The 72,089-nt window shown below is 45.5% G+C and overlaps 1 protein-coding gene and 3 long non-coding RNA genes across 5 annotated transcripts; 1 reads left to right on the forward strand and 3 right to left on the reverse strand.

Annotated features, from left to right (window-relative positions):
* Positions 1-6,519: 6,519 nt before the first annotated feature.
* LOC116606651 (trichohyalin-like) lies at positions 6,520-9,795 on the reverse strand. 2 transcript variants are annotated; one of them, XM_048733011.1, is made up of 3 exons: positions 9,670-9,795; positions 8,940-9,341; positions 6,520-7,522 (listed from the first exon to the last, which is right to left on the reverse strand). In XM_048733011.1, exons 1-3 carry the CDS (start codon positions 9,698-9,700, stop codon positions 7,371-7,373), a joined length of 585 nt encoding a protein of 194 aa, XP_048588968.1. In that variant the 5' UTR covers positions 9,701-9,795; the 3' UTR covers positions 6,520-7,370. The 2 variants fall into 2 exon arrangements, with proteins under 2 accessions (XP_048588968.1, XP_048588969.1); XM_048733012.1 differs by lacking the exon at positions 6,520-7,522 and adding an exon at positions 8,136-8,188.
* A 3,736-nt stretch (positions 9,796-13,531) lies between these two features.
* On the reverse strand, positions 13,532-14,498 carry LOC125572246. The gene is made up of 2 exons (XR_007313695.1): positions 14,225-14,498; positions 13,532-14,039 (listed from the first exon to the last, which is right to left on the reverse strand). It is a non-coding gene; the product is annotated as an uncharacterized LOC125572246 (long non-coding RNA).
* A 16,085-nt stretch (positions 14,499-30,583) lies between these two features.
* Positions 30,584-32,225, reverse strand: LOC125572504. The gene is made up of 2 exons (XR_007313845.1): positions 32,039-32,225; positions 30,584-30,728 (listed from the first exon to the last, which is right to left on the reverse strand). It is a non-coding gene; the product is annotated as an uncharacterized LOC125572504 (long non-coding RNA).
* Positions 32,226-36,780: 4,555 nt separating this feature from the next.
* On the forward strand, positions 36,781-37,335 carry LOC125572500. The gene is made up of 2 exons (XR_007313842.1): positions 36,781-37,169; positions 37,276-37,335. It is a non-coding gene; the product is annotated as an uncharacterized LOC125572500 (long non-coding RNA).
* The last annotated feature ends 34,754 nt before the right edge of the window (positions 37,336-72,089 follow it).

Raw genomic sequence — 72,089 nt, forward strand, 5'->3', positions numbered from 1 at the left:
CCACTTGTTTTTTCTCGACCACAACGTCCTGTCATTCATGCAAATTCGCACTAACCTGTCAAAACCTAAGAAAAGCCAGAACACTACAAAACGTCACCCCTCTAACGAAAGAGCTCATTCAGAAAGAACACGTCACCACGACACACCATGAAATTCTTTCCGGGAAACTTGCCTTGCCTGTTGGGATGTCGGTAACCAGCTAGAACGCGTGGCCCAACTTCTGAAAGAACACGCCGCCAGCATGACCCCGAAAACCGAGGAGACCCTACCACCCCCACGAAAACAACGTAGACCAAGACAATCCATAAAAAAGAAGACCTTGTCAAAAGCCTGGCAAACCCTCACGCCAAAACAACCAAGGAAACCCCGCGCTAAAAAGACCCCACCGCCAGCACAAAAGAACGGTCCACCAAGCACCAATGAAAACGTAACCCGTGAGCAACACGCCACCCTTTAAAAAACACGCCATGCAATCAAAACTCTTTTAATTTCACGACGCCACAAAACAAGCACTAAAGGATCCTAAAGAAGAAAAAAAACCATGAACCACCCAGCTTGACCACGGTTCCCAAGACCTCAAGAGGACTCTAGCACCGTGACCTGCCGCTGTTGCCCACTCAACGGGTTCTGCAGTCACCGATGCAGTCACCGATGCTTGGCACGCGCCGCCGTAGCGATGAAAACGGGCGCCCGTGAGCTGGCAAGGAAGGCCAAAAGACTGCGATTCCTTGAAGAAAAACAGCGTTTGGCTAAAAAGAGAGGGAAAGAGGAAAAAGCCAAAAGAGAGAGAGCCACCCTCGAAAAGGACGGAGAACCCTCAGGAACAACCGCCGCCATGATTTCTCCCAAAAAACACTGCACCCCCTGTATCGACCTGACGGAGAGTGATAGCAGCGATAGCGACACGGACCAACTAAGCTTCTTTCTAAGCTTCTTTGGCGGGCCCTAAACGAATCACCCTCGCGTTCCACATCTCCGCGGCCGCCTTCCTCACCCACCCCCCTACCCTCTCTCACCGACGCACATCCACGGCTGGCGGCACACACCGTTCATGACCTCAACGGTACACGTCCGTGACCGTTAAGTGATGCACGCAATCCCTCATCAAATCGTACCACACACGACGGCCCCGAGAGGGCATCCCCAAGTCCTCCATCATACCACGCAAACTCCCCCATAAGAGACCCATCCCACCCATCACGATTCCCCTCACCGACAAAGCTAACACACGTGTATCAAAACCAATCTCAGCAACCTGACGTTTAAATAAGAGGGCCACCACCGCATACACAAAATAGTTTATTACACTGTGCATGGGAAACGTATCGACGACATCAACACTAACGCTAGACTCGTCCGCTAACTCTACCGAAGGTGTGTCCTTCATCTCAGTCTAACCTTCTACAGTTCCATCCTCTCGGCGCCGTTTCCTCGCCCGAGAAGCAACCGCTCCAGCTCCTTCTTTCTCTTCGCCAACATCATCATCATTTTTGCTTCCTTCTCCCTCTTCTTTTTCTTCTTCTTCTCCGCCTCCTCCTTGATCACAGGCTTGTAAAGCACAGCCCTCTTCTTCTTCTTCTTCTTCTTCTTCTTCTTCTTCTTCTTCTTCTTCTTCTTCTTCTTCTTCTTCTTCTTCTTCTTTTTCTTCTTCTTCTTCTTCTTCTTCTTCTTCTTCTTCTTCTTCTTCTTCTTCTTCTTCTTCTTCTTCTTCTTCTTCTTCTTCTTCTTCTTCTTCTTCTTCTTCTTCTTCTTCTTCTTCTTCTTCTTCTTCTTCTTCTTCTTTTTCTTCTTCTTCTTCTTCTTCTTCTTAGTGGGTGGTTGAGGGAATGCCTGGTACAGCGCCTCCGCCGCTTTCGTCGCCGCCACCATCTCCTCCTTCGCCTCCTCCTCGGAAGATGTTGGGATCCCCTGAGACGGGCGCCATATGTTAGACAGTTCCTAAGGCCGCTCGCCTGCCCACACAAAACTGTCACACGGAAGGTTGGGGGCTGGAACGCAACACTTGAAGTACACACGGCCCTTGTTCTTTTCGCTTCCGGACACCAAGGGTTTAGTGATCAAGTCGTGCTCACAATTCGGAAACTCGTTCACTCTGGTCCCCTCGGGAATGGCCTTCCGAATATCAAGCACTTGCTCCTCCGTGTAATAGAATCCACAGCCCACCACGCGGTTGGCGTAGTCCACTTCCGTGCCACACCGTACCGAAGCGCCTGAACGTTTCACGGTCTCGCCACAAAAACACTTCATACCTCAAACCCTGTGAAGACTTAACTGAACCCTGCAAGCTACCTTCTTAACAAAATAACACCTCCCTCCCCACATTACTGAGCCGGTTATTTTTGCTTTTGCATCAATTAAACGATTCAATTTTAACCCTTTGTTCTTTTTTGACAGGTCCTTTGACGGGTTGTCACATTCCATACATTCCTGAGCAGCTTTGGGTCCTCATTTGTATCCCCTCACTATGCTAATTTGCGGATATACCTCTGCTTTTTTTATTGGTTCCCTTTTGACAGGTCCTATGACGTCATCCTCATTTAAATATGCTCAATATGCTAATTCCAGGATATCGGCACTATCATATACTACTGACGTGTGAGGAGTAAATAATTACATATGTCTGTTACAAAACTAATGGGACACTTTCCCTCCCCCTTCCTCAATGTTGGAGGGCAAATGATCATCTTGCTACTGCTTGTTTTTTGAGCTGAAAAATCGCCTCTAACCAATATTAATCTGGGGGAGGGGGTTGGCGGTTGTTCGTATGGGAAGTGTCCCACTTACTTTTGTTGTGGATATGTAGCTATGTTACTTTAAAAGCTGAGACAACCTGATGAAATAAAAAACAGGACGATGCTTGTGAAAAAGAGATGTGTTCATTCAAAGTTATTTACATTCGGCTATATTAGCATATAATTGCTAGTAATGCATTTAATATTTTGTGGATGAAAGAAATCCAAAATCGAGCCAGACAATGCCGCAAAAGATAATAGCATCGACGTTCCTCAAGAAACAGAAGTCAATGCGAATGTGAGCATAAGAAGAAATACAGTAGGAACTCAGACTAAATACCCGAAATATTCTCTGCGCTACCGTTGCTTAGTTCTATTATTATATCAGAGACCTTACGCAAGAACGACGGCATCAAGAACGGCGCGCGCGCTCAGGAACTGCTCACACAACACGGCGTGTCGTCCGCGACGGCAAATCTAGAACGGCATTTTCCAATTTTCGCGTTCTACATGCGCCGTCAGGACGTCCTTGCGTAAGGTCTCTATTTTATAAATAAAACGATAAAATAAAGGAAGCCTAACTTCGAAGTTTTGCAACACTTCTGCCTCGTAAAGTCTTGGTATGTGATCTGCTGCAATGCAATGAATACCACCGATACCAAACCACCCTGGCGCAAAACTTCATTTTCCCTGAGAACTGTTAACTCGCGACGATCCTCTGCGTTGTTCAGCCACTCCACAACAACAAATTTCTTGGAGGTCATTTTGACTTGATCACTAAAACTCGATAAAATTCACTAAAATCACGGAGATTCGCTAAGAAAATGTAACCGGTACAATCCAACGAAAACCAGTACAAGTCGGCGACATCCCAGGCAGCCAGCAAGGGGTGAATGACGTATGCAAAAAAGCGGATTCTAATTGGGTGATGTTGATTACAGAACGTAAGATCGTGCCGCACGCTCTTAACAACGGAATTTTTTACCCCGGCCCCTGTGGAGATCGTTGCTTTTTGAGCATCGATCTCCACGGGGAGCTGCTTAGGCTCGGCATTCCAGGTAACACTTCGATCCACTAATCCCAATACCTGTCAGAAGAACGACAACAATAAAAGCAAAATGCAAAAGTTGTATCATTTAAGGACTTGATTCATAATGTTGATACAAGTCTACAGCGGGCTGGAATAATATGGTTCTATATGATTATTTATGAGTTTCTTAATAACTGACCTTTACCCACGTGAACCTCGAGGAATATAGCGCAACATCAATCAGAGGGAGGAAATAACCGAGTAAACAATTAAGGCAAAATTATAACGGGACAGAAACACTCATCGGGTGATAAAAATAAGTAAAAATATAACTGGGCAAAAAACACTCGGGTGTTAAGCAAAAAAATACGACAGAACAATTCTATGGCTATTCTATTCTATCAGGGGATCGCGTTTAAAACAAACAAAAAAACATATTATGATCATTTTGAGATTCAATGTCCAAACAAAAACTTGACTTTACTAATTTGTGTTTTTTATAAGTGATCATACGATTCGTAATTGCGCTCGTGTGCTTTAAATAGAGTCTCAAATTCGCCCTACGGGCTCGTGCAATTTATGATACTTTTTGAAAAATTACACTTGAACTAAGAAGTCACGTGACTTCTTATTTCAAGTCGCCTCTTCCAGAAGACAAAGTCGTTTAACTAACAAAACAAAGCCCGCTTAATACGGACACCCCGATAATACGGACACTTATGAAAGTCCCGAGGGTGTCCGGGGTTCCACTGTATATATATTTTTAGAAGGGTTTTATTCATTTAATTTGTCAAATGTTGTTCATTGCTTTTTCTGTTTTTGTTTTATTTCTTTTGTTTTATAAGCCGCTTTAAAACTAAGCGTTTTAGAAATGTCATGCATAACATGCATAACAGTGCTTCAAATTCGGATAATTTTAATACAGTTAATTTTAAATGTTGAAAAAAAATCGCAGAATATCCAAAGGTCGACCCATGCGTATCAAATTCTTTTGCACTAGTTTCTTTTCTCAAGCCGGAATGAACTCGCCTAATACGATATCATGGAAAATCGTAGAACATCGCAAACGAGCTATTCATGTCTTTTGCGTCGTTGCGATATTCAAAGATATCTTTGAATTTCACAAAGTGTGATCTCGCACCTTTTTTCTTCATTTGGATTTATTGCGATTTTTTGAGATATTCCAGGATATCACAGAAACTCGACTATTATCGCAAAAAGTGAATTTTTATTTCGCACGATGAGATATCATTCCTGTGTACCACCTACTGGTCTAAGTAGACCTTAAAACAAAGGATAGTTAATAAATCTCCCTCTTAACTATGAACAAGTATCAATGCATTCATCTGTTATGCTTTATGAGCATCCAATTAAGTTCTCTGCTGTATCGATAGTATAAAAAGCTGTCAGAAATATGTCAGATAGGAGTTGTATGGCGGCTGCCTTCAACTCGACCACTAGCTGCGAGGAGAGTGATTAGCTACTCCATTTTTTTTTTATCTCTTTATTTAAAAGGCATCTATATTAATCTACCGATATTAAAGAAATAATCTTGCTGAATTTAAGCTAGCTGCCGGGACAACCTGTCCTATTTACGTTCTGCACTATGAGATATGATTCGTGCGTACTATGTGTTATGCTGTATGAGCATTCAATTAAGTTCTCTGCTACAGATTCTTCTCGATAGTAAAGAAAACATATATCTGAATCTGCCGATGATAAAGAAAGAATTTAGCTAAATTTAAGCTAGCTTTGCTAAATAAAAACGCATCGACAATCTGGGTATGAATTTTGTTTGGCGGGGAAAATAAGGAAAGACCTGAGGTACATCAGAAACTTGACAAATAATTCCGATAAATGACATGATTTAAAGTTCAATTTATGTTCTGCATTATAAACATATCTTTGATTGAATACAGAACAATACAATAAACTTTATTTTACGAGACACCAAAACCTAGTATTCGATTAATTTTTGTCTTTAATAACTCTTCTTCAGGACAAACTTTATTTTACGAGAGAATACATAGTAACCATAAGTATGGTTTTAGTTTTCTAACCTATTGCCCTCCCTGCTCTACTATGATAAGAAAATATGCCAAGATAGATTAAAAAGGAGAATGGCGGACTACTTATGTTACATGTAAACTGAAAAAACCACACTACCTACAGTGGAATGAAGAGACCAATACAAAAAGACATCCAACACTAACATTTGACATTTGCAAAAAAAAAAAAAAAACAATGATTGTAGAAAAGACAGGAAAACGTTTAAAAATCAACAAGAGCAAAACAGCGACAATTTCGATAAAAACGACACTTTTGACATTTTCGTCATTTTTCATGTTTCCACTATTGGTCTAATATATAGATTTAGGCACTGCCTAAAAGCGGAGCCTGCGTGGGTGCACTTTTTTTTAGCAATACTTGTAGCAAATTTAAGGATATAGGGGATGCATTTCCAAGTAAATCCTGGTGTCTTGGGTACATTACTAATTTCTGCCATGACCCCCACCCCCTGGGGTTTGACTCTCCCAAAAAGTAGATGGGGTGTAGATAATCATCTTTTAGGGTATAAACTTCACCCAACTACTATCCCTCAGGGGGTGTTTAATGGTTATTCTGATACTGCTATCCTTTAGGGGTATCAAGTTAATGAATTTTTGTATTCAATAACAACTGATATATTTCCCTCCACTCCCCAAGGAAGACTACCCAAGATTATGATGGATGAATGAATTGAATTGAGCACGAGAATGACAATAAATACTTTTATTAACAAATGGGTGCCTTTTTGAGAATGCTTGTTTTTATTATGATTGTACAAATGCACCATTATTTGACATGAAAAAGCCAAAGCTGTATGGGATTGCTTTTAGTAGGAAAGTGGTGTATACACGTAAGTAGGAAAAATGCATGATGTTAAAAAGGTGTTATTCTGAATTATTAAGAAATCATGGCTTTTAATTTGAAAGCATTTATTTAGGCTGGTGTCTTATCACATATAATTTGGTTGTGAAAAATTGTGCAAGCCATAATAGAAATAATATTGTATTGACACAGGAAATGAAAATGGTTCATTCAAAATTATTCATTTCTAAAGTTAGGCTTGTGTCCTATCCTTTATAATTTGGCTATGAAAAATTGTGCATGGCTATAAAAAATTGTGCACACCACAATATGAATATTGCAATGACATAAAAAAATAAAATGGTTCATTCAAAAAGTATTCATGTATAAAATTATGCTTGTGTCTTATCATTGATAATTTGGCAATGAAAAATCATGCACAACCTAATAAAATATTGTATTGTCATGAGAACCTATTGGTTATTTAGATGAAGAATAATAAAATATAACGGGTTAGGATATTTTTGAAATATATATTATACACCTATTTCAAACAAGCTATTGCATTGGAGGATCAATGTGTGGTAACACTGATTGTTCATTCAAAAGACACACAAAAAGAAACATGGGTAAGCTTTGATCTATGCTTATTTGTTGGCTCATTTTATATCTTTGAAGCACTGCAGTTTGTGACATTGGTATTGCAACCTCATTTGAAATAGGTGTATTATATAAAATAATAAATGTTAAAACATGTATTAATAAAGAGACAACAGTTTGTCTACCACGTAACAATTAATTTCCATATTTAGAGGAGGCACCAAAAGCACTCCCCTAAATATGGAAGACAAACCACCACTGCTGCCGCCTATAGCTGCATCACCTCTTTTTATCTTGTTGTTGTTCTTCTCTATAAAAAAAAAGGATTAAGGAAGTATCAAATTATATATTTTCCAAACGTTAGGGCTCACCTAAAATACACCAATAAACACCATCTAGGATCTATGTATCATACCGGCATAGGTTCATGGGTAACATATCAATTAATTAATGGGTCATGTAAATATGCGATTTTTTTTTTATGCTGTAATTGACACACAACAACCTTGCAAAACATCTTTGAGAACTGAGGGGAAAAAAGCATAAAATGTGTCAGATAAATAAGACTTGACTGGAATCATTTAGCCATATTTCTTTCATACAATCAAAGTGAATCGGGTTCATTTACACCAAAATCTTGATATACAGCTTACTTATTAAATAATTTATCAGTGTTTTTTTTACACTTACCTCATTAAGTGGGAAAAAGGAATTAAAACCTACCTGGTCCCCCTAAGAAAAAAGCTCTTATGTTGTATGCAAAGTAAAGAAGGATTTTAAAAATACAAACTTACTTTGTGTTAGAATATCTTTCTCCATGTTTATATCAGCAATGAGTCAAATGTAAAACAGTTTAGAATCTAACCTTCAGTGTGTCTACAATTAGTGTATGTAGCATCTACACATTCATCTGGTATCTTTTAATTATATAGTCTGCTATGGCAGAGTCTGCTAACAGGACTTTATGCTTGTACTCCTGGATTTCAAAATAGTACACCTGTCATTTAAAGTATCTTTCATTGAAAATTGTTGTGCAAAATTGATATTTTAACTATAAAAGGGGTAACATCAAAACTTTGAAACTTTTAGAAATACGACAGATCACCACCTACAATATGTATGTATGTATACGAGATTTAACAAAAACACAACTATAATATTTATGAAACATCTGAGGTAACAAAAACACAACTATCATAATTATGCATTATTTTATGCAACAAAAACTATAATAATTATGCATTATATTTTGGGTGCCAAAACTAAACCCAACTATGATATTTATGCAATATTTGAGGTGACAAGAAATAAGACAACTATTATATTTTGAAATATTTGAGTTGGCAAAAACAAACACGTCTATAATATTTCTCTTTCGGATAGGCCTTTTGATTACTGTACACGAAGTTTACAAACAATTATAATGCAGAACGAGAATTTCACTCAACAGGATTGGGCTTAACAGTTTCAGCTTATTATGCATTTTACACAACCAAGCTAAGTATGCCACATCTGGCACATTTAGCTTGATAAATAAACTAAATGACAAATAAACTATTTCTGCATTACTGATTCTAGTTTGCTTTATTTGAGGTATTTGCTCTTACTCTCAATAGAAAATGAAAGCCTTAGTCTAAGAAGAAGAAACAAAACAAATGAGAATATCGATACAATTACAAAAGAATATCGATACAATATAGACATTATTTTACTCAAAGAAAATTCACCAACAAAAGCGGTAGCAGTGGAGGGCTGCCTCTGTTGTTTTCTCCTGAGTCTAGACGCCCTCTGTCGCTCACGAGCCCTTTCTCTTTGCCTTTGAGCAAACAAGCTGTCTTCCGCCATCATTGCACGCAGGGCGTTGAGTGTTTCTAAGTTTCTCTGCCTCTTACGAGCTCTCTGCTCTTCATCTTGTTCGTACTCCGAGTCCTTTTGCCCTTTCCGGACTCTTTGCTTACCACTTAACCTGTATTCGGAGCTCCTCTGTCTTTTTCGCACTCTTTCCTCCTCGGTGAGTACAAGGTCACGCGCTCTCTTCCGAGCTCTTTGTTCTTCTGTCAACACTCGTGGCCTGCGTGACCTTTCCCCCTCATTATTTCGCTCCTCCCCTCTTCTTGGTTCTTCTTCAACTATTATAGATCGAAACGAGATTACATGATATGAAAATTAGCCCAATGGTATAAAATATACCTAAAAAGTAAACACAAGCGCGCGCAAGACTACCGCCATCTTGTTTTTGGGCGCGAGTTTTAACAAAACCATTGTACACACACGTTCTTCTCTGTACAATAGAAGTATTTTATTCTTAAAAATAACATGCTAGTATCGTCTGATAATAAATCCGTGAAAAACCTTTCTAACATATACTTAAAAAGGCACTCAGTTCAAAACCGTTTGTTTTTTTTAACATAATACCTACTGGATGTAAACATAAAACTATAATAGTTGTGCACTTACCTCTTTTATCACCACGTGAAAGGTCGTCCATGGTCACAGTGGAAATAAAAAAACTTCTCAATATTCAATTTCTTGTTTCGCTTTGCGGGTTTGCGTTGTTCATAAAAGAACTTTAAAGCATAAGTACGGAAGTTTGGGGGTGGTGGTAAAAAATGTTATTTCCAGTTAGACTGGTTATAAACCGGTTATGTCCAGTTTTGGTGAGTTAACATTCTCATGACGTCATCGTGATTGACGTGTCACTTGACGATGACTCCTTTCTAGTTGGGTGAGTGGGGCCTGGGAGTTGCACGATTTACTGGATTGTGACACACAGGGTACCCGAGCGATGACCACAAAAACCAAGTCGCATAGTTATACCATATTTCTATACCTATGGGGCTCCGCTATAATACACTACCTAAAGGTGTAATTAAGAATTTTCTCGATACTACAGAAAGCATCTTCAATCATTACTTTCTCATGTGTGGTTTCCAGCCAACTACCTTACCTAAAGGGTACTAAATAATATCCAGATTTGTTTGGCTTTACCTAGCTAGACCAATACTTTTCATTCCAGATAAACTTAGTTTAAATGTGGTTTTGCTAGAGATCACTGTGAAAGATGGTAATGAGCCATTTTTGGCAGGTCAGCATTTTAAACAGTGCTAGCTTGCAATCCAGGAGGGGGGTTCTACAGGGTAAAAGTGTCAGGGGTGCTCGTCGGGAAATAGAAAAATACCCCTAAAAAGTACCTGCATGCAGAAAATTGCTATCCTCACGATACCCGATAAGCCCTAAAAATACAATTTCTAGTTATTAAAAAAGCCTCTTATGAAATACTTGAGGCCCGATTTTACTCGAAACGTCAGAGCAACCACTCTGTTTCACAAAGGCGTTCAACATACCTTTTGAACCTTGTGTTCACTTATACCTGGTCTACACCACGCTTAGGCAGACCATCTAGTTTTTCTACAGCTTGCCTGTAGTCTTTCTAGTTATACCATTTAACCTGGATATAGAGTGGTTTACAAAAACCCGTGAAATAATATTTAGTTTATTTTGTACTAATACATTGTAATGTCTTTGTTCTCTTTTGTTCTGGCTTAACTATTACACTATAACAATTTACACTTTGCTTCACAGGATTTTGAAAACCACTCTAAAAACTACTTGGCGGAACACCAGAAACTTGACAAACGATTCCAATACATAGCATAATATATCACGTCCTATTAATGTTCTGCGTTATGAGCATATCTTTTATTGAATACAGAACAATACAAAAAACTTTATTTTACGAGGGTATACATAGTAATTATAAATATAGTTTTCTAACCTATTGGCCCCTCTACTCTACCATTTTATTCAAAGATATACTTACAGTCGACGGAAGAGACTATTACAAAAAAAATATCAAACACTAAGAAAACTAACACGGGACAACCTGGGTATAAATACTAGTTTGATATATACATGGCATAATTTAATATCTTTCGTGTGCAGCTCCTACTGGTCTAAGTAGACCCTAAAGCAAAGTAACAATGCATTCATCTTTTATGCTGTATGAGCATTCAATTGAGGTCTATGCTGCCGATTTTTCACGATAGTACAGAAGGCATCTATCACAATCTACTAATAGTAATGAAAGAAACTAGCTGAATTTACACTAGCTCGCCTCATTTTCCTATTGCTCTCCATAATATAACAGGAAAACAACAGCTATTCCGTAAAAACGCTATCGCTAACGATTATATAAAGAAGATGTTTTAGGGATATAATGAGAAAGAATTATTTTTATAGTCCACCCTTCTGTTACCTTTTACAATCACGATTCAAAGGCAAATAATATGATGAATATTTGAAATAACAATCTGAAAATGTTTAAACTTTATTCACAACATTTAATCCCAAAAAAATATTGCAATAGGTTTTCTAAATCAGCCGATGAAAATAGCTGTTTTCTCATGCTTTTTGTTTAATTGTGTTAGGACATATAAATGTAGACATTAAATATGAAGTCATTTAGCGTTCACGTCTCTCAGTTTGATACTGGTTTGTCAGTTTATGGATGGTGCACACGGTAAGTGTGGTCTTACGGCATTATTGCGTCGTCTGTACCATCTCTTTAAAGCAAGGATTCCAAGAAGTCTAAAAAGTTCTCGTCTGAAGTGCCCATTACGCGCCGTGTAGACAATAGGATGCAGACACGAAGACATGTGCACTACATTCAAAGCAAAGATGTAGGCCGGACGTGGAATGATTGTTGAACTATTGCCAAGCTTCATGGCCCCACAAACTCCTATAGGAAGAAAACATAGAGTGGAAACACCAATGATAAGTAGAATGGTAAAAGTCACCTTACGATCCTGTAAAGTATCCGGATTCGATCCACTCCTAAGAGCTTTCCAAATGCGCAAGTACAAGAAACGGGGGGGGAGAATGGGGGGTTTCATAGAAACTTGTGGGAGGCGCGGATCGCCCCTCCGGGCCTCCCAACCCCATCTTAGGTTTGGGAGGCGCGAATCTCCCCTCCGAGCCCCCCAGCCCCGTCTCCCTCCTTCTACATATCAAGCGTATAATTTTTCACGTACATGAATAATTGGGGCAATTGTGCATGTAGGCAGGGGCCGTTTCACGTACATGAATAATTGGGGCAATTGTGCATGTAGGCATTCAGGAACGCAACGCCTTTGGACACGAGCGCGATCTTCCCGGTGAGGGGATCCAGCTTCGCGGTCAGAATCTTGCTTTCAGCGCGGTTGATCGTTTACACGATGGACTCGGCCGTGTGGTGCCCGGCTGGCAGAGTAGCGATGGGCGGGAGGGAGGCTATAGTCGTTATCTGATGCTCCCGCTCGAGATTATACCAGCTGTTAAACAGCGAGCACTGCTGGAGAGCAACGAAGCGTGGGCGCCTTATCGGCTGCTCGAAGAAGAGCGTCAGTTCGCCTCCGGTGAACACAGCATGTAGGACCACTATTGTGTTGAACATAGCCGCCTTCGTGTTTAATAGGGCTGAGCATGGATTGGGAAGGCTGGCGGATGCTGAACGAGGAGGCGATTCCCCGAAGGGAGGAGGAGGAGACGAAGAAGGCGGCAGTTGCGGCGGGAGACTCTATAGCCGAACATATCGAACACGCTATAGCCGAACAAGTCAAACGCGCAAAAACCGGTTTCCCTAGGTCTCTGCACTGTTAGTTTCAGATAGTAGTTTTAACTCCAAAAAGGGAGTAAAAAACCGAGGTACAAAATGACTCCCTTTTTGGAGTAATTTTTTACTCCCTTTTTTCTACTCTCTCAAGGGAGTAGATTTTACCCCTGTAGGGGAGTAACTAAAGGGAGTGATTTACTAAGTTGCTTTCTATTACTCCATTAAAGGAGTACAATTTACCCTCAAAATGGAGTTATTTTTTACTCCTTTTTTTCCTAATCTCTCAGGGGAGTAAATTTTACCCACTTTAGGGGGTAGCTAAGTGGAGTAATTTACTAGATTGCTTGTAGTTACTCCATTAAAAGAGTACAATTCACCCTCAAAATGGGAGTCAATTTTTACTCCCTATTTTATTTCCCCCTACTAATTGGGTAACTAAAGGGATGATTTCAACCCCCCCCTGTTTTTACCAAATGGCCGTTTAAACTCCACCTACTTCAGGGGTTAATACTGGAGAAATTAGAGTAATTTAGAAACACCAAGGAAAAGACGTTATTATGAATTTGACAAATCATTTAATTAAACAATTCAGTTTAAAAAATAACAAAAATATAAGTTGAAAAAATGTTTGAAAAATAATAGTCATTTGACATAAGGTACCAGGACAAAATTACTAACAAGTGTTCCAACATAACAAAGCTGAAACAAACATACACAATATTATTTTTCTATAACAACTTTAACAGCTTTTGAACATTACCCTTTTTGGCGTCATTACGGTTTTCCAAAAGAACTGCCACCTCCTCCATCTTTGTATATTCAGATAAGTAGCTAGAAGCCTAATGCCTCTATATGCACCATTTAAATTTGAACCTGGTAGGCTAGCTTGAAAAGATAACTAGATTCTTCATATGCAGGGTTTACTGTGATCAGAATATACGGACAAAAAATAACTACAGTAACATTAGATATTCAAAAAAAATATCTGGACAAATTTTAGGTTCAAGACTGATTACTAGGTTTTTACTAAGCTAAGTTATTCAATTTTGTGCTTCAAGTAACAGTTTATAAAGCATAGGCGCTTAGATGTAAGTACAGTGATTAGTGAATAACTTAAGTTTACGAAGATTTTATTCGTTTCTTGCGATTTACGCATTGATACATTCCTTATACCCCAAACTTCTTTCTTTTCTGGCTTTGCAACTCGAGCACATTTTACTATCTCTATCATAATGTCCTGCGAAGATAATAAGAGAAACAAATAAGAAGGTAGTATTGCTTTGGAAGATAACAAAGAATCACAAAACATATCAGTCTAGTTCGAGAAATCCGCTCACGAACGATGATTTGATGCTGAAGTTGGTCGCACAAATCACATTTACTATTGTACCTATCACATTATAAAGCCCATTACACACTAACCTTTTACTTCAATCCATTTTCTGCCATCAAATCCTTAAAAAAGGTGAATTACGCGTAGAAAAGACGGGAATAAACGGCTATCCGTTTGGAGGCTGTGATAATGGCTTTCGTTCGACCGTTATGATTTTGCGCCTTGGGCCCAAGCCCCTATCGGCCACTAAAGCGAGGGACGCCCGGTACATTTTGCTTTTACGGGCCCTGGTGAGCCGTCTTTTATCTGCAAAGCGGGACTTCTTTTTTTTATAATCTCAAGTAGCAATTCTATTAGAAACAATATATATGATTTTATAATGCTCAAATCGGATCTAAGAATTTTATACAATTATCACCCTACCTATCGTTCTTTTCAATGCAGTACTAATTATTCTAAGCGAATTCTGGAAGTACACCACATAAAGCTCATGTTCGAGTCCAATGCCTGTCTTTGATTACATTTCCTATTGTTGTAGTATAGCTGACAATATATGCAAGTATGGTGAGGCCTGTTCTTGTATTGAAAATGTTCTTTTAGGATTTCCTAAGAGTTCCTAAATTGTAGAATGCTTCAAATCTTCTTCCTAAGATTTTCTTATCCAAATTATTCCGATTTTCTGGTCTACTGCTTATACTAGGAAATCCTAGGAATTTTTAGGAAGTTTAATCATATTTTGTTGTTTTGATCGAACTTAGGAAATCTTAGGAAACTCCTAGGCACAGGGTAGAGTTTTTTGTCTCAACAATAAATACGATAAATTATTATTTTTATCTGTTGTCTTATATAATAAAGACTATCGTTTTCCTTCTTAAATTCAGCTAATTCAGAGTAAAAAAACAACTCGCTTTATTTTATATATTTGGTGTGGTTTGTTACTGCTCTAAAAAGATACAGCTGGAGTAAAAACTACTCTTTCAACACGAGATGGCTGGAGTAGTTTTTACTCTTCAAAACCTACCCCCTCAAAGGAGTACTTTTTTACTCCATTTCTTGACCATCTGGAGTAAAAATAACTCTTTTCACTTCAGATAGTTGGAGTAGCTTTTACTCTGCTAAAATTACCCCCCAGAAAAGAGTACTTTTTACTCCATTATTTGACCAACAAGAGTGAAAATCACTCTTTTTCTAAGAAACATTCGATACTAATTCTTAGCAGAGTAAAACTTACTCCGTTAAGGGAGTAAACAAAAAAAATACTCCTCAGTGGAGTAGTTTTTACTCCAATAAAGGAGTTCAAATTACTCCTTTAAAAGTACTCCATCGCAAAGAGTAGTTTTTACTCTCTGAGTGGAGTAAAAATAACTCCATGAAACTAACAGTGTGACCCTCGCGCAAAAACTGCTCTACGCCGTTCCCGCGACCCCCGTGGAGAGCACGGCCTCAGACATCACCACATTACTTACGCAGCTGGAGATACACGTGGCTGAGGACGAATCATTCACGACTAGGGTCCGAGACATATTCAAAGAGACAATAGTCACGCACAAGTCCGCCAAGGAGTCTCGCCGGTGGCTATCGGAGCCTTCCTATGGGTACTGGCCACAGCAACTCAACTTTGCGGTCTGGTGGGCAACCGCCGGATGTGGGGTGTCCCTAGTCGACCCCGCTTTCGCCACGCTCCCCTCTGTCATCAGGGGATTTCTAAAGTTTCACGTCTACTTTACCACCCGGAGGATACTCTACGAGCTCGGCGCCCCCCTGCCTGGCGACAGCCCGTTCACGCAAAAAGGTAACCCCTACAAGAAGGCCGCTTTCGAGCGTATAGAGTTCGGTTTGCCGCGTAAGCCGGACTTCCAATGGAAAGGCGGGCGGAACCACGGGCTAGGCGATGTGTTTGTGTTCTACCCGGGGAGGGGTATCGCAACGTGCACGTGATCCGTGGCTACGACACGGCGGCGGACGAGTACTCGAGCCACCTCAATCTGTTTATCGACGAAGGTGGGACGTACAATAGTGGGAAGCAGGTGGGTTACATACGCAACGACGACTACGGGGGCGTGCAATATAGCTGGTTTGCGCCTCCCAAAGGTGAGGGGCTGACAAAAGCAGGGCTAGGAAGACTCGATCGCTTGGTCGAGGCGTTCGTCTACACAGTGCTTGGCGCGCAGGTAAACGTCCGTTCCTCTATCGCGGGGGCCGGTGGGCCGGCCATGGAGGCGCAGGCGGAGTTCACGAAGCTGCTTGAAGACGCGATCATAGAAAACGACATCGCTCAAAGCGTGCAAAGGTACCAGTTGGCCGTGCAAAAGGCCAAGGTAAGACTGAGTCTTGCGGTCGCACCAGGAGTGTGGCTGATGCCGAGCGATCTGGTGATAAACACGCAAAGCGTCGTGGGCTACAACAATAAGCTGCAGAAAGCCACGGACTCCATGACGCTCGGCGCAAACGCGATCAACACCGAGACAAAGCCAGTCGGTGCTTATAACATGGCCGGTGGGCATCCTAGGGTGCAGCACGTGGATGACCCTGGGATCGACCGCGTGCCGTCCAGGCGGCAAAGCAAGGATTCCGCCCCTGCGAAAGTGCACGCAGAGGGCGCGGCCCCTGCCCCCTCTCCACGTACGCACGCTGCGCATAGCATGACTGCCGCTGGATCGGGCGAAAAAAGTGACCACACCGCCCTCAAGGGGGGTTGTCGGCACTCGCGGTGGCCGCGGCGTATTTCTTGTTCCGATGACTGCTTTGCCTTCGACGGACCAAACGGACCAAGACACGGCTACGGCTAGAACGAGCAGCCACGCATTTTCGCCAAGGAATTTCACCGTTTCTCCTGCAGCCTTAAACACGAAGTTCGCGATGCTGCCTACTAGCCCGGGGAGAGACTCGCCTAGCTTTTTCCCGATGGCCTTAAGCCCGTTACCTACCCCTCTGGCCACAGAGGAGAGCGACCTGCCGAGCGACGTCACAATGGCCGCGATAGTCGTCGCTACGGCCCACCCGATAGCGGTGACGGTAAAGCCGTACTTTTTGAAGATGGCTTTGATGCGCTCTCTTAGCGGCTTTTGGTTCTCGAGCTCTCAGTTTTCGCGTTCTAGTTCGTCAATCTCGGATAGTCTCTCCTCGTTGCGCTCACGGGCCTCTTGGCGGCGACTCTCTGACGTGTTAGGGTCGTCGATGGTCTCCTTGTCTGTGGCTACCACCCCTTGCAGCTCTTGGACTCGTTCTGTGTTCTCCTGTATGACCGCGTCTATCTCTGCCACGGACCCCATCGCCATCTTGAAGCCTTTCAGCTTTGCAACGTCCTGTCGAACGCCCCCGTTCTCATTGAACAGCTGTCTTGGTTTAGTCCAACCTCCTTTGCCGAGGTTGCGAAGCTGTATTAGCGTATTTTCCCTCCGGTCTGACTGGAACCGTATCAGATTCTCGTTAAGGTCTGGGTATTCCTCCCTAAGGGACTGGAGACCGAGTCTTGTCGCTGCATCCCCTATGGTGAACGAGGTTTCAGCGCTTGCCGTTCCTGCAATTTGTGTTGCGCTTCGCGAAGCCATGCTATGCGCAGCATGCATACGCGATGACGTGCTCGTCATTGGGATCGACTCCCCATCGTCGGGGTCAAACGGGATGAGGGGCGTCGTCTCGTCGTCCCCCGCCCCGCGATCGGCGGACGCACACGGCAAGGTATCGTCAATGCCAACGTCAACGTCACCCATGATGCGTGCGCATAACTCGTGCTATGCTATGTTAGACATGTCTAACAGTCCGCACCATAGCCACGCGGCTTCGTACATTATGTGTATATAGTACATGTGCGCGCACACGTATACGATGTCAGTCAGCGAAAACTTGACCCCCAACGAACACCAAGAACTTCTCTGGGGTTGAAAGCCGAGAGAACTGTTCACCGGGTCACTCTCAACCCGTCGACGGCCTCCCCAGGCGAGACGCTATATGTGGCGGTCCCAAAGCTATCGGAAGGCGGCACACTCGTTCCTGGCTCCTTGAGGGTCGGTCTCGATCTCTCCGTCTCAGGCCATGCGAATAATACCGTCGTGAACAACGTCGGCCGAAATCTCGTGAGCCGCCTGAAAATCACGTTTGCAGGAGAAACGCTCTAGGACACCAACCGCTACGACGTCTTCAAGACGTATGAGGAGCTTTACCTGTCCAAGGTCGAGAGAGAGGACCGCCTGGAGCAGGGCGTACAGTCAGAAAACATGCGCAAGCTTCGCTCCAAGGCCGGCGATAAAGCGATCAGTAACGCCAAGGAGAACAATCTAAACGCCGCCCACGGAGCGAGGTACACCATCTCGCTAGACCATTCTCTGCTGACGGACCACGGCGTGCTGTACCCAAGGGCGCTCTCCGAGGCGCTGCTCTTCGAGATCACGTTCGCAGCGGTTGATCAGGTAGTAGTCGGAAGCCATGCCACCAAATTATCCTATGGCATCAAAAATCTAGAGCTGGAGTACGAAAGCCTGAGGGACGACAACCTCGCCCGGTCTGCAGCCGCCGCCTACCAAAACGGCACAACGTCCTTCTACGAGCAAGTGAACCTTCACAAGACCTTCGTGATTAGCAAAGGGACGGACAGCATAATCAACGAGAGTGTCAACCTGCCGCGAAGGTCTATAAGTGGTCTGTTGCTCCTCTTTGTGGAGCCATACACGGCAGGGGCTCGCGACTCTGAGAAGTTCGTGTACCCCGACATCAAGAGCGTTCGCTTTACGATCGACGGCATGCCAAACAAGGTCTTCAGCCAGGGCCTGCGCCCCACGGATTTCTGGAGGGAGGCAAAAAGGCGGTTCGTCCGCCCCTCCCCGGGGGGAGAGGGGCACAGCGGTGCGCCCGCCGCCCCGGCAATCGGCCCCGAGTTGTTCTATTGCTCTGTGGATCGACCTTCGAACGACGGACGACAGTGCTATCCATGGGGGTGGTCTTCGATTGGTCAATACCCGCGACGGTGTGCACCACGAGATAAAACGCACGGCGAGCGGCACGGGTACCGTAAACTGTCACGTGTTTGTGGTAGCCGACGCCCAGATGAACCTTATGAACGGACAGCTAGAGGCCATACAATACTGAGCACATACGCCGGAGCGGTATGGACCCAAAAAACATCCCATTTAACGCTCTCATCGTGGGCCCGACGTCATGCGGGAAGACCCAATTCGTAGTGGACCGGCTGCGCGGCCCTTTCCGGAGCAAGTTTGACTACGTCGTACTCGTGTGCCCTACCTTTGTCTACAACAAAACATACGACGGCTTCGGCGAGGACGACAATCGTCTGTTTGTCATCGCACCTGAGGCGGGTCAGGTCGACATACTGCTGAGGTTTGTCTCCGCTCTCTTCGAAGGCACTAATACGCTAATCATACTCGACGACTGTGCGGCCTCGTAAGACGTAAAGGGGCGCTCTGACCAGCTCGTCAACTTGGCGTTCAGCGCGCGCCACGTGGGTATTAGCGTGTGGGTGATCACGCAGCAGCTCACCAGCATCACGAAGCCGTTCCGCGAGAACATCGCGGCCCTGGTGGTCTTCTATACCCCAAGCAAGGCGGACATGAAAGCTATCCTGCATGACTACTGCGCGGAGCTCTCAGAAGAGAAGATGAAAGAGTACATGAAGGCCCTCAAGACGAAAAAGTTCTCGAAGTTAGAGTTTTGCTTGCGTCACCCTTATACCATCCCCCTAGTTGAACGGTAACCACCGCCCTAGGGCATAACGTATACGTACGTATATGCACCTCAGCCACGGCATGATGAGCGACGAATACTTTGAGAGTCTTCTTGAGGGGGTCGCCGCAGGCCTCCCGGCCGTCGAGTCGTTGGACTGCTCGACGCATCCTGCCGGAACGGCAACCGGAGGTGAGCAAACTGAGATAGCAGACGCGAGGGAGAAACTCGCGATTCTCGTAGCCTCGGGGAAGTCGAGAGAAATGGTAGGCAAGGCCCTGACTCACGACGACGTCAAACGCATGAGCGCCGAGGAGGTGAGGAAGTACGAGAGGCGATACGAGACCGCTCTAGCCAGCTGGACTACAGACGCCCTGGCAGACAGCTTTCTGAAGCTTACGACCAAGCTAGTAGGCATGGCGCTGCCGATAGACAGTGTGGTCGATCTTCACAGAGACCTAGTGTCCGACTACATCATCAACAACGAGCTCCGCACATTGTGCGGAAGCCTGTCTCTACGCTGCGGTCGTTTGATGGCTTTAGCCGCCGGGGCGTTACACATAGTACGTCATGTGAACACCGCCGGAACGGCAAGCGCTGACACGCGGTGTCAACAAGAGGTAGCAGCCGAAACTCACCTGTGGTTTGCCTGCCGGAACGGCACACGGACAGTGGCGAGTCTGTCATCCCAGAGTAGACGTTCATTTGAAAGCTCGCCACTTTTTCTACCACTCGGTACCAAGTAGTTGACGCCGCATGTGTGTTGACACACACACAAATGGAGGAACCTCAAGGAAGTACTAGTGCCCAGCCTGCCGGAACGTCAGCGGAACCTGACAAACAAGCTGCTCAAGAACCTGCACGTACGCCTTCGGCGCTGGCGGAGAGAATCACGAGCCCCGAACCACCCGCGACCCGACCTAAACACCCTGGGCGAGTTGAAGCTGGAAGGCGCTTGGCAAAGTGGAACCGAATTAATAGAGCGAAGAAAGAGACACTTTGTGTCGCGCAGTCGCCAGTGGCCCCGGGGCAGAGCGAGCCGCAGGGACGCGAGGGCTTGCGCGCCGACGATGCCGCCGCCGGAACGGCAAGCGCTGGCATCGCACACACACCAGTCCCGGAAAGCAACTCTGCCTGGTCGGCTAGCTTTGTTATCGGGGTCGCTGGTCTTCTAGTGTCACTGATCGGCCTCTACACACGTAGGCGGGAGCTAGCTGCAGCGTTCACTCGCACACCAGCTGTTAACCAGCGAGCTACCGATCCGCACGTAGCGGCCGACAACGTGACTCTTCCCGCAAGGCCGCCGCTGGCGGCCGCACAGCAGACCAAGGAGCGCGTTCCGGCGACAGCGCTTCGCGCTCCCGGATCTCGGGTGTTATCCATGGAGTAAGCAGACATTTAGACACGAGGGCCCCACCCATATCCGCACGTCCGTGCATCGCAATGTCGACGACGCAGCAGAGCAAGATTACAAAGACCATCACAGACGCCGCAGTCATAACCGGCCTTGTCGCCGGTATCGGCTGGGTTGGGCGCAAGGTCTTGCGCGAGGACTTCACCAAAGACCCCTCCTCGAACGCCATGAGCTTCGCAAAAATGACTGCCGCCGTTGCAGGTGCTATCGCTTTGAAGGGTTACCTTGAGGACATACCTTGTGAACAATGTGATTCTGGCCGGAGATTTCAATGCCCCAGATATTGACTGGGTGAACCCAGAAAATCCAGATAAATTAACCTCAGCATCCAAGAAGCTCCTAGACATTACTGATGACCACGATCTTAACCAGTTTGTCAAAGAACCAACTAGAAGGAATGGAAACACACAAAACATCTTGGATCTAGTGTTATCAAATAATAAGGATATTATTAGAGGTGTCAAAGTCATCGATGGTATAAGCGACCATGATATTGTGCTGTTTACAGTAAAGTTAGCTTGCCAGCGAAAACGAAATGTGAAGCGTAAGGTCTATATTAAGAAAAAGGCTGATTCCGATCGTATTAAACAAGAACTTTATAATTTGCTGCCTACGATCCTAGAATTGAATTCAAACACTAATTCTGTTGACAAGATGTGGGATGAATTCGAAAGAAATATCCACCGCATAATGGACACTTGCATACCTCATAAAACGACTAGTTCGAGATACAACCTCCCCTGGTTTAACCGTGCTCTTAGAAGGCAGGTGAGAGCTAAACAACGGCTGTATAACAAGGCTAAAAAGTCAGGAAATCCTACTCACTGGAATGAATTTCGTATCGCCAGAAAACGTCTGCAAAAGAACTTGAAATCTGCCAGAGAAACTTACATTTCCGATTTTCTTGGAGATGCAATTGAGGAAAACCCAAAGCGCTTCTGGTCGTACATTAAGCAATTGAAAAACGACGATCCTGGTGTCGCAGACTTTAAAGTGGATGATAGGATTATCAGTGATGGCCAATTGAAATCAGAACTCCTGAGCAAGCAGTTTTGTAGTGTTTTTACTGTAGAAGACCTGACTGATATTCCTTCTGTTGGTACTGACCTAAAACAAAATATCAGCGCCCTCACCATTACAATTCCAGGCGTTGTAAAACAGTTACAATCATTGAAACCAAACAAGGCGAGTGGTCCGGACGAAATACCCCCATGGTTTCTTAAGGAATATGCTCTGGAAATTGGTCCTATATTAACATCTATTTATCAAACTTCGATCGACACTGGACTTGTACCCTCTAGGTGGAAACATGCTAATGTTTGTGGTGTGTATAAGAATGGAGAAAAATCAGATTCTTGCAAATTATAGACCCATTTCTTTAACTTGCATTGCATCAAAAGTTCTAGAGCATATTATCCACAGTCATGTGATGAAGCATTTACAGCATTACGGAATTCTCACTGATGTACAGCATGGCTTTAGAGCTAAACGATCAACAGTAACCCAGCTAATTCTGACAATCCATGACATGGCCAAGGCCATTCAAGAAAATAAGTCTATCCATGCGGCAGTGCTAGATTTTAGCAAAGCATTTGATAAAGTTCCCCACGAGCGTCTTATCAAGAAATTACAATACTATGGCATTCATGGTCCCTTGCTGTATTGGTTTATGTCGTTCCTTAGGAACCGTACCCAGACTGTTGTCTGCGATGGTAAACGATCCTGCCCCTCACTAGTAACATCCGGGGTCCCTCAGGGGACAGTGTTAGGACCCTTGTTATTCTTATTGTATGTGAACGATCTGCCTGACAATTTGAAGTCTTCAATAAGACTCTTCGCTGACGACGCCCTGTTATACGGTGTGATTGTAAACGAAGAAGATGGTGACCAGCTTCAGGAAGATTTAAAGAGATTAGAAATGTGGCAAAGCAAATGGCAAATGGTATTTAATCCTTCCAAGTGTAAGACCATCTGCATATCCAATAAGAAGATCCCACCACAGAGGTCATATGTTTTCTGCGGGGTACACTTAGAGCAGGTCCAATCTATTACGTATCTAGGTGTCATCCTAAATGATGACTTAAAGTGGTCAAAACATGTTAAATCAACTTCAGGAAAAGCAAGTAAAGTCATGGGCATGATAAAAAGGAACTTCTGGAACTGCCCCCAAAGAGTAAAAGTTACCGCTTACACAGCAATAGTTCGTCCTATGTTAGAATATGCAAGCGCCGCCTGGGACCCTCATCTCCAGAAGGACATCGCCTCCCTCGAGAAAGTTCAGAGGAAAGCAGCACGATTCTGCCTTAGAAATTACATCCCTACTGCAAGTGTCACCAAAATGCTAGGTGATCTCCAGTGGTCCACCTTGGAGTTAAGACGAACAATGGCACGACTTACCCTCCTTTACAAATTGAGTCGAGGCCAAATTGACATTGACACAAACATGTATCTCCGGCCACACCAAGATCTCAGAACTAGAAATAGTCATAATTTTAAATATTATCAAGAAAAAGCTACAAAGAATAAGTATTTTTATTCTTTTTTCCCCCGAACGATAAGACATTGGAACACTTTACCTAATGAACTTGTCGAGCTAGGCTCAATCGAACATTTTAAGCGTGACCTCGAAATCTATCTTAATAATAATAAGAATTGAATTTTAATTTTATAATTTTATTTCTATATATTATTGAATTGTATTATTGAATTTTCTTTACATTATTTAATATTTTATATATTCTATATATACTTAGTACCTATCCATGTATATATGTATATATTTTTATTTACTTATCTCCTTATTTATTTATTTATATGTAAATACTTTTATTTAAGGTTGGTGTGATATCGCAAGATTTTTTTACCGACTAAATAAATGTAGATGTAGATGTTGAGGACCAGAAGATCCTGCCCATGTAGTAGTGTACTGTGGCGTGCGTAGGCCGCGTATTAGACTCGTGCGCGCTTCGCGCGTACACACAGCACGTGAAGTGTGCTTCGCACAAACATGGCCTCTATCGCGATTTTGGTTGGCGGCGCCGTCCTAAACGCGACTGCATTCGTTGGTGGCAACTACCTCGCAAAGTTCCTGTCGAACGATGAGAGCCCTGCCTTAGCTGAGAAGGAGAGGCACGACAAGGCCCTAGAGAAATACCAACAAGACAATAGACGCTACCAACAGCGGCGACAAACAATCCTCGATTGGCAAGCTCAAAGTCACGAGAGAGGGTCCCTCGCAAAGCAGAACTTCACCGACACCGACTACGCGCTCAACCTCTACAACCAGACCCGGCCGAAACAATCCCTGGAGAAGATGCGGGCCTCCGAGCTGTCCGACTACTACGTCCCCAGCAAAACGCAGAAGAACGCCGAGTTGGCGTACATTGGCGCCGGCGCTCCCGCCATCGGCTACGCAGCTAGCCGCTTGCTGTGATACAGCTGCCGTCGAAACGCGTTCCGGCGTCTAGGCGGCCTTTTTCCATGCTGCGCGTATACGCATGCGTATACATACGCCGAAGGCGTAGCAGACGGAATCCGCCTGTTGGAGACTGATGCATGCGTTGCAACGCATTGCGATGTATCGCGACGGCAAGCGCATGTCCGACGAAGAACTCGACGCGTATGTGGTCTACCGTCAGAACGTGGTGCGGCCCCGTGTACTTCGTGCGACCCTTTTGCCTGTCGTCTATAGCGTATCGCTTGATTCGCGCTATAATGAGCTCTTCACTGGGCGTAGCCTGCAGTCCTGTGGGAACCAAGGCACCTGGGATGTCATCGGGTGGGATCACGCGGACTATCTGGTCGGCGAGCCGCACCCGGGAGATGCCGGTGTATACAGCATTCGTGATCCAGCCCTCTAGGCTGTGGGCTATGATTAACAGACGCCTTGGAGTCTGGATGGTCTTGCCCTGCACCCGTTGGACTGTCCCCCAGCCCGCGTATTTCCACTCGAGGGGAAGCCCGTTAAGGACCACCCCGAGAGGGACCTCGACTACCGTGCCTTTGTACGCGTCGACCTTCTCACCCCTTTTGCCTGACACGGGCACCGGCCGCCCTTGCTTGCGATAACGATGCGCGACGCTAGGATCGGGGTCAAAGCGGATGGTAGTTTTTCCTGTGGTGCTCTACCAATCGCTGCTGAACAAGGGCCCCCATCTTGTTGGTCGAGCACACCCACATATCGCTTGGGTGGGCCTGCTCGATCGCCGCGTCGAACGCCACCCCACCCTACTCCTCTCGAAACACCTCAAGCTGTTGGGAATCTGGCTGACACCAAATCCGGCCCTTTATGTCGTGGAGCCTGGAGGATTGCGCGGCAGAGCCGCAGTCTCATGTACTGTACGGCTTTCCGCAGTCTTCACACAGGCAGCGGTAGTCGGACTCGAACCAGCGGATGTTCCCTTGTGCCCACTCCTTGAGCATATCGTGAGGCCCCTCTTTATCTACCCAGGGCGGGACCTGCCCATAGTCGCAACAACACACTACCTGACACGGCCGCGTGGCGAGATACCCTAGGATGGCGCGTAGCACTTTAGTCTGTACCTTACAGCACTCGTCAATGATAATCACTTCTGCGAGGCGGTCGAGTTTGTGCCCCAGCTCGGAAGGTCTCCACTCCTCTATGGGCTTCTCCGCTGGTATGCAGAGGTAGTGGTGGTAGGTTTGAGCCTTCACCGCGAGGCGCGGGTTGTTGCGATGGTCGTGGGCGAGGTCGTTCTCGGGGGTGAGCACCACTACGTTGCGGCCGCGGAACATGCTCACCGCCCACACGGTCTTCCCCGATCCTCCCTGGCCGGCTAGATACATCCTTGCAGAGGTCGCGGCCACTAGATCGCACGGCAGACTCGGCGCAGTGCTTGGCTCCCTAGCCAAGCACCCCGACCTCTTCGGACCCCAAGCCGCCTCGGACCGCCACTCGTACCCAGGCTTCTTGTGGCGCCACTCTCCATACCTCGGATTTCGCTCCACGAGCTTCACACCACTGGGCACCGCCTTTGCGTATATGGCATCTGTGCACATTCGGAGGACGTCTTCACGAGGGATCCGCCTCAACATGCGTCGCAACGCTATGTTTGTGTACGCCAAGACGAAGGCCCTGATATGGTACCATTGTGAGCGCCGGGCACCGTCTTTGTATTTGATCAGATGAGCCCCGTCGGCATGCTCGAAGTTAAGTAACTGGTCGGTGCCCGCAAGGAGGTTTGTCAGATACGCGGCTTCTTCACGGTCGCGGACTACGATCGAGGACTCGTCGCCATGGCGAGCGCACTTGCCTACGAAACGAACAGCGAGATCTCGACCCTGCGAACCTTCGCCGCCGGGGCTGGAGCGAGGGAACTTGATGGAGTCCTTTTTTTTGACGCTATACAACACCTCCCTCGCCGCGGCCATGACGAGGTCACCCGAGTCTAGCAGGTCCTTGAGCTCTGGCGTGGTGATCCAGCCCTCGTTTTGTTCCAAGTGCTGCCCTACCCTCCCGGAAGTGTAGGGTTGGCAGGCCTCAGAGAACCCCCACTCGGTCAGCTGAATGGCCCCGGTCAGTTGAAGAACCTCGCTCAATGGCCGTCCCGCAACATCCGCGATACGATACACGTTCGTAGGGAAGCCGTATCTCCGTACCAGATCAATGGCGTCCGAGGCGCCGCCAAAGACACTGTCCTCGCATCCTAGGTACGCCGCACGCATGTCGATGTGCGCATGAGGCTGCGCGCCTAAGTTTTCCCTGCTATTCCACACTTTGGACTCAACCTGCGCCGCTCGCCAGACGTCCCTGTATTTAAGAGGCGTTGGCCTGATGTTCTCTCTTAGGTCCCCTTATTGAAGCGATACCCTATTGCGCCGCCCATCGAGTGCGTAGCTTCGGTGTACTCTTGGTAGGCTGGGTTATCATCAGGGAGCCATTGAGGATCATGTCCAGTCTCGTCTGTAAACGCCCTGTCGATAGCCCATCCGTCTTGTCCCGATCGGTACAGTTTGGCTTCGTGCGTGACTATAACACGCCCACACAGCCAGACCCTCGTGCTTCTGGGGATCGCCCTGTTTATAAAGCGAATGAGCACCTCTCGCACTTTCGCCTCGCGCGTTTTTGTGGCGGCACTGGTAGCACGAGGCGCTGCCTTCCTCTGACATAACGAACGAAGCTCCCTCTTAGCCTCAAAGTCTAGGCCGTGGACGCTCGCGATCGCAGGTGGTTCAGTCGGAAGCTCCTCCCAGGCGTGGTTATTGTGGCAGGGGATGCGGTTTTGTGTGTACCCCCTCTCGTACTTCCCCGGGTCCCACAGGACGTTGCCCAGGGCGTCCACGGCTACCAGTTTTATCCCGAGCTTCTTTTCCATCTCAAAGAGGTCTTCTTTGGCGCATCCCGTAGTGGCCAGCTTTTTGTCGAATCGCTCGCGGATCTTGCCTCGTGTCTTGGTTAGACCAAGGGAGCGCGAGGTGCCGCGATCCCTCAAGAAGTCGGCAACATAGCTCACAACACAGTTAGCGAAGGCGTCGCTCCCCTCCCGCACAAACATTGGCCCAGGCTCACCATTTTGCTCAGGTAAAGGGCGAAGCTCGTATCTCACGTAGACGAGGTACTCTCGCCCTTTCTCCCAAATGCCCGCATCGATGCCCTCCAGGGCGCCGACTGCGATTTGGCCCCCCCCTTTTGACTAACGACCCACCTATCTTGTGCTCCGAGCGCCCCTCCTCCTCTGTGATTGGCGCCAATGGCTCTGCGGGGGCCTTACCAAAGACCGTAAAGAGTCTGTAACGCCGGTCGGGGTCTACCCTCTCGAGCACCAGCGGAAGCACTGCGTTCGCCCGCAGAGACTCGCGCTCGTGCGAGATCCACCACACCGAGCCGTCGTCATTAATATCAGGCCCCCGCACAACCAGCTTTAGAGCAATGACACCTGTTCCACCAAGATCTCGTATCTCCTGGGAAACACTGGCGCTTATGTCTTGGCCCCGAAGATGGGCGCCGCCGACGAAGAGAGGGTGGTACTCCTCGGAGTCTAAGCCCTCTGGGCCCCCTTGCCCCCGTCCCGGCAGCATAGGGTCGACTTCCTCTGTCCACACTCTCACCGGTACGAGCGGCTTAAGCAGCTTGTGTTTGACATCGCCGGGGATGTCCTCGTCCAGGATGTACTGGACCAGCCCTGCCAGTACGGCGGGCGCCTCTTTGTCAGGCATGCTATAGAGAATCTCCTGGTAAACACCGACGCTTATGTCTCGGCCCCGAAGAGTGGCATCCACGCTTGTGAACCGAAGATAAGCGCCCCCGACGAAGAGAGAATAGTACTCCTCGGGGTCTAAGCCCTCCGGGCCCCCTTGCCGCCGTCCCGGCAGCAAAGGGTCGACTTCCTCTGTCCACACTTTCTCCGGTACGAGCGGCTTAAGCAGCCTGTGTTTGACATCGTCGGGGATGTCCTCGTCCAGGATGTTCTGGACCAGCCCTGCCAGTACGGCGGGCGCCTCTTTGTCACGCATGCTATCGAGAATCTCCTCTATATAAGCGTCCATGTTTGGGTATACCCTGTGCCACCCGATCTCCGACTGCCCGTATCACAACCGGCGGGACGAGTGTTCGGGTATGACCCGTGCCACCCAGTCTCTAATTGCCCGTACCGCAGCCGGCCGGACGAGCGTTTGAGTGTGCCTTGTGCCACCCAGCCCCTAATCGCCCGTACCGCGGGCCGCGGGTGTCGGACAGGACGTTTGGGTATGCCTTGTGCCACCCAGTATCAATTGCCCGTGCCGCGGGCTGCGATGTCAGACAGGACGAGTGCGAACCATTTCCGAGCGCGCCTCTCGACGCCACGCATCCTCTGCCCTACACGATTCGCTCCGCAGGGGCGGCACAACCGCGTCTCCGACCGAGTCCCTATGCCGCAGATCCTGCACGGTACGGGGAGGGGGATGCCCTTACGGAGCCTTTGGAGGTGCATCTTGCAGTAGGTGTCCATGCACCTTCGGCCGCACGTGTTTGCGTGACCGACCTCATCCTTCGAACGCTCGGTATACCACAGGACAGACGGATGTCTAATTGCAAGTCCGCCTCCCAGCCGCCCGGCCTACAGCCCTAATTAATTATTCATGTACGCGAAACGCGCCCACCGGCCTGCAGCCCTAATTAATTATTCATGTACGCAGTCCTAATTAGTTATTCATGTACGTGAAATCGATTTGGCCTACATGAACGATTGCCAAAAGCTTATGTACGTGAAATCGATTTGGCCTACATTAGCGATTGCCAAAAGCTTATGTACGTGAAATCGATTTGGCCTACATTAGCTTTTGCCGATTGTTTATGTACGTGAAGCATTATCTGCCTGACATATAGAGACGGGGCTGGGAGGCCCGGAGGCGCGATTCGCACCTCCCAGGCCGTTTCACTGAAACCCCCTGGTCCCCCCCATTGTATTCTAGCTCTTACTGCCGAACAGACCTTCTAATAAAATTGTGTAGATGAACTGCTAAAAGTTGTGTATTTGATTGTATACTCTCGTCTCAATGAGTCTTTGCATTAAAAACTGTTGTAAAATGAGGGTCGTTCTTCGGGATTGAGCACAGTAGGAGAACTGGTATATAGAACCTGAAGGATAACAGAATAAGTTACATGCTACCCTATAATAAGACAAAAAAAAATCTATCTGGGTATAGAAAGCATAATACAATTTATATGTGGGCTATGTGTGCAGAATCAAAAACAACTCCTTTTTTCTCGAATGGCTCCAATCTCTTGAAAACATTTCATAGTCTGGGAAAGTGTTGATACAATGAAATAATCAGTCATCAATTGTTTCGGAATTAAAATTGCTGTCTGGTTTATTAGATGATTTGGCCAAAAAAACTCTCAAAGTATACCAGATTCAATTCAATTCTTCAGTTCTGAAATACCAAACTCTACTAGAGACTATGATTAACATGCTTACTGGAATTAAAGCGCCAAATCATAAAAACAGGCTTATGTTTACGGTAAAATTCTTGTAAAAAGCAACCCTTTTTTTTCATTGCATTTCAAGTTATCATGCAGTAGAGAGCGTGCATGGTATGGTGTTCACCATCTTGGTACAATATGAACTATAACAAATTTGGAATCACCATAACAGCATCAAGACTTCCCTAGTAAGCCTCACTAGTCAGCTCCCGGGACAATTTTTCTTTGTCAAGAAGAGGGGTCTTAAAAGAAAATAGAAATAGGGGGTTTAGAATGATAGAAATAGGGGTTTTATTTCAAAATCTCTGTCTCTAGCTTTTGGCACTTGGTGATTTTAGCCCCTAGTTAGCAAAGCTTTTACTGTGTTCACATAGTAGGTAGCACTAAGCAATAAGCTAATAGATGTTCATATAAAATAAGACAAGACAACTCCTCTCTATTTCCGCCATTTATTGGTTCAACAAAAGAATGAATATAAGATTTCTGCTGAGCATTAGTGCATTTCCAAGGGAATTGCAGCCCCAATCCAACAACCACGTCCCCCTCATTGACACACTCCAGGCTACAGGCAAGGGGTACACTATACAAAATCATATAAAAACTAGTTTAGATATTGGCAAAGTGTGGTGCCATGATTTTGTCCATAGAAAACTAAAAGGGTTGATCTTTTTGCACAATCTATTAATGATTGATATTGATTGTGTTCAAGTAAAAGTCTAACACTGACCCATAACCCTAGGAGATCACTCCAAGCAATTTAGTGCTGTGTGAGATTCAGATATTTGCAATTTTATTGAAACAAGTCTGTTAGTATATTCCATATAGTCAAAATAATTGTAGATTCACATATATAGCACTGCTGCGCAACCTTTTATTGTGGTACAGGTGTGAAGCATGAAGTTATTCTTTTTAGGTTCTTCATCAGTGCAATCCTTGCATTTAAACATTCTCATATACTGGTAACATTTGATTGGACTTTTATCATGCAGAGGTGGGGAATGCAGTCATCAACCACATTCCAGAAAATGATAAGCAGCACATCACATTGTGATTGCCACCAAATGAACAAATAAAATGACTGTTTGTACAATAGTATTTTAAGTCGCTAGCTTGATTCTTCATTTTTAGAGCATAACTCTAATGAAAAAAATATTTTGCTGCTATCTGAGCATTGGCATGTTCTTAAAATTTGGCGAAACCCTAGCCTGGACGTTCTTATTAAAAAAAAGGAGTGTATTTATTATAACTTACAGCACTTTCATATTATAAAAGAGTCCAAATACCAACAGACAGTCAAGAGGCTATATTAAAACACTACAGTAGGCATCCATGAGTTCAAATAATTGTGTAAAAAGTAGCCAATAAAATGATGGTTGTACTTTATTGACTGAAAAACATTACAGCATCATTGCAGTATAAATGTTAAATAATATATAATGTATATTAAAAAACAAATGATATATGAACTATTTTCAAAAAACGCCATTCATATTATAAAATACAAATTAAAACCATGCCAGTCAAAGCTATTACAGTAACATTAATAAATATATTTCGCAAAATAAAGAAGAATGAAAACCTGAAGTTTCTAAATAAATTCTCATTATAGCCTAGCGTATGAATGATGCAATTTCGGATGTCATGTAACACAATTGACTTCCAAGTCGCTAGCTTGATTCTTCATTTTTAGAGCATAACTCTAATGAAAAAAAATATTTTGCTGCTATCTGAGCATTGGCATGTTCTTAAAATTTGGCGAAACCCCAGCCTGGACGTTCTTATTAAAAAAAGGAGTGTATTTTTTATAACTTACAGGTACTTAAAAGCTTATTTTACCCATTTTAAGGCTTGCAATAACTTCATTAACAGCACGACAAAGTTTTTACGCACATGTACACCGATTCCTCAGATCCATTGTCGTTTGGTTGTGATATGCTTGCTCTTGCCTAGTTTTGAGCTAGGATGATTAAACGTGAGGTTGTTTGATGCAACGTGGAATGAGACGAAAACAAATGGCTGCCACAAAGTTTCAGCGGTAATCCCAAAGATCCACATAGACCACGCCATCTTTTTCATACAGTACGTCACAAAAGCCACCGCTGACAGTTTATGCGCTGACGAGCAAAACATCCAAGATGGCGGCGAAACGTCGAATTTCTCAAAAACGAATAATAACCGCGCGAAAAAACCTACAGCAAGCGTTTTTTTGTTTGTTTTTACATCTAAATATGAGTCTTGGTTGTATTTAGCTTGCAGTTCCCCTTTAATAGTTTTGTCTAGAAATAATAGCACGTCTATTGAGAACCGAAAGTGGACATTTGGCCGTCGTGGTGTGTTCGCATCCCCCCCCCCCCCCCCCCCCCCCCCCCCGGGTACGGGACTGGAGAGTGAGGTACCTACTTTAGTTATTTGTCAACGAAGTGATCATATTATCGTGGACTTTAAAAGCACACTAGCATACACACATTGACACCAGTCGGGCCAAGACGGGACGCTAGCACAGTCTATTACCCGTGCAGTTCGGCAACCATGGACAGCTGTTTCGTCCTTATTAGGACTCGTCAGCATGGTATAGCCGGTTTGCCTCAGTTAAACTTCATCGGCAAAAAAACTGCAGGGCGACTTCGACTCGAACGAAGTGCTTTAAACCAGAGCTCAGATCCATGTGGGATCTAGAGCTGCGACCGGGCTAGCGTGATGCCAATTGTGCAGATCACGCATGCGACCTTTGCTAGTCTAAAACTCCGTCGGATAGCCAAACTGTCCTTGCGAGTATGTATACATAAATGTGAACTTTAGAAGCACACTAGCATACACACATTGGCACCAGTCGGGCCAAGACGGGACGCGAGCACAGTCTATTACCCGTGCAGTTCGGCAACCATGGACAGCTGTTTCGTCTTTATTAGGACTCGTCAGCATGGTATAGCCGGTTTGCCTCAGTTAAACTTCATCGGCTATCCGACGGAGTTTTAGACTAGCAAAGGTCGCATGCGTGATCCGCACAATTGGCATCACGCTAGCCCGGTCGCAGCTCTAGATCCCACATGGATCTGAGCTGTGGTTCAAAGCACTTCGTTCGAGTCGAAGTCGCCCTGCAGTTTTTTTGCCGATGAAGTTTAACTGAGGCAAACCGGCTATACCATGCTGACGAGTCCTAATAAGGACGAAACAGCTGTCCATGGTTGCCGAACTGCACGGGTAATAGACTGTGCTAGCGTACCGTCTTGGCCCGACTGGTGCCAACGTGTGTATGCTAGTGTGCTTCTAAAGATCATATTATCAGCTGTAAATAAACAGACCGACCAATAAATCCTAACGGGGTGTTTCGAGTTTCGCCATGAGAAAAACAAGTGACAAGCAAGAATTCCTGCATATATGAGGTAGACAAGGAAAAGCCGCGCTTCTCACACGAAACCAGGAAAGCGCGACTGAGACCCGTAGCAAATAGGGCAGGTTTTACTCGATTTTGTGACATGTACTAGACAAATCGTAACTAAATATTTCGTCTTAATGTTTTGATTATGGAAACGATAGGCATTCTTTGCTGATAACCTTGAAGCGGGTTGTAGGGACAAACTAAAACAAGAGAAGCAAACAAGAATATTGTCCTTTTCGCTTTTAGCGAGATCTTTAATATAAAAGTCTTCCCCCTCGTATTACTCTTGAGAAGACCCCATGCAGACTTCCGCCTTTTTCGTTTATCCATCGGTTATATAATTCGGAACGCTAATAGGACTTTCCGCAAGACGAAGGAACTGAATTTCAGATTTTTAAAGTCACGCTTTACGGGTTAAAACACTATGCTATTAACTATAACCGGATGTAGGGAACACTGGGTTCCAGAAAGTGATAAGAGGCTTTGAGGATTAAACCACCTTGATGCTTACACAAAGTCTTCAAGCAAAATTCGTTTTTATCTTATTATATCGAGAAGATAATAAAAATATAATAGGGAATGTAGTAGGGAATTGAAAGATGCAAAAATATTATTTTTTCGATAGAATTTTCACTTCAAGCCTTCAAGGCACCACGCAGTGGCAAATTGCAATACGATAATAAATAATAGGACCTTCACTCGTCGGGGTGTTTTTACGTGCTCGGTGCTGACGTAATGAAAAGCTTTCCATTTCTATTTTGCAAGATGATAGATAGTTTAATCACAAGTAAATCACAAGTTATTGGACATTCCCGAACTAGCTCGATACACAAAAAAATTAACAAATAGCTTCCACAATCGGATCAGCCAAAAATATATTTAAAAAATATTTATTTATACTAAAAATTTATAAAATGCAGATTTATAAATCCGAGGATATTTTTTTTTTCATCGCTCTTTGTCGTGACGGGCACGGTCATTTCTGTGAAATTTTGGCTTGAACTTGGCACTCAAAAAGTCAGGTGATTACGGTACTTTAGTTCCCTGCAAACTGCCGCCTTATTGGGCTACCTGTAGTTTTGGTGGAAAAAAATGCCAAGCGCTTCCATGTCCGCCTATGGTTGTGGTGATGCTTTGAAAAATACGTTTTTTCGAGGTATGAAATCATTATTTTTTAAACAGTTCGATTAAAATTTCATTCTTACAGTTAATGTTAAAGCTTGAACATCTGACTCGATGAAACTACTAAGGCTTTTATGCCTTAAACTTAAAAGTTTATATCATTGCTTCATTATTTACTACTCTACGCTGATATTTAAGTGACATATATATTCCTGCACACTTCTCTTTTATGTTTTATGGTTCCTATAATGTTAAAAAAGGTGATTTGCCCTACAAGAAATAAAGAATCCCTGGGTTTACTGAGATATGTGCACACTTTTGTGAATGGAAACTCTAGAATATTTACAAAGTATTACTTCTTTCGCAAAAGGTGGAAGGATTATAGTGCCCTGACATAGATTTGATATTTGTTATTTTATATGAAACAGAAAGAGACATAACTTTTACTATTTTTTATCAATTGATCTTGTAATCCGCTACTGTCTTTTTAAAATTAATCAAATTTGAATGTCAATCAATCCAGTCTTAGCCTCATTGCTTATCCAGTTGCGCATGCGAAAGCCTCCGCAGTCTAGTACTTTGCATACATCCTCGACGATCTCCTTGCCACTTTGAACACTACTGCAGCTATGGCTCCTTGGCAAGTGCTGTCACAGCCTTAGTTTTCCCTGCACCGTGATCTTCTAGCACTTTCTTTGTTTGCAAGAAATGGTGATGGCTTATCTCCAAAAATTACACAATTGAACTGATATACAGTAGACCCTCAGGAACATCTTTGAAATGTCTCCCGCAATCAGCAGTATTCCAGTCAAGTCATTAAAGAGACAAGGACCTTTCTCTAGCATGTTATTTAAGGGCACGTCTTCGACCTTTGCTGCCGAATCAAACACAATACGAAGTTTGGTGTCTTTGTGTCAGATAATACAGGGTGGTATGGCAAATACCACCCCGATCTTCGGGTCGGTTAGATTCCAATTCCTCTGCAAATCCCTCAACAATATATGCTTGAATACCCTAAAAGTACTATTCCTTGAGTATGGGATCTCCGCTAAACTCGCGCTCAGTCCACTTAAGCCGTCGTGACGCCATTTTATGAGAATCTGGAACATAAGTGACATCAGGTTTCCATGGCAACTGTACTTGGTAACGGTTGTCAACTTGACGGGTCGTCGCTTTCGATTCTTCTAGCACGCGCTTGTCTGTGTTACTCAGATGATGCTATTCGTGGAGCCCAGAATTTATTGGGTTGAAGTTAAAGATCTTGATCCATTGCCACGTGATACGACGAAATTTTACCCTCCGCTCCAGTGCCTTTACCAACTGGACCGCATATTCCCATCCAAGTGGTGTTCGTATCGCCAGGGGCGGATACAAGGGGGGTGGATTGTGTGGATATTCACCTCCCTTTTTGAGTAAAAAAAAATTAAAAGTCACTTTGTTTGAAAAAAATAAATGTCTGAGGGACGGAAGGTACTGCTCATTCCCCTTCGGCAGCTTGACTTTGCTGACGCGACGAATCCAAGCATTAAGAATTGTAAGATCCAGCATTAAGAATTGTAAGATCTTTGCGACCTCTCAAGAACCACTGGATCAGTTATATGCCGTTCTAGCCGGCCATTATCCACCCCCCATTTTTAAATCCTGGATCCGCCCCTGATCGCATATGGTTCATCCGCCTTTCCATATCTCCCTTCGAGTTGCTTTGGTAACGTGGACAATCCTACCGAATTAGAGGATCCACCTTGCTTCTCCAAACCTGACATTAAAATTCCGTAGGTGCGCATGTTCCCTTTGTGGCTTCTTAATATCCATATTCGGTAAGTGATTGCTTATTACTGGTACAACATACGCATCAAGCCAGTAAGATACACTCGGATCCACTTCCGGTTGAACTTGCAAAGTTTCCTTTTCGGTAAGTGTTAAGCTTTTGTTTCCTGACAGTGACAGATTAATCTCTCGTTTCCCCAGATCGAGGCTCTCCGCGCGCTTTCTTGTGACCAACGTGATTTCCGGGATCCTCCAAGCAATTAGCCAATTAATATTGACCAGATCTGTTCTTAATCCGACCGACCCTTAGAAGATCACATCCCTTAAAATTCTTAGTTATCCACGGTTTTGAATCCTAACTGTTATGAACATTGAAAATACAAAAAGAACGTCGATTTAAATTGAACGGATTAGATAGTTTAGACAATTGTTTAGTTGAGTTACCACGGCTTCCTCTATTTTGAGCACAGCCGCCCTCTCCTATGATTAGACTGATAAGATTTATTGTAGTTTACGCATTTCCCTTTGAGTAAGAGTTTAGGAATGGGGCACGTCCTACTTTAGGACACGTCCCACCTGCCTATAAATTATAGTACCCATTTAGCAATCTTTAAGAGTTGAGCAGAGAAACCGAAGAGAGAAGAGTTGAGGTAAGAGCCAGAGAAGCAGAGTTAGAGAAGTCAGAGTAAAGTTTGAAGAGTTACAAGCTTACTTGGAGTTGTATTTCTTTAAGCCCCGGAGACGAGATCAGACGTAAGTTGAATTTGTAAATATTGATCTAGCCTTTTTGCGATTTACAGAACTGCCTGTAGTCCTTAGGTTTTTATCCTAAATTTGTGAATTGTTAATTACTTCATAGTTATCACCGCATGTGTTCGATAGTTGGACGAGTTGATTGTAATAAACGCTGTTAAATCAAGCTTGGATGACCGTTCTACACTGTGGTTGACACTAAAACGAGCCCACTGCACACTTCCCACAAGTCGCTGCTTTGGAACCGCTTACACTAACCCCGTTGTACAATTCTAAAAAAATAGTTATTTTGAATTGTACCCATAACTCCGTTCTACAATCCACGTTATTTTGAATTGTACTTACGATCCACTAAACAACTAAGATACTAAGTTATTTTTAATTGTTAGTATATAACTCCGTTCTACAATAATAAAAAAATAAAGTTCTTTTGAATTGTAATCTAGTACAAAAAAGTTAATAATACTAACATAGTTAAAATACAAAAAAAATACAATATTAAAATACTGAAATATTTTTAATTGTATTCATTGTCCGTTCGACAATTCTAAAATTTTTCAATTTTTCAATTTTTTTTTCTTTTCAATTTTACTTTTTCGATCTACCATACCTTGAAATACTAAGCTCTTATTAAATGAAATGTAACTCCGTTCTACTATCGAGTTGACGTGGGGACGTGTTAACAAGTTGACATGTGAGGTATTGCTGACATATGAGGACGCTTAGACGGGGGGGACGAGTTTTTTTAGAAAACATTTAGTTTTGGGTGAGGGGGGGATTCTGCAATTGCTCGGAAGAAACCCCTGACTTGGACGAAACCTCCGACTTGAAAGACGTAGATCTGCTTGATTTTTTGGAAGACGTCTCCAAGGCTGCCTCGCCCTTCCTTGCAATGAAATAGTCTACGGCTTCCGTAATTTTCAAAATTTTCATCGAGCTCATTTGTTATTCGAGTGACATGTGCTAATTAAACGCTTTGGCCGGATTTTTTCGCCTCTTCAGCTCAGAAGCAGCCCTCGTCTCGATGTCCATCCATATCCATTTCTTTACGGCACCAATTGGATATACGGACATGAGTCTTGCCATCCCTGATTTTCCCCTCTATATTCTAATCGATCCGTTTATTTATACACTGCCGGAACCGTGCAGGTCGTGCGGATCTTGGTCCTGGGATCACAATAACACCATATTTGGATGTACGCTTCAATTTTTTTTCGCTTTTTTTGTTTGCACTAGTATTCGTGTTTATTATCATTTCTCAGGCCTCCATTTTGGAAATAGCCCCAGGCCTTAGCGTTTAATGAACATCACAGGATTCCCGCGTGTTTGATCATTGATTGATATGTAGTAAGTCGATGGTGTCCGTCCTGATGGTCTTCGATCATTGATTAAATCAAGAAACGTGATTTACATAAAGCATTCATTCGTACGGGTGAAAGTAATTGGTAAGTGTTGATGGCTTGGAAAGGCAAAAATTGCCAGCTTCTTTGCATGCTATACTACTTCAGTGGAACCTCTATATAACGGACACCCTAGGGACCGTGAAAAGTGTCCGTTATATAGAGTTCTCCGTCAATGGAGTTTGCCTTTTTTTAATCAAATTCGAGAGTAAACACATTCTTTTTATTGACTTTACCTGAGAATGCATAACTAGCTGTCTCAGTTTTTGGGCAATCTTCTTATTGCTCAAGACGCGATCGCCATACTTCACAAGGCTACAGCAGGGGGTGGGGCATTGGGGCACGTGCCTCCCAATATTTTCATAAATTTAAGGAAATGACCAGTAGGGGCGTGGCCGTGCCCCTACAAATTTCCTTGTGAATTTGAACGGTGCTACGGCTCTGGAAGAGTGTGATGCTTTTTCTAAGAAATGTGGGTTTGTCAAGACATCATCAAGTCCCAACTTTCCTCAGTCCAACGGGTATGCGGAAAGAGTGGTAAACACAGCAAAATAATTACTTATCAAGGCTAAGTTGGACCACAGGAATCCCTACCTGAGCCTGCTCAAGAACCGGAACACATCCATTGATAATTTAGGATTGCAAGCGCAAACACTGATGGGACGACGCCTTAGGTTCATACTTCTAACAAATAATGCACAGTTGACACCTAAGACACATGATTTAGAAGAAACCAAGTTTAACTAGTCAAGCAACAAGGACCTTTAATATTTTTTTCATCATTCTTGTATTTTTATATTTACAAAAGAAAGGGATGTAACATATTGGGCACCCTGTGCCACTTACCCTGCATGCTTTGCAGCAATTTTTCGTTGTTTGTTCGAAAAAAGTTACATCATTATTCTGTAAGATAAAGTTTCTATGTTATGTTTATCGTTGGTGGTTATGTCGTTTGCGGTTTCATGGCATTGCCATAAGAAAATCTCGTAAAAAGAAGCAACGGTGTCCGCTGAATAGAGGTAAAAAATGCAGAGATTTCTAAAGATTGGAGCGTGAGATATTTCCGCAAGCGCTTGATTGAAGTATCTTCTTGATGGAGGTTTGATTTATTGAATTTTTGTGGCTAAATAGAGGGTGTCCGCTTAAGAGTGGTCCGTACATACAGAGGTTCCGCTGTGTATGTATCCGACGTGCCCCACTCCCTGCGACGACCCTACCTTTACAAGTTTTTGGTTTAAAGCGGGTATTCGTACCATGGTACCTGGGGAGAAGGGGGGCATAAAATAGGGGTAATGGTTGTGATACGGGTAGAGGTAGGTGGCAGGGGTGAGGGCGGGAGGGTAATTGTGGGGATAATGCTACGGTGAGTGGAGTTGGACTATAAGGAGTGTACGGGATAGTGATGCAGTTGTTCTTACCATATCGTAGTGGGTAGGGGGTATAGACCGGAAAACAAAAAGGCTGATAAGGGGTAAGGTTTTAGCGAAGAGTAAGAAAAACTCGATCAGCGAGCTGGTCTCTAAAGCTCTGCAAGACGGGCATATCTCAGACGAAGAGTTTCGGCTGATACTTCGGGAACAAGAGAGATACTACGCGCTCAAGGCCGCTATCAGAGCTGGAAACACGCGAAAAGATGAAAACGAGGCTGGGAGAAATTCGCGAAGAGTTCGGGAGCGAGGTGTTCGAGTAAAACTCGAATTTACGGCCGAAAAACGGTCATTCCGCGCTCCGTAGGGTGGCGGTCCAACCCAATGCTATGCACATGTGTATATATACGTACGTACGCACATGTGCATATACTACAGGGCAGACGGGGTCTAATTGCAAAGTTCCCACCCGTTTCTATGAAAGGCCCCAGTCCCTCTTCTGTCGATAGACAGCGGATTAATGATTGCTAACCATTGCTAATTATTTATCTACGCGAAGTGGTCCCGACGTAGTTTAGCAAATGTCAATTATTGCCAATTATTTATCTACGCGAAGTGGTCCCGACGTAGATTAGTACGTCATCAACATCCTCGCTCATATCTGATTTGCTGTCTTCCTCTCTCTGTTTCTTTTCTTTCTCTTACTTCACTTTTCTCGCAAGGAGAAGAACGAAACGCCTTTTTCTACGTCATATATAGCAACAACCTTTCTCAGGTTGACAACCTGGGTTTAGTCGCACCTATGAAAAATTGAGTGCCTTTACTTTTTCTGAATTAATGTTTTCAGCGAATTCTTTCCCCTCCACTTTCTGACCAGCTTGCAGCTATTCTCTTGATCCTGTTCCTTTGACATTGACGTTTGCGTTCCTTCCTTTGCTCCTTCATTCTTTGGTTTTCTGGAGGGGAAGGAGGGAGGGGAGACAGAAAATATGGGGGAAGCATAAGGGGCGGCATGGAAAATTTTGTTCCTCCTGAAGGGGGCAACTAATTTTACCCCTTACTTCTATCAAAATACTCACGCCCCCAACCCTCCTTCCCCTCAGGATAATAAATGAACTTTCCCTTAAATGATTTTGAAATGTCCACTTTAGCTATAGGTGGATGTTTTTTTTTTTTTTTGCTGTGCAACTGCAACAATAACACATTAACGTCAAAACACAAGCATGTCGAAGTAACAGGGTAAACGAATGTTATGGTTTACCGGGCTTACCTGGGCTTGCTGGTTTGGCTGCCATGGGTGGCATCACTCTACCGTAGACACAACGAGCGCCAGGCTTTCTCGCATTTCTCACCCCGCTCCATCCTTTAGCTGGCTTAGACGGCACAAACCTCAGGTCTCCGATTGGCGGTTCAGCAAATGGGATGCCATAGAATGATTCGGCCTCTCGCTCTGTACCAGAAACACTCTCTCGAAGACCACGCAATTTGTCCACGGATAAATGAACGACAACATCATCGGAAGTACCTTCTCTAGCTTGAGAGCCACACAAAAATATTGATAGAAAGACAATAAAGAAAACTCTGGCTTTGAAAGCCATGTCTTTTTTTAAATAACAGATCTGCCTTGACAGTTTTTCACGAACAACAACAAGAACAGACCCTTTCACTCTGGCCTTCACACCACAGGTTACCCATTAAACACTACTCAAGATTTCTACTGTTTTGTATGTTCTTTTATTAAAATAAAACCATAACCTTTCATCTAAAATCATCATCCTTGATAAAGAAACTCTGACTGATTGCGAAACACTTGTTGTTTATCCCATGGTTAAATTTGGTTAGTGTGACTGCTTGGGCCTCCTGTGGTAGTAATAAATCTGTCAAAGTGCAAAATGAGGACCAGAATATGTCTCCATTTACTATCACTCTTTCCTTTTCTATTTAGCGTCTGTTCGCTGGCAGAGCAGGATGTAGTTATAACCCTAGGCCAGGGTAAGATTCAAGGAATGCGCGAACCTGTTCCGGGTGGGTACGAAGTTGAAATATTTCTAGGAATACCTTATGCCCGCGCTCCGGTGGGCGAGTTGAGGTTTGCAGACCCTCAGCCTCCACTAGAATGGACAGGAATACGTGATGCGAAGTCTTATAGAGCTGTTTGCCCACAAGCTCCATTTCTACGGAATTTTCAACCGCTCACAGAAAACGGTAAGCTCACAAAAAGTGGTAGATGGGTTATTGATGATACGTAAGGAAAAACATAGCTTGATATCTTTATTACGGAATACTTAAATACTTAAATAAATACTCCCTATACACATGTATATATAGCTTACGCTAGTAATGGGAGGGTTGGTCAGCTTTAAAGCCGGCGTAGGTGCGAAGGCACCTTTAGCTGCCTGATGGCCGGCAGAGCGGCTGTTTTAAATGCCTCTAGGGTTACTTGATTGACAACGTTACTTGGAAGTAAGTTCCAGATTCTTATAGCTCTTGGAAAAAAGGAATAATTATAGGATTGAATATTAGACTGTTGTTGCAAAAAACTATGGTTATGCCTCCTAGTGACTCTATATGACGGTTGAGAAACATAAGTAGGGAGAGGGCAGGCCACAAGGTTGTTATAGAATTTAAACATTAGAACTGACTGGTGGAATAGTCTTCTAGTTTCAAGCGTATCCCATTTTAGTTGGTTCACAAGCTCTGTGGAGCTAGCTTGGAAACTATAGTTGTTTGTTACAAATCTGGCTGCGTTCTTTTGTACTTGTTCTAATCTATTTACGTCTGTGTCTGTATAAGGGCTCCATGCCGCTAAGGCATATTCCAGTGATGGTCGTACGAGCGATAAATAAGCACGTTCTTTTACTGCAGGCTCGCAGGGTTTCAAAGTTCTTCTAATCGCGCCGAGGGTTTTGTTAGCCTTCGTCGCTATTTTGGAACAGTGGGGGCCCCAGCGTAGTTGTTTATTGCATCTTACTCCAAGATAGTCTTGGTCTGCCACTTGAGTAAAGGGCTTCGCGTCTGCAGTATACACGTATGTTGATGGTTTTCTCTTCTTCGTTACTGATAGTAAGTAACATTTTGTCACATTAAATTCCATTTGCCATGCCGATGACCATTTATAAACACCGTCCAGATCTTCTTGAAGTGCTGTATGGTCATCCGTTGTAGAGATTGGGCGATAAATGATCGTATCATCTGCGAAGAGTCTGACCTGGGACTTCGATGCTTCACAGATGTCGTTTATATACAGTAGGAACAGAGTTGGTCCCAGAACGGAGCCCTGTGGAACGCCTGATGTTACATGCACTTTGCTAGAGTGGGATCCATTGACTACCACGTACTGGGACCTGTTTCTCAAAAAGCCAGATATCCATGCTAGTGTCTTCCCCTCGATGCCATAATGAGAAAGCTTCTTGAGGAGCTTTGAGTGCGACACTTTATCGAAGGCTTTACTGTAATCTAATAGTAAAGCATCCACTTGGCCATGATGGTTTAATGTAGTTGCCCAGTCGTGGAATGTGAGGACTAGCTGAGTCTCACAAGATAGTGCTTGCCGAAGAAATTATTCTATAATCTAATAATGTCTGAAATAAAACGATTGTCAATAATGCACTAGTCAATTGAAACCCCCACCCCCATGGTCCCGGCGAAGAGTGGGGGATTAGACTTTGACTCTGTACAAAACTAAGAAAATCCCCCAGGTGCTCAGGACAAAACTGCAGTCAAATGCCCAGGTGGGGATCTAGCTTTTTGCCAAGAGGAGGGGGGAGTAACCCAAAAATTTTCCTCATTATTTTACATTCATAACGATTTTGGAATAAACAGACACAATGAAAACAATAAAAAAGGCAGCCACCCACCCGTAGACCCGCTAGTGCTACTGACAACAAGTCATCCAAAATAAGCCTTTATCCTTCAAAGCCAGTACATTTTAGCGAGTAAATTTGTACCAATAACTATGAAGATAACAGTTACTAAAAAACCCAAACCCGTAGGGTGGACAATTCTTTGATTCAAAAACTGTCAATTCCCCCACCCCTTCGGGACAAAACTGCTCTGAAACCAAAACGTTAACCCCACACTTCTCCAGAACCATATGGGTGTGGGGGTTTCAAATGACTAGTGCATAAGCCTGCTGCTATTTTAAAAATTCTGTGATCTCTCGCCGATGACTTCCAGCAGCTAAAATTGCCTGGCTTCTATCATTCAAAATCATTGAAGCCTGATTCAATGGCCAGAAACTAAATAGTTTCAAATCAAGCCACATCTCCAAAGTGGCTACCAAAAAGCCCCAAATGCAGTTGCCTTTTAAGCAGTTAGAAATTGTTGACAAGAGTTTGCAGAATATTGAAAATTGCAGTGAGCTGTAGACTTTTGTTGTGAAACTTTTTTATCAGTGTTTCAAAAACATATTTAAATGCCACAAATCACACCATCCGCATAGATACTCCTCCCAGTCTAGGTAAAGAGGTGGAAATAATGGGATGGTCCTCTTGCACTCATTTGTGTTGTGTAACTAGACAATGATTAATAGCAACATTTAAATGTATTGTATAATTCAGACTCTAAAAAGGGTGTAGACAAACTAGAAAATGGAAATGGAAAGGTGTCGGTAATACAAAGAATGTAACAGAAATTAATCATAATAGAGGATGAATAGGAGAATCTGTTTACAGCCAGCTTTTGCACTCTTTGCCTGTTTAGGATAAAGCTTGAAGCTATCATCCATCACCCTAGTTAAAAAAGTAGCAAGCCCGAGGGGGGGAGGGGGGGGGGAAATATTTGAATTTAGTGCACTGTACGAATTATTATTAAAACAAGTTATTTTATTTACTTTTTACAGACACAGCAGTAATATGATGCACTGGATGCTACGGGCTAGTCAAGGAGCAAAGAAGAAGATACAGTAGTTTGCCATATGATTGACTACCTTTTTTGTAATTGCTAAAAGGTTATTTGGGAATGTTTTGTATGTGCTAATGTTTACTGTAAGACAAGCAGGCATCCCTCTTGAAAAAAAGCATTTCCATCAAACACGCGCTAGTCTTTTCTTATTCTTAGAGTTTCATTGATCTAAATAATTGGATTATTATTATTATTATAGGATATCCTATCGATAGAGATAGCTCAGTGAATTTGATTGTACATTTAAAGTTAAATAAAGTGTGTATTTATTGTATATTGGTGTGTGTGCTTATTTTTTAAATGATTTATATAAAACTATTGCATACGGGTCCGCAATACGTAAATGTATGCAAAATCCGGACATAAAGGTTCAATTTAATATATAATATAAAGTTTAATGGACATTTCTATACTTATACGCAACGTTTAATGGAATAACATGTCCTGGATAGTCTCAGAAAGGTTATATTTAAAGGTCTTTCCAGATAAAATTTAATGGATTTACGTGTTCTCGATAGTTTTATAAAGTTTACATTCAAAATAACACATTTCGAAACCTTTGAAAAAGTTAATATTCCAGCCTACTGAAAAGAACACTGAAATCTAAAGTTTAGATTTCTTATTTCATCCCCGGTTTGCGGACATGCACAAAGTCGACGGTGAAGGATGCAGGATTTATTACCTTTCTTTTTTTTTAACGGGAAATCAAGAGAGCTGTGTGATGCGGAATTGGGCATAAAATTGAGCGGAAATGTGGGATCAGAACCCCTTTCAAGACCACACGTTCAGGTACAATCAAAAGAAACCCAGAAGAATCTGTAAATTAATAAGGCTATTAATGTGTTAACATGTCACCACTAGCTCCCGCTTTTGAGTATCGTATATCAGTGTTTATTATCCGGTATTTTTTACCCGATAATTTATCGGGTATTTTACCCGATGTTTTATCGGGTATTTTTACCCGATGTTTTATCGGGTATTTTTACCGGATGTTTTATCGGGTATTTATACCCGATGCTTCATCGGGTATTTATACCCGATGTTTCATCGGGTATTTACCCTTTTAGTTAATGGTTATATTATAAATAATATTTTAATTACCCGATCCAGTATTTGTATTAGTATACCTAATATACTGGTATTGACTATTAGTATACCTAAGAGTTGACGCTCTATGACTCTTTGAATATCAAAGAGTTGACGCTCTATGGCTCTTAGCATACCTAAGAGTTGACGCTCTATGGCTCTTAGTATACCTAAGAGTTGACACTCTATGACTCTTTGAATACCAAAGAGTTGACGCTCTATGACTCTTTGAATACCAAAGAGTTGACGCTCTATGGCTCTTAAAATACCTAAGAGTTGACGCTCTATGGCTCTTAGAATACCTAAGAGTTGACGCTTTATGATCCTAAGTGTACCTAAGAGTTGACGCTTTATGGCTTATAGAATACCTAAGAGTTGACGCTCTATGACTCTTTGAATACCAAAGAGTTGACGCTCTATGGCTCTTAGAATATCTAAGAGTTGACGCTTTATGGCTCTTAGAATACCTAAGAGTTGACGCTCTATGGCTCTAAGTATACCTAAGAGTTGACGCTTTATGGCTTATAGAATACCTAAGAGTTGACGCTCTATGGCTCTTAGTATACCTAAGAGTTGATGCTTTATGACTCTTAGTATACCTAAGTGTTGACACTCTATGGCTCTTAGTATACCTAGGAGTTGACACTCTATGGCTCTTAGTATACCTAAGAGTTGACGCTCTATGACTCTTAGAATACCTAAGAGTTACCGCTCTATGGCACTTAGAATACCTAAGAGTTGACGCTCTATGGCTCTTAGAATACCAAATAGTTGAGGCTCTATGGCTCTTAGAATACCAAAGAGTTGAGGCTCTATGGCTCTTAGTATACCTAAGAGTTGACGCTCTATGACTCTTAGTATACCTAAAAGTTGACGCTATATGACCTTTAGTATACCTGAGAGTTGACGCTCTATGGCACTTAGTATACCTAAGAGTTGACGCTTTATGGCTTTTAGTATACGTAAAAGTTGAAGCTCTATTACTCTTAGTATACCTAAAAGTTGACACTCTATGGCTCTTAGTATACCTAAGAGTTGACACTCTATGGCTCTTGGTATACCTAAGAGTAGACACTCTTTGACTCTTAGTATACCTAAGAGTTGCCGCTCTATGACTTAGTATACCTAAGAGTTGACGCTCTAATACTCTTAGTATACCTAAGAGTTGACGCTCTTTGACTTTTAGTATACCTAACAGTTGACGCTCTAATACTCTTAGTATACCTAAGAGTTGACGCTCTTTGACTCTTAGTATACCTAAGAGTTGACGCTCTATTACTCTTAGAATACCTAAAAGTTGTCGCTCTATGGCTCTTAGTATACTTTAGAGTTGAAGCTCTATTACTCTTAGTATACATAAAAGTTGACGCTCTATGGCTCTTAGGATACCTGAGAATTGATGCTCTATGGCTCTTAGTACAGCTTAGAGTAGACGCTCTATTACTCTAAGAATACCTAAGAGTTACCGCTCTATGACTTAGTATACCTAAGAGTGGACCCTCTATTACTCTTAGTATACCTAAGAGTTGACACTCTATGGCTCTTAGTATACCTAAGAGTTGACGCTCTATTACTCTTAGTATACCTAAGAGTTGACGCTCTATGACTTAGTATACCTAAGATTTGACGCTCTATGGCTTTTAGTATACCTAAGAGTTGACGCTCTATGATTCTTAGTATACCTAAGAGTTGACGCTCTATGATTCTTAAAATACCTAAGAGTTGACGCTCTATGACTCTTAGTATACCTAAGAGTTGATGCTTTATGATTCTTAGTATACATAAGAGTTGACGCTCTATGGCTCTTAGAATACCTAAGAGTTGAGGCTCTATGGCTCTAAGTATACTTTAGAGTTGACGCTCTATGACTCTTAGAATACCTAAGAGTTGACGCTTTATGGCTCTTAGAATACCTAAGAGTTGAGGCTCTATGGCTCTAAGTATACCTAAGAGTTGACGCTCTATGGCTCTTAGAATACCTAAGAGTTGACGCTTTATGACTCTTAGTATACCTAAGAGTTGACGCTCTATGGCTCTTAGTACAGCTAAGAGTAGACGCTCTATGACTCTAAGAATACCTAAGAGTTGCCGCTCTATGACTTAGTATACCTAAGAGTTGACGCTCTATGGCTCTTAGGATACCTAAGAGTTGACGCTCTATGACTCTTAGTATATCTAAGAGTTGACGCTCTTTGACTCTTAGTATACCTAAGAGTTGTCGCTCTATTACTCTTAGTATACCTAAGAGTTGACGCTCTTTGATTCTTAAAATACCTAAGAGTTGACGCTCTATGACTTTTAGTATACCTAAGAGTTGATGCTTTATGATTCTTAGTATACATAAGAGGTGACGCTCTATGGCTCTTAGAATACCTAAGAGTTGAGGCTCTATGGCTTTTAGTATACCTAAGAGTTGACGCTCTATGATTCTTAGTATACCTAAGAGTTGACGCTCTATGATTCTTAAAATACCTAAGAGTTGACGCTCTATGACTGTTAGTATACCTAAGAGTTGATGCTTTAAGATTCTTAGTATACATAAGAGTTGACGCTCTAAGGCTCTTAGAATACCTAAGAGTTGAGGCTCTATGGCTCTAAGTATACCTAAGAGTTTACGCTCTATGACTCTTAGAATACCTAAGAGTTGACGCTTTATGGCTCTTAGAATACCTAAGAGTTGAGGCTCTATGGCTCTAAGTATACCTAAGAGTTGACGCTCTATGGCTCTTAGAATACCTAAGAGTTGACGCTTTATAACTCTTAGTATACCTAAGAGTTGACGCTCTATGGCTCTTAGTATACCTAAGAGTTGACGCTCTATGGCTTTTAGTACAGCTAAGAGTAGACGCTCTATGACTCTAAGAATGCCTAAGAGTTGACGCTTTATGGCTCTTAGAATACCTAAGAGTTGAGGCTCTATGGCTCTAAGTATACCTAAGAGTTGACGCTCTATAGCTCTTAGAATACCTAAGAGTTGACGCTTTATGACTCTTAGTATACCTAAGAGTTGACGCTCTATGGCTCTTAGTATATCTAAGAGTTGACGCTCTATGGCTCTTAGTACAGCTAAGAGTAGACGCTGTATGACTCTAAGAATACCTAAGAGTTGCCGCTCTATGACTTAGTATACCTAAGAGTTGACGCTCTATTACTCTTAGAATACCTAAAAGTTGTCGCTCTATGGCTCTTAGTATACTTTAGAGTTGAAGCTCTATAACTCTTAGTATACATAAAAGTTGACGCTCTATGGCTCTTAGGATACCTGAGAATTGATGCTCTATGGCTCTTAGTACAGCTTAGAGTAGACGCTCTATTACTCTAAGAATACCTAAGAGTTACCGCTCTATGACTTAGTATACCTAAGAGTGGACCCTCTATTACTCTTAGTATACCTAAGAGTTGACACTCTATGGCTCTTAGTATACCTAAGAGTTGACGCTCTATTACTCTTAGTATACCTAAGAGTTGACGCTCTATGACTTAGTATACCTAAGATTTGACGCTCTATGGCTTTTAGTATACCTAAGAGTTGACGCTCTATGATTCTTAGTATACCTAAGAGTTGACGCTCTATGATTCTTAAAATACCTAAGAGTTGACGCTCTATGACTCTTAGTATACCTAAGAGTTGATGCTTTATGATTCTTAGTATACATAAGAGTTGACGCTCTATGGCTCTTAGAATACCTAAGAGTTGAGGCTCTATGGCTCTAAGTATACTTTAGAGTTGACGCTCTATGACTCTTAGAATACCTAAGAGTTGACGCTTTATGGCTCTTAGAATACCTAAGAGTTGAGGCTCTATGGCTCTAAGTATACCTAAGAGTTGACGCTCTATGGCTCTTAGAATACCTAAGAGTTGACGCTTTATGACTCTTAGTATACCTAAGAGTTGACGCTCTATGGCTCTTAGTACAGCTAAGAGTAGACGCTCTATGACTCTAAGAATACCTAAGAGTTGCCGCTCTATGACTTAGTATACCTAAGAGTTGACGCTCTATGGCTCTTAGGATACCTAAGAGTTGACGCTCTATGACTCTTAGTATATCTAAGAGTTGACGCTCTTTGACTCTTAGTATACCTAAGAGTTGTCGCTCTATTACTCTTAGTATACCTAAGAGTTGACGCTCTTTGATTCTTAAAATACCTAAGAGTTGACGCTCTATGACTTTTAGTATACCTAAGAGTTGATGCTTTATGATTCTTAGTATACATAAGAGGTGACGCTCTATGGCTCTTAGAATACCTAAGAGTTGAGGCTCTATGGCTTTTAGTATACCTAAGAGTTGACGCTCTATGATTCTTAGTATACCTAAGAGTTGACGCTCTATGATTCTTAAAATACCTAAGAGTTGACGCTCTATGACTGTTAGTATACCTAAGAGTTGATGCTTTAAGATTCTTAGTATACATAAGAGTTGACGCTCTAAGGCTCTTAGAATACCTAAGAGTTGAGGCTCTATGGCTCTAAGTATACCTAAGAGTTTACGCTCTATGACTCTTAGAATACCTAAGAGTTGACGCTTTATGGCTCTTAGAATACCTAAGAGTTGAGGCTCTATGGCTCTAAGTATACCTAAGAGTTGACGCTCTATGGCTCTTAGAATACCTAAGAGTTGACACTTTATAACTCTTAGTATACCTAAGAGTTGACGCTCTATGGCTCTTAGTATACCTAAGAGTTGACGCTCTATGGCTTTTAGTACAGCTAAGAGTAGACGCTCTATGACTCTAAGAATGCCTAAGAGTTGACGCTTTATGGCTCTTAGAATACCTAAGAGTTGAGGCTCTATGGCTCTAAGTATACCTAAGAGTTGACGCTCTATAGCTCTTAGAATACCTAAGAGTTGACGCTTTATGACTCTTAGTATACCTAAGAGTTGACGCTCTATGGCTCTTAGTATATCTAAGAGTTGACGCTCTATGGCTCTTAGTACAGCTAAGAGTAGACGCTGTATGACTCTAAGAATACCTAAGAGTTGCCGCTCTATGACTTAGTATACCTAAGAGTTGACGCTCTATGGCTCTTAGGATACCTAAGAGTTGACGCTCTATGACTCTTAGTATATCTAAGAGTTGACGCTCTTTGACTCTTAGTATACCTAAGAGTTGTCGCTCTATTACTCTTAGTATACCTAAGAGTTGACGCTCTTTGACTCTTAGTATACCTAAGAGTTGACGCTCTATTGCTCTTAGAATAAATAAGAGTTGACGCTCTATGACTCTAAAAATACCTAAGAGTTGCCGCTCTATGACTTAGTATACCCAAGAGTTGACGCTCTACGATTCTTAGAATACCTAAGAGTTGACGCTCTATGACTCTTAGTATACCTAAGAGTTGACGCTCTTTGACTCTTAGTATACCTAAGAGTTGATGCGGTATTACTTTTAGTATACCTAAGAGTTGACGCTATATGACTCTTAGTATACCTAAGTGTTGACGCTCTATGGCTCTTAGTATACCTAAGAGTTGATGCTTTATGGCTCTTAGTATACCTAAGAGTTGATGCTTTATGACTCTTAGTATACCTAAGTGTTGACACTCTATGGCTCTTAGTATACCTAGGAGTTGACACTCTATGGCTCTTAGTATACCTAAGAGTTGACGCTCTATGACTCTTAGAATACCTAAGAGTTACCGCTCTATGGCACTTAGAATACCTAAGAGTTGACGCTCTATGGCTCTTAGAATACCAAAGAGTTGAGGCTCTATGGCTCTTAGAATACCAAAGAGTTGAGGCTCTATGGCTCTTAGTATACCTAAGAGTTGACGCTCTATGACTCTTAGTATACCTAAAAGTTGACGCTATATGACCTTTAGTATACCTGAGAGTTGACGCTCTATGGCACTTAGTATACCTAAGAGTTGACGCTTTATGGCTTTTAGTATACGTAAAAGTTGAAGCTCTATGGCTCTTAGCATACTTTAGAGTTGACGCTCTATTACTCTTAGTATACCTAAAAGTTGACGCTCTATGGCTCTTAGTATACTTTAGAGTTGAAGCTCTATTACTCTTAGTATACCTAAAAGTTGACACTCTATGGCTCTTAGTATACCTAAGAGTTGACACTCTATGGCTCTTGGTATACCTAAGAGTAGACACTCTTCGACTCTTAGTATACCTAAGAGTTGCCGCTCTATGACTTAGTATACCTAAGAGTTGACGCTCTAATACTCTTGTATACCTAAGAGTTGACGCTCTTTGACTCTTAGTATACCTAACAGTTGACGCTCTAATACTCTTAGTATACCTAAGAGTTGACGCTCTTTGACTCTTAGTATACCTAAGAGTTGACGCTCTATTACTCTTAAAATACCTAAAAGTTGTCGCTCTATGGCTCTTAGTATACTTTAGAGTTGAAGCTCTATTACTCTTAGTATACATAAAAGTTGACGCTCTATGGCTCTTAGGATACCTGAGAATTGATGCTCTATGGCTCTTAGTACAGCTAAGAGTAGACGCTCTATTACTCTAAGAATACCTAAGAGTTGCCGCTCTATGACTTAGTATACCTAAGAGTGGACCCTCTATTACTCTTAGTATACCTAAGAGTTGACACTCTATGGCTCTTAGTATACCTAAGAGTTGACGCTCTATTACTCTTAGTATACCTAAGAGTTGACGCTCTATGATTCTTAGTATACCTAAGAGTTGACGCTCTATGACTTAGTATACCTAAGAGTTGACGCTCTATGACTTAGTATACCTAAGAGTTGACGCTCTATGGCTTTTAGTATACATAAGAGTTGACGCTCTATGATTCTTAGTATACCTAAGAGTTGACGCTCTATGATTCTTAAAATACCTAAGAGTTGACGCTCTATGACTCTTAGTATACCTAAGGGTTGATGCTTTATGATTCTTAGTATACATAAGAGTTGACGCTCTATGGCTCTTAGAATACCTAAGAGTTGAGGCTCTATGGCTCTAAGTATACTTTAGAGTTGACGCTCTATGACTCTTAGAATACCTAAGAGTTGACGCTTTATGGCTCTTAGAATACCTAAGAGTTGAGGCTCTATGGCTCTAAGTATACCTAAGAGTTGACGCTCTATGGCTCTTAGAATACCTAAGAGTTGACGCTTTATGACTCTTAGTATACCTAAGAGTTGACGCTCTATGGCTCTTAGTATACCTAAGAGTTGACGCTCTATGGCTCTTAGTACAGCTAAGAGTAGATGCTCTATGACTCTAAGAATACCTAAGAGTTGCCGCTCTATGACTTAGTATACCTAAGAGTTGACGCTCTATGGCTCTTAGGATACCTAAGAGTTGACGCTCTATGACTTTTAGTATATCTAAGAGTTGACGCTCTTTGACTCTTAGTATACCTAAGAGTTGTCGCTCTATTACTCTTAGTATACCTAAGAGTTGACGCTCTTTGATTCTTAAAATACCTAAGAGTTGACGCTCTATGACTCTTAGTATACCTAAGAGTTGATGCTTTATGATTCTTAGTATACATAAGAGGTGACGCTCTATGGCTCTTAGAATACCTAAGAGTTGAGGCTCTATGGGTTTTAGTATACCTAAGAGTTGACGCTCTATGATTCTTAGTATACCTAAGAGTTGACGCTCTATGATTCTTAAAATACCTAAGAGTTGACGCTCTATGACTCTTAGTATACCTAAGAGTTGATGCTTTAAGATTCTTAGTATACATAAGAGTTGACGCTCTAAGGCTCTTAGAATACCTAAGAGTTGAGGCTCTATGGCTCTTAGAATACCTAAGAGTTGACGCTTTATAACTCTTAGTATACCTAAGAGTTGACGCTCTATGGCTCTTAGTATACCTAAGAGTTGACGCTCTATGGCTCTTAGTACAGCTAAGAGTAGACGCTCTATGACTCTAAGAATGCCTAAGAGGTGACGCTTTATGGCTCTTAGAATACCTAAGAGTTGAGGCTCTATGGCTCTAAGTATACCTAAGAGTTGACGCTCTATGGCTCTTAGAATACCTAAGAGTTGACGCTTTATGACTCTTAGTATACCTAAGAGTTGACGCTCTATGGCTCTTAGTATATCTAAGAGTTGACGCTCTATGGCTCTTAGTACAGCTAAGAGTAGACGCTGTATGACTTTAAGAATACCTAAGAGTTGCCGCTCTATGACTTAGTATACCTAAGAGTTGACGCTCTATGGCTCTTAGGATACCTAAGAGTTGACGCTCTATGACTCTTAGTATATCTAAGAGTTGACGCTCTTTGACTCTTAGTATACCTAAGAGTTGTCGCTCTATTACTCTTAGTATACCTAAGAGTTGACGCTCTTTGACTCTTAGTATACCTAAGAGTTGACGCTCTATTGCTCTTAGAATAAATAAGAGTTGACGCTCTATGACTCTAAAAATACCTAAGAGTTGCCGCTCTATGACTTAGTATACCTAAGAGTTGACGCTCTACGATTCTTAGAATACCTAAGAGTTGACGCTCTATGACTCTTAGTATACCTAAGAGTTGACGCTCTTTGACTCTTAGTATACCTAAGAGTTGATGCGGTATTACTTTTAGTATACCTAAGAGTTGACGCTATATGACTCTTAGTATACCTAAGTGTTGACGCTCTATGGCTCTTAGTATACCTAAGAGTTGATGCTTTATGACTCTTAGTATACCTAAGAGGTGATGCTTTATGATTCTTAGTATGCCTAAGAGTTGACGCTCTGTGACTCTTAGTATACCTAGGAGTTGACGATCTATCGCTCTTAGTATACCTTAGAGTTGATGCTTTATGATTCTTAGAATACCTAAGAGTTGACGCTATATGACTCTTAGTATATCTAAGAGGTGATGCTTTATGATTCTTAGTATACCTAAGAGTTGACGCTCTTTGACTCTTAGTATACCTAACTGTTGACACTCTATGACTCTTAGTATACCTAAGAGTTGTCGCTCTATTACTCTTAGTATACCTAAGAGTTGACGCTCTTTGACTCTTAGTATACCTAAGAGTTGACGCTCTATTGCTCTTAGAATAAATAAGAGTTGACGCTCTATGACTCTAAAAATACCTAAGAGTTGCCGCTCTATGACTTAGTATACCTAAGAGTTGACGCTCTACGATTCTTAGAATACCTAAGAGTTGACGCTCTATGACTCTTAGTATACCTAAGAGTTGACGCTCTTTGACTCTTAGTATACCTAAGAGTTGATGCGGTATTACTTTTAGTATACCTAAGAGTTGACGCTATATGACTCTTAGTATACCTAAGTGTTGACGCTCTATGGCTCTTAGTATACCTAAGAGTTGATGCTTTATGACTCTTAGTATACCTAAGAGGTGATGCTTTATGATTCTTAGTATGCCTAAGAGTTGACGCTCTGTGACTCTTAGTATACCTAGGAGTCGACGATCTATCGCTCTTAGTATACCTTAGAGTTGATGCTTTATGATTCTTAGAATACCTAAGAGTTGACGCTATATGACTCTTAGTATATCTAAGAGGTGATGCTTTATGATTCTTAGTATACCTAAGAGTTGACGCTCTTTGACTCTTAGTATACCTAAGTGTTGACACTCTATGACTCTTAGTATACCTAAGAGTTGTCGCTCTATTACTCTTAGTATACCTAAGAGTTGACGCTCTTTGACTCTTAGTATACCTAAGAGTTGACGCTCTATTACTCTTAGAATACATAAGAGTTCACGCTCTATGACTCTAAGAATACCTAAGAGTTGACGCTCTATGGCTCTTAGTATACCTAGGGGTTGACGCTCTATGGCTCTTAGTATACCTAAGAGTTGACGCTCTATTACTCTTAGAATACATAAGAGTTGACGCTCTTTGACTTTAAGTATACCCAAGAGGTGACGCTATATGGCTTATAAAATACCTAAGTGTTGACACTCTATGGCCCTTAGTATACCTAAGAGTTGACGCTCTATGGCTCTTAGTATAACAAAGAGTTGACGCCCTATGATTCTTAGTATACCTAAGTGTTGACACTCTATTACTCTTAGTATAGCTATCCTTTTTTGTCCATTATCTCAGGCGCACTCCACCGATTGTCCAAAGAGGGCTGGAAGTTATAGGCATCATATGGAAAAAGCATGGTATTTGAATATTCCTTTATAAGAAATGACCCACTTTTTGGCCTCCCATAGGGTTGGGAGAGGGTGGGAGGGTGGGGGCGGGGGTTGTGCTTTCGCACCCTGTGTACGCGCCTGTATTTCCTAGAAGTTGAGTTCACTGACCACGGATCAATTAAGTTAAAATCGGTGTCCTTAGCAATGGTAATAAGTCACTAGATCCATCTATAAACTGCTTCTACCCAGATTTACCGCCTTGAAATTAACCGTCTTCTTAACTACCAACGGAGGGGTCAACCGGGATCGAGCTTATCTCACATGAGCAATGTGGGGCCCAGACCCCTCAGACCTCCCCCTTTCTGGACACTGCCTGCTTGATGAGAAATACTGATATTTTAGGGAACAAACTTAACATGGTAGAAACAAATCCCAACTGTTCTTTTACTAACATTAAAATCAAGCGATAATTTCTCTATTCAGACCGAATCAATAAACAATAACAATATGCGTTTTTGTTAAATCCTGCAATAACTGGAAACTAATTTTACCAATTTCTACAATGAACAAAATCACACCAGACTTAAGTTCTTACTAACCGTTCGTCTCACACGTAGTATACACAAGAGCCGTACTGCTGTCGGCGAACAATAGAAGACCTGCAACTTGTCTTCTGATCGATATTTGTCTTTCGAAAGTACATAAGTCACTTGGCGCTATTGTATTGACAGGTGGTAATGTCTTGCTATGTTTAGCAAGTCTGTTGTTCAAGAAGCTAGCGCTCTACCACCTTTTAATTGCATCATAAATTTCAATTCAGCTGTGAAGAAATAGTCAGTGTGCGCGGTGATGAAGGACTTTCTTTTCACGAAAAACACTCGCTGTTTGTGCAATTTAAGATTACCAAGTAGCACAGTTGACACTTTTGTAGGAGTTTATTTCTACTGGAATGGTGTACACACTAAGTATAGTAACCAACAAACATCACATCCCGCCAATAGAGTTAATTCTTTCATTCGACTACGTTTTGACGTTTTATTCTAAGTTGAATATATCTCACCAAGTCTTCTTGTTTTAGTCTTTCTTATTTATCCCCTTAGTTTTCTAGCGTATGATATTCATTTATGTCCTTCGAATCAATTTGCAAACCTTTTTCTATATTTTATCGTCAATTTTACCGATATTAAATACAATTTGCAATAATTGCCTTGGCTAAAAATGACCAATCAGTGGACAGCATACACGTGATCATTCCTTGTCAATCAAATTGAATTCAAACCAACTACAAATAGAACAGTTTCCCCAGATAGACCAACCACTACCCTGTGACCCATTAAACATGACTAATTACCATGTGCGTCGTGAAGGCTTGTGTTGCTCTGCTTTCTTTCTTTATTATTATACATAACACACGGTGTGGACTGTGGAAAGGAGACAGGGGTAAGATCGAAATCACGCAAATTCTCCTTAAGTGTCGAATTTAAACCTCAAATCTTTTTTTCGAATTTGAAATGTCTTTAACAGTTTTAGGTAATTGCTTTGAAGTTAATTTATTGGTGTATTTTAGATTTACTCGCAGCTGAAATGGTCATCGTTATAGCCGGCTCACAATCGATATTTGAAAATCGCGCGCTTCGACAAAGTGCTCTGTGATTGGTCAATTCTTATATTGTCGGGGGGGACTTGGGGTTTCAGTGAAACGAGTGGGAGGCGCGAATCGCCCCTCCGGGCCTCCCAGCCCCATCTTAGGCTTTGGAGGGGCCCAGCGCCCCTCCGACCCCCCCCCCCCCCCCCCCAGTCTCATTCCAGGCTGGGGCTTTCGGTGTCACCGAAACGCGTTTCGCGTAGGTTAATAATTGCTGATTATTAATCTACTTCGGGACCACTTCGTGTAGATGGATAATTAGCAGAAGTAAATCTGCGCAAAACACACTCCGCGTAGATGAATAATTAGCAATCATTAGTCCGCTGTATATCGACAGCAGCGGGACTGGGGCCTTTCATAGAAACGAGTGGGAACCTTGCAATTAGACCTCCGTCTGTCCTGTGGTATACCGAGTGTTCGAAGGATGAAGTGCCGAAAGGATTACTGCGGGTGGCTAAAGGTCGGCCATGCAAACACGTGCGGCCATAGGTGCATGGACACCTACTGCAAGGTGCACCTCCAAAGGCTCCGTAAGGGCAGCCCCCTCCCCGTGCCGTGCAGGATCTGCGGAGACTGGGTGGCACAAGGCATACCCAAACACTCATCCCGCCGGCTGTGATACGGGCAATTAGAGATTGGGTGGCACAAGGCATACCCAAACATGGACGCTTACATAGAGGGGATTCTCAATAGCGTGCCTAACAAAGAGGCGCCTGCCGTACTGGCAGGGCTGGTCCAGAACATCCTAGACGAGGGCATCCCCGAGGATGCCAAGCGCAAGCTGCTTAAGCCGCTCATGCCGGCGATCTCGCGGCCAGAGGAAGTCTGGCGCGAGTTTGACCCATTGCTGCTGGAACGGCGGCAAGAGGGCCCAGAGGGCTTAGACCCCGAGGAGTACTATTCTCTCTTCGTCGGCGGCGTCCATCTTTGGTTCCCAAGCGTGGATGCAACTCTTCGGGGCAAAGACATGAGCGCCGGTGTTTACCAGGAGATACGAGATCTTGGTAGAGCAGGTGTCATTGCTCTAAAGCCGGTTATGCGGGGGCCTGATGTTAATGATGACGGCTCGTTGTGGTGGGTCTCGCACGAGCAAGAGTCTGTGAGGGCAAACGCAGTGCTGCCACTGGTGCTCGAGATGGTAGACCCCGACCGGCGTTACAGACCCTTTACGGTCGTTGGTAAGGCCCCCGTAGAGCCATTGGCGCCAGTCACGGAGGAGGAAGGGTGCTCGGAGCACAAGATTGGTGGGTCGTTAGTCAAAAGAGGGGACCAAATCGCAGTCGGCGCCCTGGAAGGCATCGATGCGGGTATTTGGAAGAAAGGACGAGAGTACCTCGTCTACGTGAGATACGAGCTTCGCCTTTTACCTGAGCAAAATGGGGAGCCTGGGCCAATGTTTGAGCGAGGAGGGAGTGACGCCTTCGCTAACTGTGTTGCGAGCTATGTTGCCGTCTTCTTGAGGAATCGCGGCACTTCGCGCTCCCTTGGTCTAACCAAGACACGAGGCAAGATCCTCGAGCGATATGACAAGAAGCTGGCCACTGAGGGATGCACCAAAGAAGACCTCTTTGAGATGGAAAAGAAGCTCGAGATAAAGCTGGTAGCCGTGGAAGCCCTTGGCAACGTTATGTGGGACTCGGGGAAGTACAAGAAGGGGTACACACGAATCCACATCCCTTGCCACAATAACCACGCCTGGGCGGAGCTTCCGACTGAACCACCTGCGATCGCGAGCGTCCACGACCTAGACTCCGAGGCTGAGGGGAAGCTTCGTTCGTTATGTCAGGAGAAGGCTCTAACCAGTGCCGCCACAAAAACGCGCGAGGCAAAAGTGCGAGAGGTGCTCATTCGCTTTATAAACAGGGCGATCCCCAGAAGCACGAGGATCTGGCTGTGTGGGCGTGTTATAGTCACGGACGAAGGCAAACTGTACCGATCGGGACAGGACGGAGTAGCTATTGACAGGGCGTTTACAGACGCGACAGGATACGATCCTCAATGGCTCCCTGATGATCACCCAGCCTACCAAGAGTACACCGAAGCTACGCACTCGATAGGCGGTGCAATAGGGTATCGCTTCAAGAAGTGGACCCAAGGAGAGAACATCAGACCAACGCCTCTTAAATACAAGGACGTGTGGCGAGCGGCGCAGGTTGAGTCCAAAGTGTGGAATAGCAAGGAAAACTTAGGGGCGCAGCCTCATGCGCACATCGACATGCGTGCGGCGTACCTAGGATGCGAGGACAGTGTCTTCGGCGGCGCCTCGGACGCCATTGATTTGTTACGGAAATACGGCTTCCCTACGAACGTGTATCGTATCGCGGATGTTGTGGGACGGCCATTGAGCGAGGTTCTTCAACTAACTGGGGCCATTCAGCTGACCGAGTGGGAGTTCTCTAAGGCCTGCACTTGGAACAAAACGAGGGCTGGATCACCACGCCAGAGCTCAAGGACTCGGGTGACCTCGTCATGGCCACGGCGAGGGAGGTGTTGTATAGCGTCGGAAAAAAGGACTCCATCAGGTTCCCTCACCCCAGCGCGTGCCGTACCGGCAGCGAAGACTCGCAGTACCCTAAAGGTCGAGATCTCGCTGTCCGTTTCGTTGGCAAGTGCGCTCGCCATGGCGACGAGTCCTCGATCGTAGTCCGCGACCGTGAAGAAGCCGCGTATCTGACAAACCTCCTTGCGGGCACCGACCACTTACTTAAATTCGAGCATGCCGACGGGGCTCATCTGATCCAATACAAAGACGGTGTCCGGCGCTCACAATGGTACCATATCAGGGCCTTCGTCTTGGCGTACACAAACATAGCGTTGCGACGCATGTTGAGGCGGATCCCTCGCGAAGACGTCCTCCGAGTGTGCACAGATGCCATATACGCAAAGGCGGTGCCCAGTGGTGTAGAGCTCATGGAGCGGAATCCGAGGTATGGAGAGTGGCGCCACAAGAAGCCTGGGTACGGTACGAGTGGCGACCCGAAGCGGCTTGGGGTCCAAAGAAGTCGGGGAGCTTGGCCAGGGAGCCAAGCACTGCGCCGAGTCTGCCGTGCGATCTAGTAGCCGCAACCTCTGCAAAGATTTATCTAGCCGGCCAAGGAGGATCGGGGAAGACCGAGTGGGCGGTGAGCATGTTCCGCGGCCGCAACGTTGTGGTGCTCACCCCCGAGAACGACCTCGCCCACGACCATTGCAACAGCCTGCGCCTCGCGATGAAGGCTCAAACCTACCACCACTACCTCTGAATACCAGCGGAGAAGCCGATAGGGGAGTGGAGACCTTCCGAGCTGGGGCACAAACTCCACCGTCTCACAGAAGTAATCATCATTGACGATTGCTGTAAGGTACAGACTAAAGTGCTACGCGCCATCCTAGGGTATCTCGCCACGCGGCCGTGTCAGGTAGTGTGTTGTGGCGACTATGGGCAGGTCCCGCCCTGGGGAGATAAAGAGGGGCCTCACGATATGCTCAAGGAGTGGGCACAAGGAACATCCGCTAGTTCGAGTCCGACTACCGCTGCCTGTGTGAAGACTGCGGAAAGCCGTACAGTACATGCGACTGCGGCTCTGCCGCGCCCTCCTCCAGGCTCCACGAAATCAAGGGCCGGATTTGGTGTCAGCCAGATTCCCAACAGCTTGAGGTGTTTTGAGAGGAGTGGGATGGGGTGGCTTTCGACGCGGCGATCGAGCAGGCCCACCCAAGCGATATGTGGGTGTGCTCGACCAACAAGATGGGGGCTCGTGTTCAGCAGCGATTGGTAGAGCACCACAGGAAAAACTACCCCCGATTGCCAGCAACCATCCGCTTTGACCCCGATCCTAGCGTCGCGCATCGTTATCGCAAGCAAGGGCGGCCGGTGCCCGTGCCAGGCAAAAGGGGTGCGAAGGTCGACGCGTACAAAGGCACGGTAGTCGAGGTTCCTCTCGACGCGGTCCTTAACGGGCTTCCCCTCGAGTGGAAATACGCGGGCAGGGGGACAGTCCACCGGGTGCAGGGCAAGACTATCCAGACTCCAAGAAGTTTGTTTATCATAGAACACAGCTTAGAGGGCTGGATCACGAATGCTGTATACACCGGCATCTCCCGCGTGCGGCGCGCCGACCAGATAGTCCGCGTGATCCCCCCCGATAACACCCCCGGTGCCTTGGTTCCCACAGGACTGCAGGCTACGCCCAGTGAAGAGCTCATTATAGCGCGAATCAAGCGATACGCTATAGACGACATGCAAAAGGGTCGCACAAAGTACACGGGACCGCACCACGTTCTGACGGTAGACCACGTACTCGGCATGATTGCTGACGCGAAAAAGAAGTGCACGGTCTGTGGCACTCAGTTTCTGCTTCAGGGGTACACCAAGAGTCATCCCCAATGCTTCAGTATCGACCGGCTGGACGACAGTCAGGGTCACTACAAGTGGAATGTCAGACTCACGTGCCTTAGCTGCAATAGAAGTCACAAGCGCTGATCACGCTAGCGTCACGCTACTCAACTGCGAACGCGTGAAGTCGTGCTTAGAGTACGCCGTGTAATACAACACTGGCTGTCCGGGCTCTATGACCCTCTTTAGTATTGGGTATGCCTTGCTTGTCCACCACGAGTCTGTCGCTCGCCGTCGGCCCTTGTCCTGAAGGTCTTTCTCGTTTACGGCGATGTACACCTCCGTTCCGACCTCTAAGGGAACCTCTAAGGGGGGCTTTTCGGCTTTAAGAGGCACGCGCCTCAGCTTTATGGCGTCTTTAGGCGCAAAGCCAGTCATGCGAGTCTTCGTTGCGTTTATGTCCGAAATGACGATTGGCAAAGCAGTAACCCACTCGAGGTTTGTCTCGCCGGATGCAAGCTCCTTCGAGTACTGCACACGAAATAGGCGCTGTGCCAGCCAGCGATGGAAAGACTCGGCGAAAGTTTGGCTCCTGTGGTGCCCTGGCTCAGCCCGTCGGACCTCCACCCCGTGGTCTGTTAGGAGCTTCGTGGTAGCACCCTTGAACTCCGTGCCGTCATCAACCATGAGGACTTTAGACCATGTGAGAGGTCCCTCTGCACAGATGTCAGCGAGTTCGCGGGAGACGACGGCCGCGCTCTTAGTCCTCAGTGGGCGGGCGGCTTTATATCGTGAAGCAACTTCAACGACAGTCAGGGCATACTTGTACCCGCGGTCGGTTGGCAAGAATAGCAGGTCCGACTAGTGGATACGGTTTGGTATCTGCTCCGAGAAGTGGGCGTAGGTAGTTGGAGGAGGGGGTGTCTGTGTGTACCCCCCGACGGGCTGCGAGCTTACCCACTTGCGCACTCGATCTATGGAGGCTGAACCCTTGGGAAGTTTGGCATGCAGAGCGGTCACTCCCTGGAAGCCACCTCTGGCGTAGTATATAGGACGAAGGAACGCATCGAGTTCTTCGTCGGACATGCGCTTCGCCGCCATTACGTGTCGGCAATAATGTATCGCGATACATTGCAACAGGTGTATCAGTCTCCAACAGGCGCTTGCCGTCTGCTCGGGTAGTGCCGAGGTGGTCTTTCTGAGGTCGGAAGGCCCTCGGAGAACGACCTTTGCGAACCTCTTAACGCACTCCCTGTCTGCGCGCCACAGCTCGAGGCTTCGGTTAGCAATGTCACCAAAGCTACATAACCCACCCATCGACGGCACCTTCGGTGTCACTCGCTTAGCAGCGGCTGCTACCTCGTGCATAGCACTCCACAGCTGGTCTGCAATCATCTTATACGTATAAGCGCAGTATGGAAAAAGGCCGCCTAGACGCAGCGCCGGAACGGCAGCTGCATCAAAGCAAGCGGCTAGCTGTGTAGCCGATTGCGAGAGCGCCGGCGCCAATGTACGCCAACTCGGCGTTTTTCTTCGTTTTGCTGGGGATGTAGTAGTCGGACAGCTCAGAAGCCCGCATCGACTCCAGGAATTGTTTTGGTCGGGTCTGGTTGTAGAGTTTGAGCGCGTAGTCAGTGTCGGTGAAGTTTTGCTTTGCGAGGGCCCCTCTCTCGCGACTTTGAGCTTGCCAATCGAGGATTTTCTGTCGCCGCTGTTGGTAGCGTCCATAGTCTTGTTGTTTGTTGCCACCAAGTTGTAGGTAGTTGCCACCAACAAATGCAGTCGCGTTTAGGACGGCGCCACCAACCAAAATCGCGATGGAGGCCATCGAGTAGTGTGTGATGCTGTGTGTACGTGTTCATACAAGAACACGAGTCTAATACGTGGCCTACACATGTAGTAGTGTGCCACAGTACACTACTACATGGGCAGGATCTTCTGGTCCTCAAGGTAACCCTTCAAAGCGACAGCACCTGCAACGGCGGCAGTCATTTTTGCGTAGTTCTTTGGTCTTTGGTGAAGTCTTGGTGGGGTCTTTGGTGAAGTCTTCGCGCAAGACCTTGCGCCCAACCCAGCCGATACCAGCGACGAGGCCGGTTATGACTGCGGCGTCGGTGATGGTCTTTGTAATCTTGCTTTGCTGCGTCGTCGACATTGCGATGCACGGACCTGCGGATATGGGTGGGGCCCTTGTGTTTAAATGTCTGCTTACTCCATGGCTAACAGTTGAGATCTGCACTGTCCGGGAGCGCGAAGCGCTGTCGCCGGAACGGCAAGCGGTCGAACCTTGGTCTGCTGTGCGGCTGCCAGCGGCGGCCTTGCGGGCGGAGTCACGTCGTCGGCCACTGCAAGTGGATCGGTAGCTCGCTGGTTAACAGTTGGTGTACGAGTGAAAGCGGCAGCTAGCTCCCGCCTACATGTGTAGGGGCCGATCAGTGACACTAGAAGACCAGCGACCCCGATAACCGAGCTAGCCGACCAAGCAGAGTTGCTTGCCGGGACTGGTGTGTGTATTATGCCGAAGGCATCTTCGGCACGCGCTCGCAAACCTCGCGTCCCTGCGACTCGCTAGCGACTGGCGACTCAACACGTTGTACAGCTTTCTTCTTCAATCTGTTAAGTCGGTTCCACTCTGCCAAGCGCCTTCCGGCTTCGACTCGTCCAGGGTGTTTAGGTCGGGTCGCGGGTGGCTCAGGGCTTGCGATTCTCTCCACCAACGCCGAAGGCGTACGTTCAGGTTCATGAGAAGCTTGTTCCGCAGATTGTTTGTCATGTTCCGCTGACCCGTTTGCCGTTCCGGCAGGCTGGGCACTAGTACTTCCTTGAGGTTCCTCCATTTGTGATGCAACTACTTTGTTGCTGAAGAAGTGGCAAGCTTTCAAATAAACGTCTACTCTGGGATGGCAGACTCGCCTCTGTGCGTTTGCGGGCAAACCACTGGTGAATCCGATACTGCTACCTCGTGTTGACACCGCGCGTCAGCGCTTGCCGTTCCGGCGGTGTTCACATGACGTGCTACGTGTAACGCCCCGACGGCTAAAGCCATCAAACGACCGCAGCGTAGAGACAGGCTTCCGCACAATGTGCGGAGCTCGTTGTTGATGATGTAGTCGGACACTAGGTCATTGTGAAGATCGACCACACTGTCTATCGGCAGCGCCATGCCTACTAGCTTAGTCGTAAGCTTCAGAAGGCTGTCTGCCAGGGCGTCTGTAGTCCGGCTGTCTAGAGCGGTCTCGTATCGCTTCTCGTACTTCCTCACCTCCTCGGCGCTCATGCGCTTGACGTCGTCGTGAGTCAGGGCCTTGCCTACCATTTCTCTCGACTTCCCCGAGGCTACGAGAATCGCGAGTTTCTCCCTCACGTCTGCTACCTAGTTTGCTCACCTCCGGTTGCCGATCCGGCAGGCTGCGTCGAGCAGTCCAACGATTCGACGGCCGGGAGGCCGGCGGCGCCCCCCTCAAGAAGACTCTCAAAGTATTCTTCGCTCATCATGCACCCCTGCCGTGGCTAATGTGCAACAAGTGTGATCAATGCGTTATGCCCTAGGGCATACGTGGGCGGTGGTTAACTGCGCTTATCGTTCAACTAGGGCGATGTATAAGGGTGACGCAAGCAAAACTCTAACTTCGAGAACTTTTTCGTCTTGAGGGCCTTCATGTACTCTTTCATCTTCTCTTCTGAGAGCTCCGCGCCGTAGTCATGCAGGATTGCTTTCATGTCCGCCTTGCTCGGGGTATAGAAGACCACCAAGGCCGCGATGTTCTCACGGAACGGCTTAGTGATGCTGGTGAGCTGCTGCGTGATCACCCACACGCTAATACCCACGTGGCGCGCGCTGAACGCCAAGTTGACGAGCTGGTCAGAGCGCCTCTTTACGTCTTTTGAGGCCGCACAGTCGTCGAGTATGATTAGCGTATTAGTGCCTTCGAAGACAGCGGAGACAAACCTCAGCAGTATGTCGATCCGACCCGCCTCAGGTGTGACGACAATCAGACGATTGTCGCCCTCGCCGAAGCCGTCGTACGTTTTGTTGCAGACAAAGGTAGGGCACACGAGTACGATGTAGTCAAACTTGCCCCGGAAAGGGCCGCGCGGCCGCTCCACTATGAATCGGGTCTTCCCGCATGACGTCGGGCCCACGATGAGAGCGTTAAATGGGATGTTTTTCGGGTCCATACCGCGCTGCGCCGGGACGGCAAGCGCTTCGCGCACTTCATGGCTGTGCTCAGTATTGTATGGACTCCAGCTGTCCGTTCATAAAGTTTATTTGGGCGTCGGCCACCACAAACACGTGACCGTTTACGGCACCCGTGCCGCTTGCCGTGCGTGTTATCTCGAGGTGCACACCGTCGCGGGTATTGACCAATCGGAGACCACCCCCATGGATAGCACTGTCGTCCGTCGTTCGAAGGTCGATCCACAGAGCAAACTTGTTATCGCCATAGAACGACTCGGGGCTGATTGCCGGGGCGGCAGGCGCTCCGCTGTGCCCCCCCGAGGAGAGGCGGACGAACCGCCTTTTCGCCTCCCTCCAGAAATCCGTGGGGAGCAGCCCCTGGCTGAAGACCTTGTTTGGCATGCCGCCGATTGTAACGCGAACGCTCTTGATGTCGGGGTACACGAACTTCTCAGAGTCGCGAGCCCCTGCCCACTCATAGACCTTCGCGGCAGGTTGACACTCTCGTTGATTATGCTGTCCGTTCCTTTTCTAATCACAAAAGTCTTGTGGAGGTTCACTTGCTCGTAGAAGAACGTTGTGCCGTTTTGGTAGGCGACGGCTGCAGACCGGGCGAGGTTGTCGTCCCTCAGGCTTTCGAATTCAAGCTCTAGGTTTTTGATGCAATAGGATAATTTGGTAACATCGCTTCCGACTACTACCTGGTCAACTGTTGCGAGCGTGATCTCGAAGAGCAGCGCCTTGGAGAGCGCCCTTGGGTACAGTACGCCGTGGTCCGTCAGCAGAGAATGGTCTAGCGGGATGGTGTACTTTGCCACTTGGGCGACGTTTAGAGCGTTCTCCTTGGCGTTACTAGTCGCTTTACCGCCAGCCTTGGAGCGAAGCTTGCGCATGTTTTCTGACTGTATGCCCTGCTCCAGGCGGTCCTCTCTCTCGACCTTGGACAGGTAAAGCTCCTCATACGTCTTGAAGACGTCGTAGCGGTTGGTGTCCTGGAGCGTTCCTCCTGCAAACGTGATTTTCAGGCGGCCCACAAGATTTCGGCCGACGTTGTTCACGACGGTATTGTTTGCTTGGCCTGAGATGGAGAGATCGAAACCAACCCTCAAGTAACCAGGCACGAGCGTGACGCCTTCCGATAGCTTTGGGACCGCCACATATAGCGTCTCGCCTGGGGAGGCCGTCGACGGGTTGAGAGTGACCCGGTGAACAGTTCTCTCGGATTTCAACCCCAGAGGAGTTCTGGGTGTTCGTTGAGGGTCAGGTTTATCGCTGACTGACATCCCTATTACGCATAATATATATCATATAAGTATATATATATAAAGTACCGCACCGCGTGGCTATGGTGCGGACTGCTAGACATGTCTAATATAGCGTAGCACGAGTTATGCGCACGCATCATGGGTGATGTTGACGTTGACATTGACGATACCTTGCCGGGTGCGTCCGCCAATCGCGGAGCGGGGAACGACGAGACGACGCCCGGTTGACCCAGACGATGGGGAGTAGATCCCAATGACGAGCACGTCATCGCGTATGCATGCTGCGCATAGCATGGCTACGCGAAGCGCAACGCAAACCAGCGCTGAAACCTCGTTCACCACAGAGGGTGCAGCGAAAAGACTCGGTCTCCAGTCCCTCAGGGAGGAATACCCAGACCTTAACGAGAATCTGATACGGTTTCAGTCAGACCGGAGGGGAAAGACGCTTATACAGCTTCGCAACCTCGGCAAAGGAGGTTGGACTAAACCAAGACAGCTGTTCAATGAGAACGAGGGCGTTCGACAGGACGTTGCAAAGCTGAAAGGCTTCAAACTGGCGATGGGGTCCGTGGCAGAGATAGACGCGGTCATCCAGGAGAACACAGAACGAGTCCAAGAGCTACAAGGGGTGGTAGCCACAGACAGGGAGACCATCGATGACCCTAACACATCAGAGAGTCGCCGCCAAGAGGCCCGTGAGCGCAACGAGAAGAGGCTATCCGAGATTGACGAACTAGAACGCGAAAACCGAGAGCTCGAGAACCAAAAGCCGCTAATAGAGCGCATCAAAGCCATCTTCAAAAAGTACGGCTTTACCGTCACCGCTATCGGGTTGGCCGTAGCGACGACGATCGCGGCCATTGTGACGTCGCTCGGCAAGTCGCTCTCCTCCGTGGCCAGAGGGGTCGGTAACGGTCTTAAGGCTATCGGGAAAAAGCTAGGCGAGCTTCTCCCTGGGCTAGTAGGCAGCATTGCGAACTTCGTGTTTAAGGCTGCAGGAGAAGCGGTGAAATTCCTTGGCGAAAATGCGTGGCTGCTCATTCTAGCCGTAGCCGCGTTCTTGGTTCGTCGAATGCAAAGAAATCATCGGAACAAGTAATACGCCGCGGCCACCGCGAGTGCCGACAACCCCGCCTTGAGGGCGGTGTCGTCACCTTTTTCGCCCGGTCCGGGTGCGCTTGCCGCTACGGCGGCAGTCATGCTATGCGCAGCATGCATACGTGGAGAGGGGGCAGGCGCCGCGCCCTCTGCGTGCACTTTTGCAGGGGCGGAAGCCTTGCTTCGCACCTCGCGGTCGATCCCCGGATCAGTCACGTGTTAAACCCTAGGATGCCCACCGGCCATGTTATGAGCACCGACTGGCTTTGTCTCGGTTTTGATCGCGTTTACGCCGAGCGTCATGGAGTCTGTGGCTTTTTGCAGCTTATTGTTGTAGCCCACGACGCTTTGCGTATTTATCACCAGATCGCTCGGCAACAGCCACACTCCTGGTGCGACCGCAAGACTCAGTCTCACCTTGGCCTCCTGCACGGCTAACTGGTACCTTTGCACGCTTTGAGCGATGTCGTTTTCTATGATCGCGTCTTCAAGCAGCTTCGTGAACTCCGCCTGCGCCTTAATGGCCGGCCCACCGGCCTTCGCAATAGAGGAACGGACGTTTACCTGCGCGCCAAGCACTTTGTAGACGAACGCCTCGACCAAGCGATCGAGTCTTCCTAGCCCTGCTTTTGTCAGCCCCTCACCTTTGGGAGGCGAAAACCAGCTATATTGCACGCCCCCGTGGTCGTCGTTGCGTATGAAACCCACCTGCTTCCCACTATTGTACGTTCCACCTTCGTCGCTAAACAGATTGAGGTGGCTCGGGTACTCGTCCGCCGCCGTGTTGTAACCACGGATCACGTGCACGTTGCGATACCCCTCCCCCGGGTAGAACACAAACACATCGCCTAGGCCGTGGTTCCGCCCGCCTTTCCATCGGAAGTCCGGCTTACGCGGCAAACCGAACTCTATACATAGACACTCAAAAGCGGCCTTCTTGTAGGGGTTATCTTTCTGCGTGAACGGGCTGTCGCCAGGCAGGGGGGCGCCGAGCTCGTAGACTATCCTCCGCGTGGTAAAGTAGACGTGAAACCTTAGAAATCCCCTGATGACAGAGGGGAGCGTGGCGAAAGCGGGGTCGGTTAGGGACACCCCGCATCCAGCGGTTTCGCACCAGACCGCAAAGTTGAGTTGCTGTGGCCAGTACCCATAGGAAGGCTCCGATAGCCACCGGCGAGACTCCTTGGCGGACTTGTGCGTGACTACTGTCTCTTTGAATATGTCTCGGACCCTAGTCGTGAATGATTTGTCCTCAGCCACGTGTATCTCTAGCTGCGTGAGTAGTGGGGTGATGTCTGAGGCCGTGCTCTCCACGGGGGTCGCTGGCACGGCGTAGAGCAGCTTTTGCGCGAGGGTAAGAGACCTAGGGAAACCGGGTTTTGCGCGTTTGACTTGTTCGGCTATAGCGTGTTTGATATGTTCGGCTATAGAGGCTCCCGCCGCAGTTGCCGCCTTCTTCGTCTCTTCCACCTCCCTTCGGGGAACCGCCTCCTCGTTCAGCATCCGCCAGCCTTCCCAATCCATGCTCAGTCCTATTAAACACGAAGGCGGGTGTGTTCAACACAATGGTGGTCCTATATACTGTGCTCACCAAAGGCGAACGGACGCTCTTCTTCGATCGGCCGATAAGGCGCCCACGCTTCGTGGCGCTCCGGCAGTGCTCGCTGTTTAACAGCTGGTATAATCTCGAGCGGATAACGACTATAGCCGCCCTCCCGCCCGTCGCTACTCTGCCAGCCGGGCACCACACGGCCAAGTCCATCGTGGAAACGATCAACTGCGCTGAAAGCAAGATTCTGACCGCGAAGCTAGATCCCCTCACCGGGAAGATCGCGCTTATGTCCAGTGGCGTTGCGTTCCTGAATGCCGAGCTTTGCGCACTATTTGGCCTAGAGGCTAAAGACGATCAGTTGGGGGGTGGGGGGTGGGGCCTCGCACTTCCCTTGGAAATAGAGGCCCTCTACATCTGCTGCGATACCGTAGACCGCACGCAATGCCTCTCCTAGGCGAGCCTTCAAACGTTATCGCTTGCCTAGAAACCCGCGGGAGGCCGCACGAGAAAGTCGTCTATGGACCCGACATCCCCGTTTGTGCCGCAGCATCTTCCTCTGAGTTTGTCTCGAGTATCCAAATATGGACCAGGGATGACCGCGGTAGACGGGTGGACTTTAAGGACAAGCCTGTTCGCCTTGTATTAGAGCTAACCTGGGTCCGACATAACAAGCATGGCAAACAGCGACGTTAGCAGTGGTGCCATATACCCCTCGCTTCCCAGTGTTTGCCCCCCAAAGGGTACGCACATGACGCCTGCCGTTCCGGCAAGCATTGGCGGAGAAATGCAAAGCTTCCGACTCCAGAAAATATGTGACACTCAGGCGGTTCTAGACAACAAGATAACGCATCATCGAAGTATAAGCGCGCCTTTGCCGTTACCCATGCTGTGCCTGTGGCATCCGGCATCGCTGCAGGGGCGCTTTCCAGTGCCGGGGTGGGGGTCTCTTTGAGTGGGATAGGGGTTCTGATCGGCGGTCCGCTGGCAGGGTTCGCTGGGGTGGTCGGTGTCGTGGGCGCGGGCGCGGGGGTAGTCTCTAGGGGTCTTACGAGCAAGGTGGCTAAACACGAAGACACGATGGTTTTAGCGGAGAGTAAGAAAAACTCGATCAACGAGCTGGTCTCTAAGGCTCTTCAAGACGGGCATATCTCGGACGAAGAATTTCGGCTAATACTTCGGAAACAAGAGAGATACTACGCGCTCAAGCCCGCTATCAGAGCTCGACACGGCCTCGTACCGCGTGAGAAAAAAAGCAGGAAAAGGCCCTCCCTGGAAACTCGCGAAAATATGAAAAAGAGGCTGCGAGAAATTCGCTAGGAGTTCGGGAGCGAGGTGTTCGAGTAAAACTCAGGTTGAAACGCCACGCTTTTTTTTTATTTTTTTTTTCGAATCGAGGTCAAAGAGGGAGAGGAGTGAGCGAGGACTAAAGAAATAAATCGCACTCTCTTCGTGAACGAATTTGCATCGTAGACGGGTGACAGCTTGCGACAGGTTTTTTTCTTTTCTTTAGTGACGGAGTGACAGGTTGGAATGCAGGGTGAAATTACCATAACGCTTTAGTTTTAGTTTTCGTTCTGTTGTTTTAGTTTTTTAGTTTGTCGTTTTTTACGGATTGAGTTTATTGACATGAGAGGGTGAAGAAATAAAAAAAAGAAAGAGGGGTTCTTTTTTTCTCGAGACAGAGACCCTGTTTTTAAGAAGAGATCGGGAAAGGGCTGTGGCGGTCGTGACCGCGTAGGTCTGGGACGGCCTCGTTAGGGTGTTCGCGGTCTTTTTTTAAACGCAGTGCAGGGTGTCTTAAGGTCTTAGTTGAGCAGGATGGAGTGGGAAGACGAGTTGCAAGCGTTTTACCAAGAGGTGGAGGAACGTGAATCACGGCACGATTCACCCTACGATCCGTTAACGTCTCCCCTAGAGTCGATACAGACTTAGGAAGTGACTGAGGAGGGAGACGTGTTACACCAAGGGGCCGTAGGTCCACTGTTTGATTCGGTGGCGAGCTTGTTTGATCATTATTTGGAGACGATGGAGGCCGCCACCTCTCAGGGGGGTGTGGGTGGAGCGACGTTTTTTTCTCCACCC

This window comes from Nematostella vectensis, chromosome 9 (genome assembly GCF_932526225.1).
Source record: "Nematostella vectensis chromosome 9, jaNemVect1.1, whole genome shotgun sequence".
Classification (NCBI taxonomy): domain Eukaryota; kingdom Metazoa; phylum Cnidaria; class Anthozoa; order Actiniaria; family Edwardsiidae; genus Nematostella; species Nematostella vectensis.

What these genes read in the sequence shown, in the direction of transcription:
- LOC116606651 (XM_048733011.1), bottom strand. Translation starts at nt 9,700, where the DNA reads ATGGACGACCTTTCACGTGGTGATAAAAGAG. An exon ending in TTCACGTGGTGATAAAAGAG is followed by an intron (nt 9,342 to 9,669) that starts GTAAGTGCACAA and finishes GATCTATAATAG; the next exon opens with TTGAAGAAGAACCAAGAAGA. An exon ending in CACTGCTACCGCTTTTGTTG is followed by an intron (nt 7,523 to 8,939) that starts GTGAATTTTCTT and finishes TTTTTTTTATAG; the next exon opens with AGAAGAACAACAACAAGATA.